Here is a 72,089-nt window from a genome sequence, read left to right as displayed (position 1 = left end):
TAGTGTATCTGAATCTATTACCGATCTCCCAGGAAACGCTCAAAGCAAACCACAAACAATGAGATGATTTACTCTTCTTGTACTTAAGTCGGTATTCTGCCTTTTGTATTAAATACTGACGCAATCTCTCTGTTTCATCGTCAATGTGAAGGCCCAAGGGATAGAGTAAAGCTGCAGTAGTGCATCGCAATCTATTACTGAATTCCCAGGAAACGCTCGAAGCAAACCACAAACAATGAGAAGATTTACCATTCTTGTACTTAAGTCGGCATTGTGCCTTTTGTATTAATTCACGATGCAATTTCTGTGTTTCATCGTCAATGTGAAAGTCCAAGGGATAAGGTAAAGCTGGAGTAGTGCATCGTAATCAATTACTGATCTCCCAGGAGTCGCTCAAAGCAAACCAAACACAATGAGAAGATTGACTCCTCTTGTACTTAAGTCGGCATTGTGCTTTTTGTATTAAATACAGACGCAATTTCTGTGTTTCATCGTCAATTTGAATGTCCAACGTATAGAGTAAAGCTGCAGTAGTGCATCGGAATCTAATACTCATCTCCCAGGAAACGCTCAAAGCAAACCAGAAACAATGAGAAGATTTACTCTTCTTGTACTTAAGTCGGCATTGTGCCATTTGTATTAAATACCGACGCCATTTCTGTTATTCATCGTCAATGTGAAGGTCCAAGGGATAAAGTAAAGCTGCAGTAGTGCATCGGAATCTAATTCTGATCTCCCAGGAAAGGCTCGAAGCAAAACACAAACAATGAGAAGATTAACTCTTCTTGTACTTAAGTTGGCATTGTGCCTTTTGTAGTAAATCCCGACGCGATATCTGTGTTTCATCGTCAATGTGTAGATCCAAAGGACAGAGTAAAGCTGCTGTAGTGCATCGGAATCTATTACTGATTCCCAGGAAACACTCAAAGCAAACCACAAACAATGAGAAGAATCACTCTTCTAGTACTTAAGTCGACATTGTGAGTTTTGTATTAAATCCTGACGCAATTTCTGAGTTTCATCGTCAATGTGAAGGTCCAAGGGATAGTGTAAAGCTGCAGTAGTGCATCGGAATCTAATACTGATCTCCGAGGAAATGCTGAAAGCAAACCACAAACAATGAGAAGATTTTCTCCTCACGTACTTAAGTCGGCATTGTGCCTTTTGTATTAAATCCCAAGGCAATTTCTGTGTTTCATCGTCAATGTCAAGGTCCAAGGTTAGAGTAACGCTACAGTAGTGCACCTGATACTAATAGTGATCTCCCTGGAAACGCTCAAAGCAAACCACAAACAATGAGAAGATTTACTGTTCTTGTACTTAAGTCGGCATTGTGCCCTTTGAATTAAATCCCAACGCCATTTATTTGTTTCATCGTCAATGAGAATGTCCAACGGATAGAGTAAAGCTGCAGTAGTGCATCGAAATCTAATACTCATCTCCAAGGAAACGCTCAAAGCAAACCAGAAACATTGAGTAGACTTACTCTTCATGTACTTAAGTCGGCATAGTGCTTTCTGTATTATATCCCGACGCATTTTCTAAGTTTCATCGTCAATGTGAAGGTCCAGGGGATAGAGTAAAGCTGCAGTAGTGCATCGGAATCTAATACTGAACTCCCAGGAACGCTCAAAGCAAACCACAAACAATGAGTAGATCTACTCTTCTTGTACATAAGTCGGCATTGTGCCTTTTGTATTAAAGCCCGAGGCAATTTCTACGTTTCATCGTCAATGTGAAGGTCCAAGGGATAGAGTAGAGCTGCAGTAGTGCATCGGAATGTAATACTCATCTCCCAGGAAACGTTCAAATCTAACCAAAAACAATGAGAAGATTTATTCTTCCTTTACTTAAGTCGGCATTGTGCCTTTTGTATTAAATACCGACGCAATATATGTGTTTCATCGTCAATTTGACGGTCCAAGGGATAGAGTAAAGCTGCAGTAGTGTATCTGAATCTATTACCGATCTCCCAGGAAACGCTCATAGCAAACCTCAAACTATGAGAAGATTTACTCTTCTTGTACATAAGTCGGCATTGTGCCATTTGTAATAAATCCCGACGCTATTTCTGTGTTTCATCGGCAATGTGAAGGTCCAAGGGATAGATTAAAACTGAAGTGGTGCATCGGAATCTATTACTGATCTCCCAGAAAACGCTCAAAGTAAACCAGAAACAATGAGAAGATTTACTCTTCTTGTACTTAAGTCGGCAATGTGCCATTTGTATTAAATACCGACGCCATTTCTGTTTTTCATCGTCAATGTGAAGGTCCAAAGGATAAAGTAAAGCTGCAGTAGGTCATCGGAATCTAATTCTGTTCTCCCAGGAAAGGCTCAAAGCAAATCACAAACAATGAGATGATTTACTCTTCTTGTACTTAAGTCGTTATTGTGCCTTTTGTATTAAATACCGACGCAATCTCTCTGTTTCATCGTCAATGTGAAGGTCCAAGCGATAGAGTAAAGCTGCAGTAGTGCATCGGAATCTATTACTGATCTCCCAGGAGACGCTCAAAACAAACCAAACACAATGAGAAGATTGACTCTTGTTGAACTTAAGTCGGCATTGTGCTTTTTGTATTAAATACCGACGAATTTCTGTGTTTCATCGTCAATTTGAAAGTCCAAGGGATAGAGTAATGCTGCTGTAGTGCTTTGGAACAAATACTGATTTCCCAGGAAATGCTCAAAGCAAACAACGAACAATGAGAAGATTTAGTCTTCTTGTACATAAGTCGGCATTGTGCATTTTATATTAAATCCCGATGCTATTTCTTTGTTTCATCGTCAATTTGAAAGTCTAACGTATACAGTAAAGCTGCAGTAGTGCATCGGAATTCAATACTTATCTCCCAGGAAACGCTCAAAGCAAACCACAAACAATGAGTAGATTTACTCTTCTTGTACTTAAGTCGGCAATGTGCCTTTTGCATTAAAGCCCGAGGCAATTTCTATGTTTCATCGTCAATGTGAACGTCCAAGGGATAGAGTAAAGCTGCTGTAGTGCTTTGGAACAAATACTGATCTCCCAGGAAACGCTCAATCCAAACCACAAACAATGAGAAGATTTACTCTACTTGTACTTAAGTCGGCATTGTGCATTTTATATTAAATCCCGACGCAATATCTGAGTTTCAACGTCAAAGTGAAGGTCAAAGGGATAGAGTAAAGCTGCAGAAGTGCATCGGAATCTAAGACTGATCTCCCAGGAAACGCTCAAATCATACCATAAACAATGGGAAGATTTTCTCTTCTGGTACGTAAGTCGGCATTGTGCCTTTTGTATTAAATCCCGAGGCAATTTCTGTGTTTCAACGTCAAAGTGAAGGTCAAAGGGATAGAGTAAAACTGCAGAAGTGCATCGGAATCTAATACTGATCTCCCAGGAAACGCTCAATTCAAACCACAAACAATGAGAAGATTTACACATCCTGTACTGAAGTCGGCTTTGTGCCTTTTGTAATGAATCCCGACGCAATAACTTGGTTTCATCGTCAATGTGAAGGTCCAAGGGATACAGTAAAGCTGCAGTAGTGCATCGGAATCTGATACTGATCTCACAGGAAACGCTCAAAGCTAACCAAAAACAATATGAAGATTTACTCTTCTTGTACTTAAGCCGGTATTGTGCTTATTGTATTAAATACCGACTCTAATACTCTGTTTCATCGTCAATGTGAAGGCCGAAGGGATGGAGTAAAACTCCAGTAGTGCATCGGAATCTAATACTGATCTCCCAGGAACGCTCAAAGCAAACCACAAACAATGCCAATATTTACTTTTCTTGTATTTAAGTCGGCATTGTGCCTTTTGTATTAAACACCGACGCTATTTCTGTATTTCATCGTCAATGTGAAGGTCCGACGGATAAAGCTGCAGTAGTGCATTGGACTCTAATACTGATCCCCCAGGAAACGCTCAAAGCAAACCACAAACGATGAGAAGAATTACTCTTCTTGTACTTACGTCGGGATTGAGCCTTTAGTGTTAAACCCCGACGCAATTTCTGTGTTTCATCGTCAATGTGAAGGTCCAAGGGATAGAGTAAAGATGCAGTAGTGCATCGGAATCTAATAGTGATATCCCAGGAAACGCTCAAAGCAAACCACAAACAATGAGAAGATTTAATTTTCTTGAACTTAATTCGGCATTGTGCTTTTGAATTAAATCCCGACGCAAATTCTGCGTCTCATCGTCAATGTGAAGGTCCAAGTGATAGAGTAAAGCTGCAGTAGTGCATCGGAATCTAATACTGAACTCTCAGGAAACGCTCTAAGCAAACCACAAACAATGAGAAGAATTACTCTTCTTGTACTTAAGCCGGCATTGTGCCTTTTTTATTAAATCCCAACGCAATTTCGGTGTTTCATTGTCAATGTGAAGGACCAAGTGATAGAGTAAAGCTGCAGTTGTGCGTCGGAATCTAATACTGATCACCCAGTAAACGCTCAAAGCAAACCACAAACAATGAGAAGATTCACTCTTCCTGTACTTAAGTCGACATTGTGCCTTTTGTATTAAATCCCGACGCAATTTCTGTATTTCATCGTCAATGTGAAAGTCCAAGGCATAGACTAAAGCTGCAGTAATGCATCGGAATCTAATACTGATCCCCCAGGAAACGCTCAAAGCACACCACAATCAGTGAGAAGATTTACTCTTCTTGTACTTAAGTCGGAATTGCGCATTTGGTATTAAACCCCGACGCAATTTCTGTGTTTCATTGTCTATGTGAATGTCCAAGGGATAGAGGAAAGCTGCAGAGTGCATCGGAATCAAATACTGATCTCCCAGGAAACGCTCAATTCAAACCACAAACAATGAGAAGATTTACACATCCTGTACTGAAGTCGGCTTTGTGCCTTTTGTAATGAATCCCGACGCAATAACTTGGTTTCATCGTCAATGTGAAGGTCCAAGGGATACAGTAAAGCTGCAGTAGTGCATCGGAATCTGATACTGATCTCACAGGAAACGCTCAAAGCTAACCAAAAACAATATGAAGATTTACTCTTCTTGTGCTTAAGTCGACATTTTGCGTTATGTATTGCACCCCTACGCTACTTCTGTGTTTCATCGTCAATGTGAGGGTTCAAGGGATAGGGTAAAGCCGCAGTAGTGCATCGGAATCTAATACTGATCTCCCAGGAAACTCTCAAAGCAAACCACGGACAATGAGAAGATATTCTCTTCTTGTACTTACAACGGCATTGTGCATTTTGTAATAAATCCTGACGCAAATTCTGTGTTTCATTGTCAATGTGAATGTGCAAGAGATTGAGTAAAGCTGTAGAAGTGCATCGGAATCTAGTACTGATCTCCCAGAAAACTCTCAAAGCAAACCACAAACTATGAGAAGATTTTCTTTTCTTGTAACTATGCCCACATTTTGCCTTTTGTATTAAATCCCGACGCAATTTCTGTGTTTAATCGTCAATGTGAAGGTCCAAGGGATAGAGTAAAGCTGCAGTAGTGCATCGGAATCTAATACTGATCTCCCATGAAACGCTTAAAGCATACCACAAACAGTGAGAAGATTTATTCTTGTTGTACTTAAGCCGGCATTGTGCCTTTTGTATTAAATCCCGACGCAATTTCTGTCTTTCAACGTCAATGTGAGGGTCCAAGCGATAGAGTATAGCTGCAGTAGTGCATCAGAATCTAATACTGATCTCCCATGAAACGCTCATAGCAAACCACAAACATTGAGAAGATTTACTCTTCGTGTATTTAAGTCGGCATTGTGCCTTTTGTGTGAAATCCCGACGCAATTTCTGTTTTTCGTCGTCAATGTTAAGGTCCACAGGATAGAGTAAAGCTGCAGTAGTGGATCGGAATCAGATACTGAGCTCCCAGGAAACGCTCAAAGCAAACCACGAACAATGAGAAGATTTACTCTTCTTGTACTTAAGTCGGCACAGTGCATTGTGTACTACATCCCGAAGCAATTTCTGTGTTTCATCGTCAATGTGAAGGTCCAAGGGATAGAGTAAAGCTGTAGTAGTGCATCGGAATCTATTATTGATATCTCAAGAAACGCTCAAAGCAAACCAGAAACACTGAGAACATTTACTCTTCTTGTACTTAAGTCGGCATTGTGCCATTTGTATTAAATACCGACGCCATTTCTGTGTTTCAACGTCAATGTGAAGGTCCGAGGGATAGAGTAAAACTGCAGTAGTGCATCGAAATCTAATACTCATCTCCAAGGAAACGCTCAAAGCAAACCAGAAACATTGAGTAGACTTACTCTTCATGTACTTAAGTCGGCATAGTGCTTTCTGTATTATATCCCGACGCAGTTTCTACGTTTCATCGTCAACGTGAAGGTCCAGGGGATAGAGTAAAGCTGCAGTAGTGCATCGGAATCTAATACTGAACTCCCGGGAACGCTCAAAGCAAACCACAAACAATGAGTAGATCTACTCTTCTTGTACATAAGTCGGCATTGTGCCTTTTGTATTAAAGCCCGAGGCAATTTCTATGTTTCATCGTCAATGTGAAGGTCCAAGGGATAGAGTAGAGCTGCAGTAGTGCATCGGAATGTAATACTCATCTCCCAGGAAACGCTCATATCTAACCAAAAACAATGAGAAGATTTATTCTTCCTTTACTTAAGTCGGCATTGTGCCTTTTGTATTAAATACCGACGCAATATATGTGTTTCATCGTCAATTTGACGGTCCAAGGGATAGAGTAAAGCTGCAGTAGTGTATCTGAATCTATTACCGATCTCCCAGGAAACGCTCATAGCAAACCTCAAACTATGAGAAGATTTACTCTTCTTGTACATAAGTCGGCATTGAGCCATTTGTAATAAATCCCGACGCTATTTCTGTGTTTCATCGGCAATGTGAAGGTCCAAGGGATAGATTAAAACTGCAGTGGTGCATCGGAATCTATTACTGATCTCCCAGAAAACGCTCAAAGTAAACCAGAAACAATGAGAAGATTTACTCTTCTTGTACTTAAGTCGGCATTGTGCATTTTATATTAAATCCCGATGCTATTTCTTTGTTTCATCGTCAATTTGAATGTCTATCGTATACAGTAAAGCTGCAGTAGTGCATCGGAATTCAATACTTATGTCCAAGGAAACGCTCAAAGCAAACCACAAACAATGAGTAGATTTACTCTTCTTGTACTTAAGTCGGCAATGTGCCTTTTGCATTAAAGCCCGAGGCAATTTCTGTGTTTCATCGTCAATGTGAACGTCCAAGGGATAGAGTAAAGCTGCTGTAGTGCTTTGGAACAAATACTGATCTCCCAGGAAACGCTCAATCCAAACCACAAACAATGAGAAGATTTACTCTACTTGTACTTAAGTCGGCATTGTGCATTTTATATTAAATCCCGACGCAATATCTGAGTTTCAACGTCAAAGTGAAGGTCAAAGGGATAGAGTAAAGCTGCAGAAGTGCATCGGAATCTAAGACTGATCTCCCAGGAAACGCTCAAATCATACCATAAACAATGGGAAGATTTTCTCTTCTGGTACGTAAGTCGGCATTGTGCCTTTTGTATTAAATCCCGAGGCAATTTCTGTGTTTCAACGTCAAAGTGAAGGTCAAAGGGATAGAGTAAAACTGCAGAAGTGCATCGGAATCTAATACTGATCTCCGAGGAAACGCTCAATTCAAACCACAAACAATGAGAAGATTTACACATCCTGTACTGAAGTCGGCTTTGTGCCTTTTGTAATGAATCCCGACGCAATAACTTGGTTTCATCGTCAATGTGAAGGTCCAAGGGATACAGTAAAGCTGCAGTAGTGCATCGGAATCTGATACTGATCTCACAGGAAACGCTCAAAGCTAACCAAAAACAATATGAAGATTTACTCTTCTTGTACTTAAGCCGGTATTGTGCTTATTGTATTACATACCGACTCTAATACTCTGTTTCATCGTCAATGTGAAGGCCCAAGGGATGGAGTAAAATTCCAGTAGTGCATCGGAATCTAATACTGATCTCCCAGGAACGCTCAAAGCAAACCACAAACAATGCCAATATTTACTTTTCTTGTATTTAAGTCGGCATTGTGCCTTTTGTATTAAACACCGACGCAATTTCTGTATTTCATCGTCAATGTGAAGGTCCGACGGATGAAGCTGCAGTAGTGCATTGGAATCTAATACTGATCCCCCAGGAAACGCTCAAAGCAAACCACAAACGATGAGAAGAATTACTCTTCTTGTACTTACGTCGGGATTGAGCCTTTAGTGTTAAACCCCGACGCAATTTCTGTGTTTCATCGTCAATGTGAAGGTCCAAGGGATAGAGTAAAGTTGCAGTAGTGCATCGGAATCTAATAGTGATATCAGAGGAAACGCTCAAAGCAAACCACAAACAATGAGAAGATTTAATTTTCTTGAACTTAATTCGGCATTGTGCTTTTGAATTAAATCCCGACGCAAATTCTGCGTCTCATCGTCAATGTGAAGGTCCAAGTGATAGAGTAAAGCTGCAGTAGTGCATCGGAATCTAATACTGAACTCTCAGGAAACGCTCTAAGCAAACCACAAACAATGAGAAGAATTACTCTTCTTGAACTTAAGCCGGCATTGTGCCTTTTTTATTAAATCCCAACGCAATTTCGGTGTTTCATCGTCAATGTGAAGGACCAAGTGATAGAGTAAAGCTGCAGTTGTGCGTCGGAATCTAATACTGATCACCCAGTAAACGCTCAAAGCAAACCACAAACAATGAGAAGATTCACTCTTCCTGTACTTAAGTCGACATTGTGCCTTTTGTATTAAATCCCGACGCAATTTCTGTATTTCATCGTCAATGTGAAAGTCCAAGGCATAGACTAAAGCTGCAGTAATGCATCGGAATCTAATACTGATCCCCCAGGAAACGCTCAAAGCACACCACAATCAGTGAGAAGATTTACTCTTCTTGTACTTAAGTCGGAATTGCGCATTTGGTATTAAACCCCGACGCAATTTCTGTGTTTCATTGTCTATGTGAATGTCCAAGGGATAGAGGAAAGCTGCAGAGTGCATCGGAATCAAATACTGATCTCCCAGGAAACGCTCAATTCAAACCACAAACAATGAGAAGATTTACACATCCTGTACTGAAGTCGGCTTTGTGCCTTTTGTAATGTATCCCGACGCAATAACTTGGTTTCATCGTCAATGCGAAGGTCCAAGGGATACAGTAAAGCTGCAGTAGTGCATCGGAATCTAATACTGATCTCCCATGAAACGCTTAAAGCAAACCACAAACAATGAGAAGATTTATTCTTGTTGTACTTAAGCCGGCATTGTGCCTTTTGTATTAAATCCCGACGCAATTTCTGTCTTTCAACGTCAATGTGAGGGTCCAAGCGATAGAGTATAGCTGCAGTAGTGCATCAGAATCTAATACTGATCTCCCATGAAACGCTCATAGCAAACCACAAACATTGAGAAGATTTACTCTTCGTGTATTTAAGTCGGCATTGTGCCTTTTGTGTGAAATCCCGACGCAATTTCTGTTTTTCGTCGTCAATGTTAAGGTCCACGGGATAGAGTAAAGCTGCAGTAGTGGATCGGAATCAGATACTGAGCTCCCAGGAAACGCTCAAAGCAAACCACGAACAATGAGAAGATTTACCTTCTTGTACTTAAGTCGGCACAGTGCATTGTGTACTACATCCCGAAGCAATTTCTGTTTTTCATCGTCAATGTGAAGGTCCAAGGGATAGAGTAAAGCTGTAGTAGTGCATCGGAATCTATTATTGATATCTCAAGAAACGCTCAAAGCAAACCAGAAACACTGAGAACATTTACTCTTCTTGTACTTAAGTCGGCATTGTGCCATTTGTATTAAATACCGACGCCATTTCTGTGTTTCAACGTCAATGTGAAGGTCCGAGGGATAGAGTAAAACTGCAGTAGTGCATCGGAATCTAATACTGATGACCCAGAAAACGCTCAAAGCAAACCTCAAACAATGAGAAGATTTACTTTTCTTGTACTTAAGTCGGCATTGGGCCTTTTGTATTAAACCGCGACGCAATTTCTGTGTTTGATCGTCAATGTGAAGGTCCAAGGGATACAGTAAAGCTGCAGTAGTGCATCGGAATCTAATAGTTCTTTTCCAGTATACGCTCAAAGTAAACCACAAACAATGAAAAGATTTACTCTTCTTGTACTTAAGTCGGCTTTCTGCCTTTTGTATTATATCCCGACGCTATTTCTGTGTTTCATCAATGTGAAGGTCCAAGTAGTGCATCGGGATCTAATACTGAGCTCCCAGGAAACGCTCTAAGCAAGCCACATACAATGAGAAGATTAACTCTTCATGTACTAATGTCGGCATTGCGCATTTTGTGTTAAATCCCGACGCAATTTCTGTGTTTCATCGTCAATGTGAATTGCCAAGGGATAGGGTAAAGTTGCAGTAGTGCATCGGAATCTGATACTGATCTCCCAGAAAACGATCATAGCAAACTACAAAAAATAAGAAGATTTACTATTCTTGTACATAAGTCGGCATCGTGCCTTTTGTATTAAATCCCGACGCAATTTTTGTGTTTCACCGTCAATGTCAAGGTCCAAGAGATAGTGTAAAGCTGCAGTAGTGCACCGGAATCTACTACTGAACTCCCAGGAAACGCTCAAAGCAACCACGAACAATGAGAAGATTTACTTTTCTTGTACTTAAGTCGGCATTGTGCCTTTTGTATTAAATCCCGACGAAATTTCTGTGTTTCATCGTCTATGTGAAGGTCCAAGGGATAGAGTAAAGCTGCAGTAGTCCATCGGAATCTAATACTGATCACCCAGGTAACGCTCAAAGCAAACCACAAACGATGAGAAGATTTACTCTTCTTGTACTTAATTCGGCATTGTGCCTCTTGTGTTAAGTCCCGACGCAATTTATGTGTTTCATCGTTAATGTAAAGGTCTAAGGGATAGGGAAAGCTACAGTAGTGCATCGGAATCTAATACTGATCTCCCAGGAAACGCTCAAAGCAAACCACAAGCAATGAGAAGATTTTCTCTTCTTGTACTTAAATCGGCATTGTGCCTTTTGTATTAAATCCCTACGCAATTTCTGTGTTTAATCGTCAATGTGAAGGTCCAAGGGATAGAGTAAAGCTGCAGAAGTGCATCGGAAACTAATACTGATCTCCTAGGAAACGCTCAAAGCATACCACAAACAATCAGAAGATATACTCTTCTTGTACTTAAGTCAGCATTGTGTATTTTGTATTAAATCCCTAAGCAATTTCTGTGTTTGATAGTCAATGTGAATGTCCAAGGAATAGAGTAAAGCTGCAGTAGTGGATCAGAATCTAATACTCATCTCCCAGGAAACGCTCAAAGCAATCCACAAACAATGAGAAGATTCACTCTTCCTGTACTTAAGTCGGCATTGTGCCTTTGTATTAAATCCCGACGCAATATCTGTGTTTCATCATCAATGTGAAAGTCACAGGCATAGACTAAAGCTGCAGTAGAGCATCGGAATCTGATACTGATCCCACAGGAAATGCTCAAAGCAATCCACAAACAATGAGAAGATTTACTCTTCTTGTACTTAAGTCGGCATTGCGCCTTTTGTATTAAACCCCGACGCAATTTCTGTGTTTCATCGTCAATGTGAAGGTCCAAGGCATAGAGGAAAGCTGCAGAGTGCATCGGAATCGAATACTGATCTCCCAGGAAACGCTCAATTCAAACCACAAGCAATGAGAAGATTTACACATCCTGTACTGAATTCGGGTTTGTGCCTTTTGTATTAAATCCCAACGCAATTTCTGCGTTTCATCGTCAATGTGGTTTTTCCTAGGATAGAGTAAAGCTGAATTAGTGCATCAAAATCTAAGACTGATCTCCCATGAAACGCTGAAAGGAAACGACAAACAATGAGAAGAATTACTCTTCTTGTATCTATGTTGGCATAGTTCCTTTTGTATTAAATCCCAACGCAATTTCTGTGTTTCACCGTCAATGTGAAGAACCAAGCGATAGAGTTAGGTTGCAGTAGTGGATCTGTGGATCTGAATCTAATACTGATCTCCCATGAAAAGCTCTGAGGAAAACCACAAACAATAAGAAGATTTACTATTCTTGGACTTACGTCGGCATTGTGGTTTTGGTATTAAATCCCGACGCAATTTCTGTGCTTCATTGTCAATGTGATTTTTCCAAGGAATAGAGTAAAGCTGCAGTAGTGCATCAAAATCTGAGACTGATCTCCGATTAAACGCTCAAACAAACCACAAACACTGAGAAGATTTACTCTACTTGTACTTAAGTCGGCATTGTGCCTTTTGTAGTAAATCCCGACGCAATAACTGTGTTTCATCGTCAATGTGGAGGCACAAGGGATACAGTAAAGCTGCAGTAGTGCATCGGAATCTAATACTGATCTCACAGGAAACGCTCAAAGCTAACCAAAAACAATAAGAAGGTTTACTCTTCTTGTACTTATGTCGGCATTTTGCCTTATGTATTAAACCCCTACTCTATTTCTGTGTTTTATCGACAATGTAAGGGTCCTAGGGATAGGGTAAAGCTGCAGTAGTGCATCGGAATCTAATACTGATCTACCAAGAAACTCTCAAAGCAAACCACGGACAATGAGAAGATTTACCCTTCTTGTACTAAAAACGGCATTGTGCATTTTGCATTAAATCCCGACGCAATTTCTGTGTTTCATCGTCAATGTGAATGTGCAAGGGACTGAGTAAAGCTGCAGAAGTCCATCGGAATCTACTACAGATCTTCCAGAAAACTCTCAAAGCAAAATACAAACTATGAGAAGATTTTCTTTTCTTGTACCTATGCCGGCATTGAGCCTTTTGTATTAAATCCCGACGCAATTTCTGTGTTTCATCGTCAATTTGAAGGTCCAAGGGATAGAGTAAAACTGCGGTAGTGCATCGGAATCTAATACTGATCCCCCAGCAATCGCTCAAAGCAAACCGCAAACATTGAGGAGATTTACTCCTGTTGTAGTTAAGTCGGCATTGTGCATTGTGTATTAAATCCCGACGCAATTTCCGTGTGTCATTGTCAATGGGAAGGTCCAATGGATTCAGTAAAGCTGCAGTAGTGCATCTGAATCTAATACTTATCTCCCATGAAACGCTTAAAGCAAACCACATACAATGAGAAGATTTACTCTTGTTCTACTTAAGTCGGCATTGTGCCTTTTGTATTAAATCCCGACGCAATCTCTGTCTTTCATCGTCAATGTGAAGGTCCTAGGGATAGAGTAAAGCTGCAGTAGTGCATCAGAATCTACTACTGATCTCCCATGAAACGCTAAAAGAAAAGCGACAAACTATGAAAAGATTTACTCTTCTTGTACTTAAGTCGGCATTGTGCCTTTTGTGTTAAATCCCGACGCAAATTCTGTTTTTCGTCGTCAATGTGAAGATCCAAGGGATAGAGTAAAGCTGCAGTAGTGCATCGGAATCTGATACTGAGCTCCCAGGAAACGCTCAAAGCAAACCACGAACAATGAGAAGATTTACTCTTCTTGTACTTAAGTCGGCATTGTGTATTAAATCCCGAAGCAATTTCTGTGTTTCATCGTCAATGTGAAGGTCCGAGGGATAGAGTAAAACTGCAGTAGTGCATCGGAATCTAATACTTACGACCCAGAAATCGCTCAAACCAAACTACAAACAATGAGAAGATTTACTCCTCCTGTATTAAAGTCGGCATTGTGCCTTTTGTATCAAATCCCGAAGCAATTTCTATGTTTCATCGTCAATGTGAAGGTCCAACGGATAGAGAAAAGCTGCGGTAGTTCATCGGAATCAAATACTAATCCCCCACGAAACGCTCAAAGCAAACCTCAAACAATGAGAAGATTTACTTTTCTTGTACTTAAGGCGGCATTGGGCATTTTCTAATAAACCGCGACGCAATTTCTGTGTTTGGTCGTCAATCTGAAAGTCCAAGTGATACAGTAAAGCTGCAGTAGTGCATCGGAATTTAATAGTTCAATTCCAGTATACGCTCAAAGAAAACCACAAACAATGAGAAGATTTATTCTTCTTGTACTTATGTCGGCTTTCTGCCTTTAGTATTATATCCCAACGCTATTTCTGTGTTTCATCGTCAATGTGAAGGTCCAAGGGATAGAGTAAAGCAGCAGTAGTGCATCGGAATCTAATACTGATCACCGAGGTAACGCTCAAAGCAAACCACAAACAATGAGAACATTTACTCTTCTTGTACTTAAGTCATCATTGTTCCTTTTGAATTTAATCCCGTCGCAATTTCTGTGTTTCATCGTCAATGTGAAGGTCCAAGGGATAGAGTAAAGCTGCAGTAATGGATCGGAATCTAATACCAATGTTACAGGAAACGCTCAAAGCAAACCAAAAACAAAAGGAAGATTTACTCTTCTTGTACCTAAGTCGGCATTGTGCCTTTTGTAGTAAATCCCGACGCAATATCTGTGTCTCATCGTCAATGTGGAGGTCCAAGGAATAGAGTAAAGCTGCAGTAGTGCTTCGGAATCTAATACAGATCACCCAAGAATCGCACAAAGATGACCAAAAACAATGCGAAGATTTACTCTTCTTGTACATAAGTCGGCATTGTGCCATTTGTATTAAACACCGACGCAATTTTTGTGTTTCATCGTCAATGTGAAGGTCCAATTGATAGAGCAATGCTGCAGAGGAGCGTCGGAATCTAATACTGATCTCCCGGGAAACGCTCAAAGCAAACCACAAACAATGAGAAGATTTACTCTTCGAGCACTGACGTCGGCATAGTGCCTTTTGTATTAAATCCCGACGCAATTTCTGTGTTTCATCGACAAATTGAAAGTCCAAGAGATAGTGTGATGCTGCAGTAGTGCATCAGAATGTAATACTGATTCCCCAGGAAACGCTCAAAGCATACCACAAACAGTGAGGAGATTATCTCTTCTTGTACTTAGGTCGGCATTGTGCCTTTTGTATTAAATACCGACGCAATTTTTGTGTTTCATCGTTAATGTGAAGGTCCAACGGATAGAGTAATGCTGCAGATGTGCGTCGGAATCCGATCTCCCAGGAAAGGCTCAAAGCAAACCACAAACAATGGGAAGATTTATTCTTCTTGTACATATGTCGGCATTTTGCCTTTTGTCTTAAGCTCCTACGCAATCTCTGTTTTTCATCGTCAATGTGAAGGTCCAAGGGATGGAGTAAAGCTGCAGTAGTGCATTGGAATCTATTACAGATCTCCAAGGAAACGCTCAAAGCAAACAACAAACAATGAGAAGATTTACTGTTCTTGTACTTAAGTCGGCATTGTGCGTTTTGTATTAAATCCCGACGCCATTTCAGTGTTTCATCGACAATGTGAAGGTCCAAGGGTGGCAGTAAAGCTGCAGTAGTGAATCGGAATCTAATACCGATGTCACAGGAAACGCTCAAAGCAAACCAAAACAATAAGAAGATTTTCTCTTCTTGTACTAAAATCGGCATTTTGTCTTTTGTATTAAATCCCGACGCTATATCTGTGTTTCATCGTCAATGTGAAGGTCCAAGAGATAGAGTAAAGCTGCAGTTGAGCATCGGAATCTAATACTGAACTCCCAGGAAACGCTCAAGGCAACCACGGACTATGAGAAGATTTACTCTTCTTGTACTTAAGTCGGCATTTTGCTTTTGTATTAAATCCCGACGTCATATCTGTGTTTGATCGTCAATGTGAAGGTCCTAGGAATAGAGTAAAGCTGCAGTAATGCATCGGAATGTAATACTGATCTCTCAGGAAACGCTCAAAGCAAACCACAAACAATGAGAAGATTTACTCTTCTTGTACTTAAGTCGGCATTGTGCCTTTTGTAGTAAATCCCGACGCAATATCTGTGTTTCATCGTCAATGTGGAGGTCCAAGGAATAGAGTAAAGCTGAAGTAGTGCTTGGGAATCTAATACTGATCACACAGGAATCGCTCAAAGATGACCAAAAACAATGCGAAGATTTACTCTTCTTGTACATAAGTCGGCATTGTGCCTTTTGTATTAAATCCCGACGCAATTTCTGTGTTTCATAGTCAATGTGAAGAACCAAGGGATAGAGTTAGGTTGCAGTAGTGGATCTGTGGATCTGAAACTAATAGTGATCTCCCATGAAAAGCTCTGAGGGAAACCACAACCAATAAGAAGATTTACTATTCTTGGACTTACGTCGGCATTGTGGTTTTGGTATTAAATCCCGACGCAATTTCTGTGCTTCATCGTCAATGTGATTTTTCCAAGGGATAGAGTAAAGCTGCAGTAGTGCATCAAAATCTGAGACTGAGCTCCGATTAAACGCTCAAACAAACCACAAACAATGAGAAGATTTACTCTACTTGTACTCAAGTCGGCATTGTGCCTTTTGTAGTAAATCCCGACGCAATAACTGTGTTTCATCGTCAATGTGGAGCCCAAGGGATACAGTAAAGCTGCAGTAGTGCATCGGAATCTAATACTGATCTCACAGGAAACGCTCAAAGCTAACCAAAAACAATAAGAAGATTTACTCTTCTTGTACTTATGTCGGCATTTTGCCTTATGTATTAAACCCCTACTCTATTTCTGTGTTTCATCAACAATGTGAGGGTCCTAGGGATAGGGTAAAGCTGCAGTAGTGCATCGGAATCTAATACTGATCTCCCAGGAGACTCTCAAAGCAAACCACGGACAATGAGAAGATTTACCCTTCTTGTACTAAAAACGGCATTGTGCAATTTGTATTAAATCCCGACGCAAGTTCTGTGTTTCACCGTCAATGTGAATGTGCAAGGGACTGAGTAAAGCTGCAGAAGTCAATCGGAATCTACTACAGATCTTCCAGAAAACTCTCAAAGCAAACCACAAACTATGAGAAGATTTTCTTTTCTTGTACCTATGCCGGCATTGAGCATTTTGTATTAAATCCCGACGCAATTTCTGTGTTTCATCGTCAATGTGAAGGTCCAAATGATAGAGTAAAACTGCGGTAGTGCATCGGAATCTAATACTGATCCCCCAGCAATCGCTCAAAGCAAACCGCAAACAATGAGGAGATTTACTCCTGTTGTAGTTAAGTCGGCATTGTGCATTGTGTATTAAATCCCGACGCAATTTCCGTGTGCCATCGTCAATGTGAAGGTCCAATGGATTCAGTAAAGCTGCAGTAGTGCATCTGAATCTAATACTTATCTCCCATGAAACGCTTAAAGCAAACCACATACAATGAGAAGATTTACTCTTGTTCTACTTAAGTCGGCATTGTGCCTTTTGTATTAAATCCCGACGCAATTTCTGTCTTTCATCGTCAATGTGAAGGTCCTAGGGATAGAGTAAAGCTGCAGTAGTGCATCAGAATCTAATACTGATCTCCCATGAAACGCTAAAAGAAAAGCGTCAAACTATGAAAAGATTTACTCTTCTTGTACTTAAGTCGGCATTGTGCCTTTTGTATTAAATCCCGACGCAAATTCTATTTTTCGTCGTCAATGTGAAGGTCCGAGGGATAGAGTAAAACTGCAGTAGTGCATCGGAATCTAATACTTATGACCCAGAAATCGCTCAAAGCAAACTACAAACAATGAGAAGATTTACTCCTCCTGTATTAAAGTCGGCATTGTGCCTTTTGTATCAAATCCCGAAACAATTTCTGTGTTTCATCGTCAATGTGAAAGTCCAACGAATAGAGAAAAGCTGCGGTAGTTCATCGGAATGAAATACTAATCCCCCAGGAAACGCTCAAAGCAAACCTCAAACAATGAGAAGATTTACTTTTCTTGTACTTAAGGCGGCATTGGGCCTTTTCTATTAAACCGCGACGCAATTTCTGTGTTTGGTCATCAATCGGAAAGTCCAAGTGATACAGTAAAGCTGCAGTAGTGCATCGGAATTTAATAGTTCAATTCCAGTATACGCTCAAAGAAAACCACAAACAATGAGAAGATTTACTCTTCTTGTACTTAAGTCGGCTTTCTGACTTTAGTATTATATCCCAACGCTATTTCTGTGTTTCATCGTCAATGTGAAGGTCCAAGGGATAGAGTAAAGCTGCAGTAGTGCATCGGAATCTAATACTGATCTCCCAGGAAACGCTCAAAGCAAACCAGAAACAATGAGAAGATTTACTCTTCTTGTACTGAAGACGGAATTGTGAGTTTTGTATTAAACCGGGACGCAATTTCTGTGTTTGATCGTCAATGTGAAGGTCCAAGTGATACAGTAAAGCTGCAGTAGTGCATGGGAATTTAATAGTTCAATTCCAGTATACGCTCAAAGAAAACCACAAACAATAAGTTTTACTCTTCTTGTACATAAGTCGGCATTGTGCCTTTTGTATTAAATCCCGACGAAATTTCTGTGTTTCATCGTCAATGTGAAGGTCCAAGGGATAGAGTAAAGCAGCAGTAGTGCATCGGAATTTCATACTGATCACTGAGGTAACGCTCAAAGCAAACCACAAACAATGAGAACATTTACTCTTCTTGTACTTAAGTCATCATTGTTCCTTTTGAATTTAATCCCGTCGCAATTTCTGTGTTTCATCGTCAATGGGAAGGTCCAAGGGATAGAGTAAAGCTGCAGTAATGAATCGGAATCTAATACCAATGTTACAGGAAACGCTCAAAGCAAACCAAAAACAAAAGGAGATTTACTCTTCTTGTACTTAAGTCGGCATTGTGCCTTTTGTAGTAAATCCCGACGCAATATCTGTGTCTCATCGTCAATGTGGAGGTCCAAGGAATAGAGTAAAGCTGCAGTAGTGCTTCGGAATCTAATACTGATCACCCAAGAATCGCACAAAGATGACCAAAAACAATGCGAAGATTTACTCTTCTTGTACATAAGTCGGCATTGTGCCATTTGTATTAAACACCGACGCAATTTTTGTGTTTCATCGTCAATGTGAAGGTCCAATTGATAGAGCAATGCTGCAGACGAGCGTCGGAATCTAATACTGATCTCCCGGGAAACGCTCAAAGCAAACCACAAACAATGAGAAGATTTACTCTTCCAGCACTGACGTCGGCATAGTGCCTTTTGTATTAAATCCCGACGCAATTTCTGTGTTTCATCGACAAATTGAAAGTCCAAGAGATAGTGTGATGCTGCAGTAGTGCATCAGAATGTAATACTGATTTCCCAGGAAACGCTCAAAGCATAACACAAACAGTGAGAAGATTATCTCTTCTTGTACATAGGTCGGCATTGTGCCTTTTGTATTAAATACCGACGCAATTTTTGTGTTTCATCGTTAATGTGAAGGTCCAACGGATAGAGTAATGCTGCAGATGTGCGTCGGAATCTGATCTCCCAGGAAAGGCTCAAGGCAAACCACAAATAATGGGAAGATTTATTCTTCTTGTACATATGTCGGCATTTTGCCTTTTGTCTTAAGCTCCTACGCAATCTCTGTTTTTCATCGTCAATGTGAAGGTCCAAGGGATGGAGTAAAGCTGCAGTAGTGCATTGGAATCTAATACAGATCTCCAAGGAAACGCTCAAAGCAAACAACAAACAATGAGAAGATTTACTGCTCTTGTAGTTAAGTCGGCATTGTGCGTTTTGTATTAATTCTCGACGCCGTTTCAGTGTTTCATCGACAATGTGAAGGTCAAAGTGATAGCGTAAAGCTGCAATAGTGCATCGGAATCTAATACTGATCACCCAGAAAACGCTCAAAGCAAAACACAAACGATGAGAAGTTTTACTCTTCTTGTACATAACGCGGCATTGTGCCATTTCTATTAAATCCCGACGCAATTTCTGTGTTTCATCGTCAATGTGAAGGTCCAAGGGATAGAGTAAAGCTGCAGTAGTGCATCGGAATCTAATACTGATCTCCCAGGAAACGCTCAAAGCAAATCACAAACAATGAGATGAAATGCTCTTCTTGTACTTAAGTTATCATTGTACAATTTGTATTAAATTCCGACGTAATTTCTGTGTTTCAATGTCAATGTGAAAGTCCAAGGAATAGAGAAAAGCTGCAATAGTGCATCGGAATCTAATACCGATCTCCCATGAAACGCTCAAAGCAAAACACTGACATTGGGCAGATTTACTCTTCTTTAACTTAAATCATCATTCAGCCTTTTGTATTTAATCCCGACGCAATTTCTGTGTTTCATCGTCAATGCGAAGATCCAAGGGATAGAGTAAAGCTGCAGTAGCGAATCGGAATCTAATACCGATGTCACAGGAAACGCTCAGAGCAAACCACAAACAATGGGAAGATTTACTCTACTTGTACTTAAGTAGCCATTGTGCATTTTGTGTTAAATCCCGACGCCATTTCTGTGTTTCATCGACAATGTGAAGGTCCAAGGGTGGCAGTAAAGCTGCAGTAGTGAATCGGAATCTAATACCGATGTCACAGGAAACGCTCAAAGCAAACCAAAACAATAAGAAGATTTTCTCTTCTTGTACTTAAATCGGCATTTTGCCTTTTGTATTAAATCCCGACGCTATATCTGTGTTTCATCGTCAATGTGAAGGTCCAAGAGATAGAGTAAAGCTGCAGTTGAGCATCGGAATCTAATACTGAACTCCCAGGAAACGCTCTAGGCAACCACGGACTATGGAAGATTTACTCTTCTTGTACTTAAGTCGGCATTTTGCTTTTGTATTAAATCCCGACGTCATATCTGTGTTTGATCGTCAATGTGAAGGTCCTAGGAATAGAGTAAAGCTGCAGTAATGCATCGGAATGTAATACTGATCTCTCAGGAAACGCTCAAAGCAAACCACAAACAATGAGAAGATTTACTCTTCTTGTACTTAAGTCGGCATTGTGCCTTTTGTAGTAAATCCCGACGCAATATCTGTGTTTCATCGTCAATGTGGAGGTCCAAGGAATAGAGTAAAGCTGAAGTAGTGCTTGGGAATCTAATACTGATCACACAGGAATCGCTCAAAGATGACCAAAAACAATGCGAAGATTTACTCTTCTTGTACATAAGTCGGCATTGTGCCTTTTGTATTAAATCCCGACGCAATTTCTGTGTTTCATAGTCAATGTGAAGAACCAAGGGATAGAGTTAGGTTGCAGTAGTGGATCTGTGGATCTGAAACTAATAGTGATCTCCCATGAAAAGCTCTGAGGGAAACCACAAACAATAAGAAGATTTACTATTCTTGGACTTACGTCGGCATTGTGGTTTTGGTATTAAATCCCGACGCAATTTCTGTGCTTCATCGTCAATGTGATTTTTCCAAGGGATAGAGTAAAGCTGCAGTAGTGCATCAAAATCTGAGACTGAGCTCCGATTAAACGCTCAAACAAACCACAAACAATGAGAAGATTTACTCTACTTGTACTCAAGTCGGCATTGTGCCTTTTGTAGTAAATCCCGACGCAATAACTGTGTTTCATCGTCAATGTGGAGGCCCAAGGGATACAGTAAAGCTGCAGTAGTGCATCGGAATCTAATACTGATCTCACAGGAAACGCTCAAAGCTAAACAAAAACAATAAGAAGGTTTACTCTTCTTGTACTTATGTCGGCATTTTGCCTTATGTATTAAACCCCTACTCTATTTCTGTGTTTCATCAACAATGTGAGGGTCCTAGGGATAGGGTAAAGCTGCAGTAGTGCATCGGAATCTAATACTGATCTCCCAGGAGACTCTCAAAGCAAACCACAGACAATGAGAAGATTTACCCTTCTTGTACTAAAAACGGCATTGTGCAATTTGTATTAAATCCCGACGCAAGTTCTGTGTTTCATCGTCAATGTGAATGTGCAAGGGACTGAGTAAAGCTGCAGAAGTCAATCGGAATCTACTACAGATCTTCCAGAAAACTCTCAAAGCAAACCACAAACTATGAGAAGATTTTCTTTTCTTGTACCTATGCCGGCATTGAGCATTTTGTATTAAATCCCGACGCAATTTCTGTGTTTCATCGTCAATGTGAAGGTCCAAATGATAGAGTAAAACTGCGGTAGTGCATCGGAATCTAATACTGATCCCCCAGCAATCGCTCAAAGCAAACCGCAAACAATGAGGAGATTTACTCCTGTTGTAGTTAAGTCGGCATTGTGCATTGTGTATTAAATCCCGACGCAATTTCCGTGTGCCATCGTCAATGTGAAGGTCCAATGGATTCAGTAAAGCTGCAGTAGTGCATCTGAATCTAATACTTATCTCCCATGAAACGCTTAAAGCAAACCACATACAATGAGAAGATTTACTCTTGTTCTACTTAAGTCGGCATTGTGCCTTTTGTATTAAATCCCGACGCAATTTCTGTCTTTCATCGTCAATGTGAAGGTCCTAGGGATAGAGTAAAGCTGCAGTAGTGCATCAGAATCTAATACTGATCTCCCATGAAACGCTAAAAGAAAAGCGTCAAACTATGAAAAGATTTACTCTTCTTGTACTTAAGTCGGCATTGTGCCTTTTGTATTAAATCCCGACGCAAATTCTATTTTTCGTCGTCAATGTGAAGGTCCGAGGGATAGAGTAAAACTGCAGTAGTGCATCGGAATCTAATACTTATGACCCAGAAATCGCTCAAAGCAAACTACAAACAATGAGAAGATTTACTCCTCCTGTATTAAAGTCGGCATTGTGCCTTTTGTATCAAATCCCGAAACAATTTCTGTGTTTCATCGTCAATGTGAAAGTCCAACGAATAGAGAAAAGCTGCGGTAGTTCATCGGAATGAAATACTAATCCCCCAGGAAACGCTCAAAGCAAACCTCAAACAATGAGAAGATTTACTTTTCTTGTACTTAAGGCGGCATTGGGCCTTTTCTATTAAACCGCGACGCAATTTCTGTGTTTGGTCATCAATCGGAAAGTCCAAGTGATACAGTAAAGCTGCAGTAGTGCATCGGAATTTAATAGTTCAATTCCAGTATACGCTCAAAGAAAACCACAAACAATGAGAAGATTTACTCTTCTTGTACTTAAGTCGGCTTTCTGACTTTAGTATTATATCCCAACGCTATTTCTGTGTTTCATCGTCAATGTGAAGGTCCAAGGGATAGAGTAAAGCTGCAGTAGTGCATCGGAATCTAATACTGATCTCCCAGGAAACGCTCAAAGCAAACCAGAAACAATGAGAAGATTTACTCTTCTTGTACTGAAGACGGAATTGTGAGTTTTGTATTAAACCGGGACGCAATTTCTGTGTTTGATCGTCAATGTGAAGGTCCAAGTGATACAGTAAAGCTGCAGTAGTGCATGGGAATTTAATAGTTCAATTCCAGTATACGCTCAAAGAAAACCACAAACAATAAGTTTTACTCTTCTTGTACATAAGTCGGCATTGTGCCTTTTGTATTAAATCCCGACGAAATTTCTGTGTTTCATCGTCAATGTGAAGGTCCAAGGGATAGAGTAAAGCAGCAGTAGTGCATCGGAATCTCATACTGATCACTGAGGTAACGCTCAAAGCAAACCACAAACAATGAGAACATTTACTCTTCTTGTACTTAAGTCATCATTGTTCCTTTTGAATTTAATCCCGTCGCAATTTCTGTGTTTCATCGTCAATGGGAAGGTCCAAGGGATAGAGTAAAGCTGCAGTAATGAATCGGAATCTAATACCAATGTTACAGGAAACGCTCAAAGCAAACCAAAAACAAAAGGAGATTTACTCTTCTTGTACTTAAGTCGGCATTGTGCCTTTTGTAGTAAATCCCGACGCAATATCTGTGTCTCATCGTCAATGTGGAGGTCCAAGGAATAGAGTAAAGCTGCAGTAGTGCTTCGGAATCTAATACTGATCACCCAAGAATCGCACAAAGATGACCAAAAACAATGCGAAGATTTACTCTTCTTGTACATAAGTCGGCATTGTGCCATTTGTATTAAACACCGACGCAATTTTTGTGTTTCATCGTCAATGTGAAGGTCCAATTGATAGAGCAATGCTGCAGACGAGCGTCGGAATCTAATACTGATCTCCCGGGAAACGCTCAAAGCAAACCACAAACAATGAGAAGATTTACTCTTCCAGCACTGACGTCGGCATAGTGCCTTTTGTATTAAATCCCGACGCAATTTCTGTGTTTCATCGACAAATTGAAAGTCCAAGAGATAGTGTGATGCTGCAGTAGTGCATCAGAATGTAATACTGATTTCCCAGGAAACGCTCAAAGCATAACACAAACAGTGAGAAGATTATCTCTTCTTGTACATAGGTCGGCATTGTGCCTTTTGTATTAAATACCGACGCAATTTTTGTGTTTCATCGTTAATGTGAAGGTCCAACGGATAGAGTAATGCTGCAGATGTGCGTCGGAATCTGATCTCCCAGGAAAGGCTCAAGGCAAACCACAAATAATGGGAAGATTTATTCTTCTTGTACATATGTCGGCATTTTGCCTTTTGTCTTAAGCTCCTACGCAATCTCTGTTTTTCATCGTCAATGTGAAGGTCCAAGGGATGGAGTAAAGCTGCAGTAGTGCATTGGAATCTAATACAGATCTCCAAGGAAACGCTCAAAGCAAACAACAAACAATGAGAAGATTTACTGCTCTTGTAGTTAAGTCGGCATTGTGCGTTTTGTATTAATTCTCGACGCCGTTTCAGTGTTTCATCGACAATGTGAAGGTCAAAGTGATAGCGTAAAGCTGCAATAGTGCATCGGAATCTAATACTGATCACCCAGAAAACGCTCAAAGCAAAACACAAACGATGAGAAGTTTTACTCTTCTTGTACATAACGCGGCATTGTGCCATTTCTATTAAATCCCGACGCAATTTCTGTGTTTCATCGTCAATGTGAAGGTCCAAGGGATAGAGTAAAGCTGCAGTAGTGCATCGGAATCTAATACTGATCTCCCAGGAAACGCTCAAAGCAAATCACAAACAATGAGATGAAATGCTCTTCTTGTACTTAAGTTATCATTGTACAATTTGTATTAAATTCCGACGTAATTTCTGTGTTTCAATGTCAATGTGAAAGTCCAAGGAATAGAGAAAAGCTGCAATAGTGCATCGGAATCTAATACCGATCTCCCATGAAACGCTCAAAGCAAAACACTGACATTGGGCAGATTTACTCTTCTTTAACTTAAATCATCATTCAGCCTTTTGTATTTAATCCCGACGCAATTTCTGTGTTTCATCGTCAATGCGAAGATCCAAGGGATAGAGTAAAGCTGCAGTAGCGAATCGGAATCTAATACCGATGTCACAGGAAACGCTCAGAGCAAACCACAAACAATGGGAAGATTTACTCTACTTGTACTTAAGTAGCCATTGTGCATTTTGTGTTAAATCCCGACGCCATTTCTGTGTTTCATCGACAATGTGAAGGTCCAAGGGTGGCAGTAAAGCTGCAGTAGTGAATCGGAATCTAATACCGATGTCACAGGAAACGCTCAAAGCAAACCAAAACAATAAGAAGATTTTCTCTTCTTGTACTTAAATCGGCATTTTGCCTTTTGTATTAAATCCCAACGCTATATCTGTGTTTCATCGTCAATGTGAAGGTCCAAGAGATAGAGTAAAGCTGCAGTTGAGCATCGGAATCTAATACTGAACTCCCAGGAAACGCTCTAGGCAACCACGGACTATGGAAGATTTACTCTTCTTGTACTTAAGTCGGCATTTTGCTTTTGTATTAAATCCCGACGTCATATCTGTGTTTGATCGTCAATGTGAAGGTCCTAGGAATAGAGTAAAGCTGCAGTAATGCATCGGAATGTAATACTGATCTCTCAGGAAACGCTCAAAGCAAACCACAAACAATGAGAAGATTTACTCTTCTTGTACTTAAGTCGGCATTGTGCCTTTTGTAGTAAATCCCGACGCAATATCTGTGTTTCATCGTCAATGTGGAGGTCCAAGGAATAGAGTAAAGCTGAAGTAGTGCTTGGGAATGTAATACTGATCACACAGGAATCGCTCAAAAATGACCAAAAACAATGCGAAGATTTACTCTTCTTGTACATAAGTCGGCATTGTGCCTTTTGTATTAAATCCCGACGCAATTTCTGTGTTTCATAGTCAATGTGAAGAACCAAGGGATAGAGTTAGGTTGCAGTAGTGGATCTGTGGATCTGAAACTAATAGTGATCTCCCATGAAAAGCTCTGAGGGAAACCACAAACAATAAGAAGATTTACTATTCTTGGACTTACGTCGGCATTGTGGTTTTGGTATTAAATCCCGACGCAATTTCTGTGCTTCATCGTCAATGTGATTTTTCCAAGGGATAGAGTAAAGCTGCAGTAGTGCATCAAAATCTGAGACTGAGCTCCGATTAAACGCTCAAACAAACCACAAACAATGAGAAGATTTACTCTACTTGTACTCAAGTCGGCATTGTGCCTTTTGTAGTAAATCCCGACGCAATAACTGTGTTTCATCGTCAATGTGGAGGCCCAAGGGATACAGTAAAGCTGCAGTAGTGCATCGGAATCTAATACTGATCTCACAGGAAACGCTCAAAGCTAACCAAAAACAATAAGAAGGTTTACTCTTCTTGTACTTATGTCGGCATTTTGCCTTATGTATTAAACCCCTACTCTATTTCTGTGTTTCATCAACAATGTGAGGGTCCTAGGGATAGGGTAAAGCTGCAGTAGTGCATCGGAATCTAATACTGATCTCCCAGGAGACTCTCAAAGCAAACCACGGACAATGAGAAGATTTACCCTTCTTGTACTAAAAACGGCATTGTGCAATTTGTATTAAATCCCGACGCAAGTTCTGTGTTTCATCGTCAATGTGAATGTGCAAGGGACTGAGTAAAGCTGCAGAAGTCAATCGGAATCTACTACAGATCTTCCAGAAAACTCTCAAAGCAAACCACAAACTATGAGAAGATTTTCTTTTCTTGTACCTATGCCGGCATTGAGCATTTTGTATTAAATCCCGACGCAATTTCTGTGTTTCATCGTCAATGTGAAGGTCCAAATGATAGAGTAAAACTGCGGTAGTGCATCGGAATCTAATACTGATCCCCCAGCAATCGCTCAAAGCAAACCGCAAACAATGAGGAGATTTACTCCTGTTGTAGTTAAGTCGGCATTGTGCATTGTGTATTAAATCCCGACGCAATTTCCGTGTGCCATCGTCAATGTGAAGGTCCAATGGATTCAGTAAAGCTGCAGTAGTGCATCTGAATCTAATACTTATCTCCCATGAAACGCTTAAAGCAAACCACATACAATGAGAAGATTTACTCTTGTTCTACTTAAGTCGGCATTGTGCCTTTTGTATTAAATCCCGACGCAATTTCTGTCTTTCATCGTCAATGTGAAGGTCCTAGGGATAGAGTAAAGCTGCAGTAGTGCATCAGAATCTAATACTGATCTCCCATGAAACGCTAAAAGAAAAGCGTCAAACTATGAAAAGATTTACTCTTCTTGTACTTAAGTCGGCATTGTGCCTTTTGTATTAAATCCCGACGCAAATTCTATTTTTCGTCGTCAATGTGAAGGTCCGAGGGATAGAGTAAAACTGCAGTAGTGCATCGGAATCTAATACTTATGACCCAGAAATCGCTCAAAGCAAACTACAAACAATGAGAAGATTTACTCCTCCTGTATTAAAGTCGGCATTGTGCCTTTTGTATCAAATCCCGAAACAATTTCTGTGTTTCATCGTCAATGTGAAAGTCCAACGAATAGAGAAAAGCTGCGGTAGTTCATCGGAATGAAATACTAATCCCCCAGGAAACGCTCAAAGCAAACCTCAAACAATGAGAAGATTTACTTTTCTTGTACTTAAGGCGGCATTGGGCCTTTTCTATTAAACCGCGACGCAATTTCTGTGTTTGGTCATCGATCGGAAAGTCCAAGTGATACAGTAAAGCTGCAGTAGTGCATCGGAATTTAATAGTTCAATTCCAGTATACGCTCAAAGAAAACCACAAACAATGAGAAGATTTACTCTTCTTGTACTTAAGTCGGCTTTCTGCCTTTAGTATTATATCCCAACGCTATTTCTGTGTTTCGTCGTCAATGTGAAGGTCCAAGGGATAGAGTAAAGCTGCAGTAGTGCATCGGAATGTAATACTGATCTCTCAGGAAACGCTCAAAGCAAACCACAAACAATGAGAAGATTTACTCTTCTTGTACTTAAGTCGGCATTGTGCCTTCTGTAGTAAATCCCGACGCAATATCTGTGTTTCATCGTCAATGTGGAGGTCCAAGGAATAGAGTAAAGCTGAAGTAGTGCTTGGGAATCTAATACTGATCACACAGGAATCGCTCAAAGATGACCAAAAACAATGCGAAGATTTACTCTTCTTGTACATAAGTCGGCATTGTGCCTTTTGTATAAAATCCCGACGCAATTTCTGTGTTTCATAGTCAATGTGAAGAACCAAGGGATAGAGTTAGGTTGCAGTAGTGGATCTGTGGATCTGAAACTAATAGTGATCTCCCATGAAAAGCTCTGAGGGAAACCACAAACAATAAGAAGATTTACTATTCTTGGACTTACGTCGGCATTGTGGTTTTGGTATTAAATCCCGACGCAATTTCTGTGCTTCATCGTCAATGTGATTTTTCCAAGGGATAGAGTAAAGCTGCAGTAGTGCATCAAAATCTGAGACTGAGCTCCGATTAAACGCTCAAACAAACCACAAACAATGAGAAGATTTACTCTACTTGTACTCAAGTCGGCATTGTGCCTTTTGTAGTAAATCCTGACGCAATAACTGTGTTTCATCGTCAATGTGGAGGCCCAAGGGATACAGTAAAGCTGCAGTAGTGCATCGGAATCTAATACTGATCTCACAGGAAACGCTCAAAGCTAACCAAAAACAATAAGAAGGTTTACTCTTCTTGTACTTATGTCGGCATTTTGCCTTATGTATTAAACCCCTACTCTATTTCTGTGTTTCATCAACAATGTGAGGGTCCTAGGGATAGGGTAAAGCTGCAGTAGTGCATCGGAATCTAATACTGATCTCCCAGGAGACTCTCAAAGCAAACCACGGACAATGAGAAGATTTACCCTTCTTGTACTAAAAACGGCATTGTGCAATTTGTATTAAATCCCGACGCAAGTTCTGTGTTTCATCGTCAATGTGAATGTGCAAGGGACTGAGTAAAGCTGCAGAAGTCAATCGGAATCTACTACAGATCTTCCAGAAAACTCTCAAAGCAAACCACAAACTATGAGAAGATTTTCTTTTCTTGTACCTATGCCGGCATTGAGCATTTTGTATTAAATCCCGACGCAATTTCTGTGTTTCATCGTCAATGTGAAGGTCCAAATGATAGAGTAAAACTGCGGTAGTGCATCGGAATCTAATACTGATCCCCCAGCAATCGCTCAAAGCAAACCGCAAACAATGAGGAGATTTACTCCTGTTGTAGTTAAGTCGGCATTGTGCATTGTGTATTAAATCCCGACGCAATTTCCGTGTGCCATCGTCAATGTGAAGGTCCAATGGATTCAGTAAAGCTGCAGTAGTGCATCTGAATCTAATACTTATCTCCCATGAAACGCTTAAAGCAAACCACATACAATGAGAAGATTTACTCTTGTTCTACTTAAGTCGGCATTGTGCCTTTTGTATTAAATCCCGACGCAATTTCTGTCTTTCATCGTCAATGTGAAGGTCCTAGGGATAGAGTAAAGCTGCAGTAGTGCATCAGAATCTAATACTGATCTCCCATGAAACGCTAAAAGAAAAGCGTCAAACTATGAAAAGATTTACTCTTCTTGTACTTAAGTCGGCATTGTGCCTTTTGTATTAAATCCCGACGCAAATTCTATTTTTCGTAGTCAATGTGAAGGTCCGAGGGATAGAGTAAAACTGCAGTAGTGCATCGGAATCTAATACTTATGACCCAGAAATCGCTCAAAGCAAACTACAAACAATGAGAAGATTTACTCCTCCTGTATTAAAGTCGGCATTGTGCCTTTTGTATCAAATCCCGAAACAATTTCTGTGTTTCATCGTCAATGTGAAAGTCCAACGAATAGAGAAAAGCTGCGGTAGTTCATCGGAATGAAATACTAATCCCCCAGGAAACGCTCAAAGCAAACCTCAAACAATGAGAAGATTTAATTTTCTTGTACTTAAGGCGGCATTGGGCCTTTTCTATTAAACCGCGACGCAATTTCTGTGTTTGGTCATCAATCGGAAAGTCCAAGTGATACAGTAAAGCTGCAGTAGTGCATCGGAATTTAATAGTTCAATTCCAGTATACGCTCAAAGAAAACCACAAACAATGAGAAGATTTACTCTTCTTGTACTTAAGTCGGCTTTCTGCCTTTAGTATTATATCCCAACGCTATTTCTGTGTTTCGTCGTCAATGTGAAGGTCCAAGGGATAGAGTAAAGCTGCAGTAGTGCATCGGAATGTAATACTGATCTCTCAGGAAACGCTCAAAGCAAACCACAAACAATGAGAAGATTTACTCTTCTTGTACTTAAGTCGGCATTGTGCCTTCTGTAGTAAATCCCGACGCAATATCTGTGTTTCATCGTCAATGTGGAGGTCCAAGGAATAGAGTAAAGCTGAAGTAGTGCTTGGGAATCTAATACTGATCACACAGGAATCGCTCAAAGATGACCAAAAACAATGCGAAGATTTACTCTTCTTGTACATAAGTCGGCATTGTGCCTTTTGTATTAAATCCCGACGCAATTTCTGTGTTTCATAGTCAATGTGAAGAACCAAGGGATAGAGTTAGGTTGCAGTAGTGGATCTGTGGATCTGAAACTAATAGTGATCTCCCATGAAAAGCTCTGAGGGAAACCACAAACAATAAGAAGATTTACTATTCTTGGACTTACGTCGGCATTGTGGTTTTGGTATTAAATCCCGACGCAATTTCTGTGCTTCATCGTCAATGTGATTTTTCCAAGGGATAGAGTAAAGCTGCAGTAGTGCATCAAAATCTGAGACTGAGCTCCGATTAAACGCTCAAACAAACCACAAACAATGAGAAGATTTACTCTACTTGTACTCAAGTCGGCATTGTGCCTTTTGTAGTAAATCCCGACGCAATAACTGTGTTTCATCGTCAATGTGGAAACCCAAGGGATACAGTAAAGCTGCAGTAGTGCATCGGAATCTAATACTGATCTCACAGGAAACGCTCAAAGCTAACCAAAAACAATAAGAAGGTTTACTCTTCTTGTACTTATGTCGGCATTTTGCCTTATGTATTAAACCCCTACTCTATTTCTGTGTTTCATCAACAATGTGAGGGTCCTAGGGATAGGGTAAAGCTGCAGTAGTGCATCGGAATCTAATACTGATCTCCCAGGAGACTCTCAAAGCAAACCACGGACAATGAGAAGATTTACCCTTCTTGTACTAAAAACGGCATTGTGCAATTTGTATTAAATCCCGACGCAAGTTCTGTGTTTCATCGTCAATGTGAATGTGCAAGGGACTGAGTAAAGCTGCAGAAGTCAATCGGAATCTACTACAGATCTTCCAGAAAACTCTCAAAGCAAACCACAAACTATGAGAAGATTTTCTTTTCTTGTACCTATGCCGGCATTGAGCATTTTGTATTAAATCCCGACGCAATTTCTGTGTTTCATCGTCAATGTGAAGGTCCAAATAATAGAGTAAAACTGCGGTAGTGCATCGGAATCTAATACTGATCCCCCAGCAATCGCTCAAAGCAAACCGCAAACAATGAGGAGATTTACTCCTGTTGTAGTTAAGTCGGCATTGTGCATTGTGTATTAAATCCCGACGCAATTTCCGTGTGCCATCGTCAATGTGAAGGTCCAATGGATTCAGTAAAGCTGCAGTAGTGCATCTGAATCTAATACTTATCTCCCATGAAACGCTTAAAGCAAACCACATACAATGAGAAGATTTACTCTTGTTCTACTTAAGTCGGCATTGTGCCTTTTGTATTAAATCCCGACGCAATTTCTGTCTTTCATCGTCAATGTGAAGGTCCTAGGGATAGAGTAAAGCTGCAGTAGTGCATCAGAATCTAATACTGATCTCCCATGAAACGCTAAAAGAAAAGCGTCAAACTATGAAAAGATTTACTCTTCTTGTACTTAAGTCGGCATTGTGCCTTTTGTATTAAATCCCGACGCAAATTCTATTTTTCGTAGTCAATGTAAAGGTCCGAGGGATAGAGTAAAACTGCAGTAGTGCATCGGAATCTAATACTTATGACCCAGAAATCGCTCAAAGCAAACTACAAACAATGAGAAGATTTACTCCTCCTGTATTAAAGTCGGCATTGTGCCTTTTGTATCAAATCCCGAAACAATTTCTGTGTTTCATCGTCAATGTGAAAGTCCAACGAATAGAGAAAAGCTGCGGTAGTTCATCGGAATGAAATACTAATCCCCCAGGAAACGCTCAAAGCAAACCTCAAACAATGAGAAGATTTACTTTTCTTGTACTTAAGGCGGCATTGGGCCTTTTCTATTAAACCGCGACGCAATTTCTGTGTTTGGTCATCAATCGGAAAGTCCAAGTGATACAGTAAAGCCGCAGTAGTGCATCGGAATTTAATAGTTCAATTCCAGTATACGCTCAAAGAAAACCACAAACAATGAGAAGATTTACTCTTCTTGTACTTAAGTCGGCTTTCTGCCTTTAGTATTATATCCCAACGCTATTTCTGTGTTTCATCGTCAATGTGAAGGTCCAAGGGATAGAGTAAAGCTGCAGTAGTGCATCGGAATCTAATACTGATCTCCCAGGAAACGCTCAAAGCAAACCAGAAACAATGAGAAGATTTACTCTTCTTGTACTGAAGACGGAATTGTGAGTTTTGTATTAAACCGGGACGCAATTTCTGTGTTTGATCGTCAATGTGAAGGTCCAAGTGATACAGTAAAGCTGCAGTAGTGCATGGGAATTTAATAGTTCAATTCCAGTATACGCTCAAAGAAAACCACAAACAATAAGTTTTACTCTTCTTGTACATAAGTCGGCATTGTGCCTTTTGTATTAAATCCCGACGAAATTTCTGTGTTTCATCGTCAATGTGAAGGTCCAAGGGATAGAGTAAAGCAGCAGTAGTGCATCGGAATCTCATACTGATCACTGAGGTAACGCTCAAAGCAAACCACAAACAATGAGAACATTTACTCTTCTTGTAATTAAGTCATCATTGTTCCTTTTGAATTTAATCCCGTCGCAATTTCTGTTTTTCATCGTCAATGGGAAGGTCCAAAGGATAGAGTAAAGCTGCAGTAATGAATCGGAATCTAATACCAATGTTACAGGAAACGCTCAAAGCAAACCAAAAACAAAAGGAGATTTACTCTTCTTGTACTTAAGTCGGCATTGTGCCTTTTGTAGTAAATCCCGACGCAATATCTGTGTCTCATCGTCAATGTGGAGGTCCAAGGAATAGAGTAAAGCTGCAGTAGTGCTTCGGAATCTAATACTGATCACCCAAGAATCGCACAAAGATGACCAAAAACAATGCGAAGATTTACTCTTCTTGTACATAAGTCGGCATTGTGCCATTTGTATTAAACACCGACGCAATTTTTGTGTTTCATCGTCAATGTGAAGGTCCAATTGATAGAGCAATGCTGCAGAGGAGCGTCGGAATCTAATACTGATCTCCCGGGAAACGCTCAAAGCAAACCACAAACAATGAGAAGATTTACTCTTCCAGCACTGACGTCGGCATAGTGCCTTTTGTATTAAATCCCGACGCAATTTCTGTGTTTCATCGACAAATTGAAAGTCCAAGAGATAGTGTGATGCTGCAGTAGTGCATCAGAATGTAATACTGATTTCCCAGGAAACGCTCAAAGCATAACACAAACAGTGAGAAGATTATCTCTTCTTGTACATAGGTCGGCATTGTGCCTTTTGTATTAAATACCGACGCAATTTTTGTGTTTCATCGTTAATGTGAAGGTCCAACGGATAGAGTAATGCTGCAGATGTGCGTCGGAATCTGATCTCCCAGGAAAGGCTAAAAGCAAACCACAAATAATGGGAAGATTTATTCTTCTTGTACATATGTCGGCATTTTGCCTTTTGTCTTAAGCTCCTACACAATCTCTGTTTTTCATCGTCAATGTGAAGGTCCAAGGGATGGAGTAAAGCTGCAGTACTGCATTGGAATCTAATACAGATCTCCAAGGAAACGCTCAAAGCAAACAACAAACAATGAGAAGATTTACTGCTCTTGTAGTTAAGTCGGCATTGTGCGTTTTGTATTAATTCTCGACGCCGTTTCAGTGTTTCATCGACAATGTGAAGGTCAAAGTGATAGCGTAAAGCTGCAATAGTGCATCGGAATCTAATACTGATCACCCAGAAAACGCTCAAAGCAAAACACAAACGATGAGAAGTTTTACTCTTCTTGTACATAACGTGGCATTGTGCCATTTCTATTAAATCCCGACGCAATTTCTGTGTTTCATCGTCAATGTGAAGGTCCAAGGGATAGAGTAAAGCTGCAGTAGTGCATCGGAATCTAATACTGATCTCCCAGGAAACGCTCAAAGCAAATCACAAACAATGAGATGAAATGCTCTTCTTGTACTTAAGTTATCATTGTACAATTTGTATTAAATTCCGACGTAATTTCTGTGTTTCAATGTCAATGTGAAAGTCCAAGGAATAGAGAAAAGCTGCAATAGTGCATCGGAATCTAATACTGATCTCCCATGAAACGCTCAAAGCAAACCACTGACATTGGGCAGATTTACTCTTCTTTAACTTAAATCATCATTCAACCTTTTGTATTTAATCCCGACGCAATTTCTGTGTTTCATCGTCAATGCGAAGATCCAAGGGATAGAGTAAAGCTGCAGTAGCGAATCGGAATCTAATACCGATGTCACAGGAAACGCTCAGAGCAAACCACAAACAATGGGAAGATTTACTCTACTTGTACTTAAGTAGCCATTGTGCATTTTGTGTTAAATCCCGACGCCATTTCTGTGTTTCATCGACAATGTGAAGGTCCAAGGGTGGCAGTAAAGCTGCAGTAGTGAATCGGAATCTAATACCGATGTCACAGGAAACGCTCAAAGCAAACAAAAACAATAAGAAGATTTTCTCTTCTTGTACTTAAATCGGCATTTTGCCTTTTGTATTAAATCCCGACGCTATATCTGTGTTTCATCGTCAATGTGAAGGTCCAAGAGATAGAGTAAAGCTGCAGTTGAGCATCGGAATCTAATACTGAACTCCCAGGAAACGCTCTAGGCAACCACGGACTATGAGAAGATTTACTCCTCTTGTACTTAAGTCGGCATTTTGCTTTTGTATTAAATCCCGACGTCATATCTGTGTTTGATCGTCAATGTGAAGGTCCTAGGAATAGAGTAAAGCTGCAGGAATGCATCGGAATGTAATACTGATCTCTCAGGAAACGCTCAAAGCAAACCACAAACAATGAGAAGATTTACTCTTCTTGTACTTAAGTCGGCATTGTGCCTTTTGTAGTAAATCCCGACGCAATATCTGTGTTTCATCGTCAATGTGGAGGTCCAAGGAATAGAGTAAAGCTGAAGTAGTGCTTGGGAATCTAATACTGATCACACGGGAATTGCTCAAAGATGACCAAAAACAATGCGAAGATTTACTCTTCTTGTACATAAGTCGGCATTGTGCATTTTGTATTAAATCCCGCCGCAATTTCTGTGTTTCATCGTCAAAGTGAAGGTCCAAGGGATAGAGTAAAGCTGCAGATGTGCGTTGGTATCTGATCTCACAGGAAACGCTCAAAGCAAACCACACACAATGCGAAGAATTACTCTTCGTGTACTGAAGTCAGCATTGTGCTTTTAGTATTAAATCCCGACGCAAATTCTGTGTTTCATCGTCAATGTGAAGGTGCAAGGGATAGAGTAAAGCTACTGTAGTGAATCGGAATCTAATACTGATCCCCCAGGAAACGCTCAAAGCAAACGACAATCAATGAGAAGATTTACCCTTCTTGTACTTAAGTCGGCATTCTGTCTTTTGTATTACACTCCGACGCAATTTCTTTGTTTCATCGCGAATGTGAAGGTCCATGGGATAGAGTAAAGCTGCAGTAATCCATCGGAAACTAATACTGATCTCCCAGGAAACGCTCATTTCAGACCACAAACAATGAGAAGATTTACACTTCCTGTACTGAAGTCGGCATTGTGCATTTCGTATTAAATCCCGACGTAATTTCTGTTTTTCATCCTCAATGTGAAGGACCAAGGGATGGAGTAAAGCTGCAGTAGTGCATCGGGATCTAATACTGATCTCGCAGGAAACGCTCAAAGCAAACCACAAACAATGAGAAAATTTACTCTTCTTGTACTTAAGTCGGCATTATGCATTTTGTATTAAATCCCAACGCAAAATCTGTGTTTCACCGTCAATGTGAAGGTGCAAGGGATAGAGTAAAGCTGCAGTAGTGCATCAGAATGTAATACTGATCTCCCAGGAAACGCTCAAAGCAAACCACAAACAATGAGATGATATGCTCTTCTTGTACTTAAGAAGGCATTGTACAATTTGTATTAAATCCCGGCGCAATTTCTGTGTTTCATCGTCAATGTGAAGGTCCAAGGAATAGAGTAAATCTACAGTAGTGCATCGGAATCTAATACTGATCTCCCATGAAACGCTAAAAGAAAAACGACAAACTATGAAAAGATTTACTCTTCTTGTACCTAAGTCGGCATTGTGCCTTTTGTGTTAAATCCCGACGCAAATTCTGTTTTTCGTCGTCAATGTGAAGGTCCAAGGGATAGAGTAAGGCTGCAGTAGTGCATCGGATTCTAATACTGATCTCCCAGGAAACGCTCAAAGCAAACCACTGACATTGGGCAGATTTACTCTTCTTTAACTTAAATCATCATTCAGCCTTTTGTATTTAATCCCGACGCAATTTCTGTGTTTCATCGTCAATGCGAAGATCCAAGGGATAGAGTAAAGCTGCAGTAGCGAATCGGAATCTAATACCGATGTCACAGGAAACGCTCAGAGCAAACCACAAACAATGGGAAGATTTACTCTACTTGTACTTAAGTAGCCATTGTGCATTTTGTGTTAAATCCCGACGCCATTTCTGTGTTTCATCGACAATGTGAAGGTCGAAGGGTGGCAGTAAAGCTGCAGTAGTGAATCGGAATCTAATACCGATGTCACAGGAAACGCTCAAAGCAAACCAAAACAATAAGAAGATTTTCTCCTCTTGTACTTAAATCGGCATTTTGCCTTTTGTATTAAATCCCGACGCTATATCTGTGTTTCATCGTCAATGTGAAGGTCCAAGAGATAGAGTAAAGCTGCAGTTGTGCATCGGAATCTAATACTAAACTCCCAGGAAACGCTCAAGGCAACCACGGACTATGAGAAGATTTACTCTTCTTCTACTTAAGTCGGCATTTTGCTTTTGTATTAAATCCCGACGTCATATCTGTGTTTGATCGTCAATACGAAGGTCCTAGGAATAGAGTAAAGCTGCGGTAATGCATCGGAATGTAATACTGATCTCTCAGGAAACGCTCAAAGCAAACCACAAACAATGAGAAGATTTACTCATCTTGTACTTAAGTCGGCATTGTGCCTTTTGTAGTAAATCCCGACGCAATATCTGTGTTTCATCGTCAATGTGGAGGTCCAAGGAATAGATGGTTCAAAATGGCTCTGAGCACTATGGGACTCAACTGCTGAGGTCATTAGTCCCCTAGAACTTAGAACTAGTTAAACCTAACTAACCTAAGGACATCACAAACATCCATGCCCGAGGCAGGATTCGAACCTGCGACTGTAGTGGTCTTGCGGTTCCAGACTGCAGCACCTTTAACCGCACGGCCACTTCGGCCGGCGCTCCAAGGAATAGAGTAAAGCTGAAGTAGTGCTTGGGAATCTAATACTGATCACACAGGAATCGCTCAAAGATGACCAAAAACAATGCGAAGATTTACTCTTCTTGTACATAAGTCGGCATTGTGCATTTTGTATTAAATCCCGCCGCAATTTCAGTGTTTCATCGTCAAAGTGAAGGTCCAAGGGATAGAGTAAAGCTGCAGATGTGCGTCGGTATCTGATCTCACAGGAAACGCTCAAACCAAACCACAAACAATGGGAAGAATTATTCTTCATGTACTGAAGTCAGCATTGTGCTATTAGTATTAAATCCCGACGCAATTTCTGTGTTTCACCGTCAATGTGAAGGTGCAAGGGATAGAGTAAAGCTGCAGTAGTGCATCGGAATGTAATCCTGATCTCCCAGGAAACGCTCAAAGCAAACCACAAACAATGAGATGATATGCTCTTCTTGTACTTAAGAAGGCATTGTACACTTTGTATTAAATCCCGACGCAATTTCTGTGTTTCATCGTCAATGTGAAGGTCCAAGGAATAGAGTAAATCTACAGTAGTGCATCGGAATCGAATACTGATCTACCTTGAAACGCTAAAAGAAAAGCGACAAATAATGAAAAGATTTACTCTTTTTGTACTTAAGTCGGCATTGTGCCTTTTGTATTAAATCACGACGCCAATTCTGTTTTTCGTCGTCAATGTGAAGCTCCAAGGGATAGAGTAAGGTTGCAGTAGTGCATCGGAATTTAATACTGATCTTGCAGGAAACGCTCAAAGCAAACCACTGACAATGGGCAGATTTACTCATCTTGTACTTAAATCATCATTGTGCCTTTTGTATTTAAACCCGACGCAATTTCTGTGTATCATCGTAAATGCGAAGTTCCAAGGGATAGAGTAAAGCTGCAGTAGTGAATCGGAATCTAATACCGATGTCACAGGAAACGCTCAATGCTAACCACAAACAATGGGAAGATTTTCTCTTCTTGTACTTAAGTCGGCATTTTGCCTTTTGTAGTAAATCCCGACGCAATAATTATGTTTCATCGTCAGTGGGAAGAACCAAGGGATACAGTTAAGCTGCAGTAGTGCATCGGACTCTAATACAGAGTTCCGAGGAAACGTAAAATCAAACCACAAACAACGAGAAGATTTACTCTTCTTGTACTTCAGTTGGCATTGTGCATTTCGTGATAAATCCCGACGCAATTTTTGTGTTTCACCGTTAATGTGATGGTCCAAGGGATAGAGTAAAGCAGCAGTAGTGCATCGGAATCGAATACTGATCTCCAATCAATCGCTCAAAGCAAACCAGAAACAATGAGAAGATTTACTCTTCTTGTACTTAAGTCGGCATTGTGCGTTTAGTATAAAAAATCCCGACGCCATTTCTGTGTTTCATCGACAATGTGAAGGTCGGAGTGATAGAGTAAAGCTGCAATAGTGCATCAGAATCTAATACTGATCTCCGAGAAGACGCTCAAAGCAAACCACAAACAATGAGAAGTTTTACTCTTCTTGTACATAAGTCGGCATTGTGCCTTTTGTATTAAACCCCGACGCTATAATTGTGTTTCAATGTCAATGTGAAGGTCCGGGGTATTGAGTAAAGCTACAGTTGTGCATCGGAAACTAGTACTGAACTCCCAGGAAACCCTCAAGGCAACCACAGACAATGAGAAGATTTACTCTTCTTGTACTTAAGTCGGCATTGGGCTTTTGTATTAAATCCCGAAGCCGTTTCTGTGTTTCATCGTCAATGTGAAGGTCCTAGGGATAGAGTAATGCTGCAGCAAAGCATCCGAATCTAATACTGATCTCCCAGGAAACGCTCAAAACAAACCACAAACAATGAGAAGATTTACTCATCTTGTACTTAAGTCGGCATCGTGTCTTTTGTATTAAATCCGGACGCAATTTCTGTGTTGCATCGACAAATTGAGAGTCAAAGAGATATTGTAAAGCTGCAGTAGTGCATCAGAATGTAATGCTGATCTCCTAGGAATCGCTCAAAACAAACCATAAACAATGAGAACATCTACTCTTCTTGTACTTAACTTGGCATTGTGCCTTTTGTATTAAATCCCGACGCAATTTCTGTGTTTCATCATCAATATGAATCTCCAAGGGGTAGACTATAGCTGCAGTAGTGCATCGGAATGTAATACTGATCATCCAAGAATCGCTCAAAGATGACCAAAAACAATGCGAAGATTTACTCTTCTTGTACATAAGTCGGCATTGTGCATTTTGTATTACATCCCGCCGATATTTCTGTGTTTCATTGTCTAAGTAAAGGTCCAAGGGAAAGAGTAAAGCTGCAGAAGTGCATCGGAATCTAATACTGATCTCACTGGAAACGCTCAAATCATACCAAAAACAATGAGAAGATTTTCTTTTCTTGTACTTAAGTCGGCATTGTGCCTTTTGTATTAAATACCGACGCAAATTCTATGTTTCATTGTCAATGTGAAGCTCGAAGGAATAGAGTGTAGCTGCAGTAGTGCATCGGAATCTAATACTGATCTCCCAGGAAACGCTGTAAGAAAAGCCACTAAAAATGTGAAGATTTACTCTTCTTGCACTTAAGTCGGCATTTTGCCTTTTGTAGTAATTCCCGACGCAATATCTGTGTTTCATCGACAATGTGAAGGTGCTGGGAATAGAGTAAAGCTGCAGTAGTGCATCGGAATCTAATACTAATCACTCAGGAAACGCTCAAAAATGACCAGAAACAATGCGAAGATATACTCCTCTTGTACTTATGTCGGCATTGTGCCTTTTGTATTAAATCCCGCCGCAATTTCTTTGTTTCGACGTCAATGTGAAGGTCCAAGGGATAGAGTATAGCTGCAGAAGTGCATCGGAATCTAATACTGATCTCCAGGGAAACGCTCAAATCAAACCACAAATAGTGAGAAGAATTACTCTTCATGTACTTAAGTTGGCATTGTACATTTTGTATTAAATCCCGACGCAATTTCTGTGTTTCATCGTCAATGTCAAGGTCCAAGGGATAGAGTAAAGCAGCAGTAGTGCATCGGAATGTAATACCGAATTCCCAGGAAACGCTCAAAGCAACCACAAACAATGAGAAGATTTACTTTTCTTGTACTTAAGTCGGCATTGTGCCTTTTGTATTAAATCCCGACGGAATTTCTGTGTTTCATCGTCAATGTGAAGGTCCAAGGGATAGGTTAAAGCTGCAGTAGTGCATCGGAATCTAATCCTGATCTCCCAGGAAACGCTCAAAGCAAACCACAATCAATGAGAAGATTTTCTCTTCTTGTACATAAGCCGGCATTGTGCCTATTGTAGTGTATCCCGACGCAATATCTGGGTTTCATCGTCAATGTGAAGGTCCAAGGGATAGAGTAAAGCTCCAGTAGTGCATCAGAATCTAATAGTGATCACTGAGGAAACGCTCAAAAATGACCAGAAACAATGCGAAGATTTACTCCTCTTGTACTTAAGTCGGCATTGTGCCTTTTGTATTAAATCCCGCCGCAATTTCTTTGTTTCGACGTCAATGTGAAGGTACAAGGGATAGAGTAAAGCTGCAGAAGTGCATCGGAATCTAATAATGATCTCCAGGGAAACGCTCAAAGCATACCACTAACAGTGAGAAGATTTTCTCTTCTTGTACTTAAGTCGGTATTGTGCCTTTTGTATTAAATACCGAAGCAATTTTTGTGTTTCATCGTCAATGTGAAGGTCCAAGGGATAGAGTAATGCTGCTGATGTGCGTCGGAATCTGATCTCCTAGGAAACGCTTAAAGCAAACCACAAACAATAGGAAGATTTACTCATCCTGTACTGAGGTCAGCATTAGATCTCGACGCAGTTTCTGTGATATCGTCTCTGTGAAGGTCCAAGGGATAGAGTAAAGCTGCAGTAGTGCATCGGAATCTAATACTGATCACCCAGGTAACGCTCAAAGCAAACCACAAGCAATGAGAAGATTTTCTCTTCTTGTACTTAAGTATGCATTGTGCCTTTTGCATTAAATCCCTACGCAATTTCTGTGTTTCATCGTCAATGTGAAGGTCCAAGGGATAGAGTAAAGTTGCAGAAGTGCATCGGAATCTAATATTGATCTCCTAGGAAACGCTCAAAGCATACCACAAACAATGAGAAGATTTACTCTTCTTGTACGTAAGTCAGTATTGTGTATTTTGTATTAAATCCCGACGCAATTTCTGTGTTTGATAGTCAATGAAAATGTCCAAGGGATAGAGTAAAGTTAAAGTAGTGGATCGGAATCTAATACTCATATCCCAGGAAACGCTCAAATCAAACTGCAAATAATGAGAAGATTTACTCTTCCTGTACTGAAGTCGGCATTGTGCCTTTTGTATTAAATACCGACGCAATTTCTGGGTTTCATCGTCAATGTGAAGGTCCAAGGGATAGAATGAAGCTGCTGTAGTGCATCGGAATCTAATGCTGATCCCCCAGGAAACGCTCAAACAAACCACAAACAATGAGAAGAATTACTCTTCTTGTACTTAAGTCGGCATTGTGTCTTTTGTATTACACCCCGACGCAATTTCTGAGTTTCATCTTCAATGTGAATGTCCAAGGGAATTAGTAAAGCTGCAGTAGTGCATTGGAATCTAGTACTGATCCCCCAGGAAACGCTCATTACAAACCACAAACAATGAGAAGATTAACTCTTCTTGTACATAAGTCGGCATTGAGCCTTTTATATTAGACCACGACACAATATCTGTGTTTCATCGTCAATGTGAACTTCCATGGGATAGAGTAAAGCTGCAGTAGTGCATCGGAATCTAATAGGGATATCCCAGGAAACGCTCAAAGCAACCACAAACAATGAGAAGATTTACTCTTCTTGCACTTAAGTCGGCATTGTGTTCTTTGTATTAAATCCCGACGCAGTTTCCGTGTTTCATCGTCAATGTGAAGGTCCATGAAATATAGTAAAGATGCAGTAGTGCCTCGGAATCCAATACTGATCTCACAGGAAACGCTCAAATCAAACCACAAACAGTGAGAAGAATTACTCTTCATGTACTTAAGTTGGCATTGTACATTTTGTATTAAATCCCGACGCAATTTCTGTGTTTCATCGTCAATGTGAACGGCCACGGAAAAAAGTAAAGCTGCAGTAGTGCATCGGAATCTAATCCTGATCACCCATGAAACGCTCACAGAAAAACGACAAACAATGAAAAGATTTACTCTTCTTGTACTTAAGGCGGCTTGGTGACTTTTGTATTAAATCCCGACGCGATATCTGTGTTTCATCGGCAATGTGAAGGTCCAAGGGATACAGTAAAGCTGCAGTAGTTCATCGGAATCTAATACTGAGCTCCCAGGAAACGCTCAAAGCAAACCACACACAATGAGAACATTTACTCTTCTTGTACTTAAGACGGCATTGTGATTTTTGTATTAAATCCCGACACCATTTATGTGTTTCATCGTCAATGTGAAGGTCCGAGAGATAGAGTAGAGCTGCAATAGTGCATCGGAATCTAATACTGATCTCCCAGAAAACGCTCATAGATACCACAAACAATGAGAAGTTTTACTCTTCTTGTACATAAGTTGGCATTGTGCCTTTTGTATTAAATCCCGTCGGAATTTCTGTGTTTCATCGTCAATGTGAAGGTCCAAGGGATAGAGTAAAGCTGCAGTAGTAAATCGGAATCTAATACCGATGACACAGGAAACGCTCAAAGCAAACAACAAACAATGAGAAGATTTACTTTACTTGTACTTCAGTAGGCATTGTGCATTTTGTGTTAAATCCAGACGCCATTTCTGTGTTTCATCGACAATGTGAAGGTCCAAGGGATGCAGTAAAGCTGCAGTAGTGCATCGGAATCTAATACTGATCTCCCAGGAAACGCTCAAAGCAAACCACAAACAATGAGATGATATGCTCTTCTTGTACTTAAGTTGGCATTGTACAGTTTGTATTAAATTCCGACGCAATTTCTGTGTTTCATCGTCAATGTGAAGGTCCAAGGAATAAAGTAAAGCTGCAGTAGTGCATCGGAATCTAATACTGATCTCCCATGAAACGCTAAAAGAAGAACGACAAACAATGAAAACATTTACTCTACTTGTACTTAAGCCGGCATTGTGCCTTTTGAATTAAATCCCGACGCAAATTCTGTTTTCCGTCGTCAATATGAAGGTCCAAGGGATAGAGTAAGGCTGCAGTAGTGCATCGGAATCTAATACTGATCTCCCAGGAAACGCTCAAAGCAAACCACTTACAATGGGCAGATTTACTCTTCTTTTACTTAAATCAGCATTCTGCCTTTTGTATTTAATCCCGACGCAATTTCTGTGTTCCATCGTCAATGCGAAGTTCCAAGGGATAGAGTAAAGCTGCAGTAGTGAATCGGAATCTAATACCGATGTCACAGGAAACGGTCAAAGCAAACCACAAACAATGAGAAGATTTACTTTAGTTGTACTTAAGTAGGCATTGTGCATTTTGTGTTAAATCCAGACGCCATATCTGTGTTTCATCGACAATGTGAAGGTCCAAGGGATGCAGTACAGCTGCAGTAGTGAATCGGAATCTAATACCGATGCCACAGGAAACGCTCAAAGCAAACCAAAAACAATAAGAAAATTTTCTCTTCTTGAACTTAAGTCGGCATTTTGCCTTTTGTAGTAAATCCCGACGCAATAATTGGGTTTCATCGTCAGTGTGAAGATCCAAGGGATACTGTAAAGCTGCAGTAGTGCATCGGAATCTAATACAGAGCTCCCAGGAAACGCTCAAAGCAAACCACAAACAACGAGAAGATTTACTCTTCTTGTACTTCAGTAGGAATTGTGCATTTTGTGTTGAATCCCGACGCAATTTCTGTGTTTCACCGCCAATGTGAAGGTCCAAGGGATAGAGTAAAGCAGCAGTACAGCATCGCAATCGAATACTGATCTCCCATCAAACGCTCAAAGCAAACCAGAAACAATGAGAAGATTTACTGTTCTTGTACTTAAGTCGGCATTGTGCGTTTTGTATTAAATCCCGACGAGATTTCTGTGTTTCGTCGACAATGTGAAGGTCCGAGTGATAGAGTAAAGCTGCAATAGTGCATCGGAATCTAATACTGATCTCCCAGAAGACGCTCAAAGCAAACCACAAACAATGAAAAGTTTTACTCTTCTTGTACATAAGTCGGCATTGTGCCCTTTGTATTAAATCCCGACGCTGTACATGTGTTTCATCGTCAATGTGAAGGTCCAAGGGATAGAGTAAAGCTGCAGTTGTGCATCGGAATCTAATACTGAACTCCCAGGAAACGTTCAAGGCAACCACAGACAATGAGAAGATTTACTCTTCTTGTACTTAAGTCGGCATTGTGCATTTGTATTAAATCCCGACGCCATTTCTGTGTTTCATCGTCAATGTGAAAGTCCTAGGGATAGAGTAAAGCTGCAGTAGTGCATCAGAATATAATACTGATCTCCTAGGAAACGCTCAAAGCAAACCACAAACAATGAGAAGATCTACTCTTCTTGTACTTTACTCGGCATTGTGCCCTTTGTATTAAATCCCGATGCAATTTCTGTGTTTCATCGTCAATATGAAGCTCCAAGGGATAGACTATTGCTGCAGTAGTGCATCGGAATCTAATACTGATCTCCCAGGAAAAGCTCACAGCAAACCACAAACAATGAGAAGATTTACTCTTCTTGTACTTAAGTCAGCATTGTGGCTTTTGTAGTAAATCCCGACGCAGTATCTGTGTTTCATCGTCAATATGAAGGTCCAAGGGATAGAGTAAGGCTGCAATACTGCAACGGAATCTAATACTGATCCTATAGGAAATGCTCAATGCAAACGACAAAGAATGTGAAGATATACTCCTCTTGTACTTATATCGGCATTCTGCCTTTTGATTTAAATCCCGCCGCAGTTTCTGTTTTTCATCATCAATGTTAAGGTCCAAGGGATGGAGTAAGGCTGCAGTAGTGCAACGAAACCTAATACTGATCTCCCAGGAAACGCTCAAAGCAATCCACAAACAATGGGATGATATGCTCTTCTTGTACTTAAGTTGGCATTCTACATTTTGTATTAAATCCCGACGCAATGTGTGTGTTTCATCGTCAATGTGAAGGTCCAAGAAATAGAGTGAAGCTGCAGTAATGCTTCGGAACGTAATACTGATCTCCCATGAAACGCTCACAGAAAAACGACAAACAATGAAAAGATTTACTCCTCTTACTTAAGTCGGCATTGTGCCTTTTGTATTAAATCCCGACGCAATTTCGGTTTTTCGTCGTCTATGTGAAGGTCCAAGGGATAGAGTAAAGCTGCAGTAGTGCATCTGAATCTAATACTGATCTCCCAGGAAACGCTCAAAGCAAATCACTGACAATGAGCAGATTTACTCTTCCTGTACTTAAGTCATCATTGTGCCTTTTGAATTTAATCCCGTCGCAATTTCTGTGTTTCATCGTCAATGTGAAGGTCCAAGGGATAGAGTAAAGCTGCAGTAATGAATCGGAATCTAATACCAATGTTACAGGAAACGCTCAAAGCAAACCAAAAACAATAGGAAGATTTACTCTTCTTGTACTTAAGTCGGCATTGTGCCTTTTGTAGTAAATCCTGACGCAATATCTGTCTTTCATCGTCAATGTGGAGGTCCAAGGAATAGAGTAAAGCTGCAGTAGTGCCTCGGAATCTAATACTGATCACCCAGGAAACGCTCAAAGATGACTAAAAACAATGCGAAGATTTACTCTTCTTGTACATAAGTCGGCATTGTGCATTTTGTGTTAAATCCCGCCGCAATTTCTGTGTTTCATCGTCAATGTGAATGTCCAAGGAATAGAGTAAAGCTGCAGTAGTGCGTCGGAATCTAATACTGATCACCCAGGAAACGCTCAAAGATGACTAAAAACAATGCGAAGATTAACTCCTCTTGTACTGAAGTTGGCATTGTGGCTTTTGTATTAAATCCCGCAGCAATTTCTTTTTGTCATCGTCAATGTGAAGGTCCAAGGATATAGTAAAGCCGCAGAAGTGCATCGGAAGCTAATACTGATTTCCCAGGAAACGCTCAAAGCATACCACAAACAGTGAGAAGATTTACTCTTCTTATACATATGTGAGCATTTTGCCTTTTGTCTTAACCTCCTACGCAATCTCTGTTTTTCATCGTCAATGTGAAGGTCCAAGGAATGGAGTAAAGCTGCAGTAGTGCATTGGAATCTAATACAGATCTCCAAGGAAACGCTCAAAGCAAACCACAAACAATGAGAAGATATGCTCTTCTTGTATTTAAGTTGGCATTGTACATTTTGTATTAAATCCCGACGCAATTTCTGTTTTTCATCGTCAATGTGAAGGTCCAAGGAACTTAATAAAGCTGCAGAAGTGCATCGGAATCTAATACTGATCTCCCATGAAACGCTCAAACAAAAACGACAAACAATGAAATGATTCACTCTGCCAGTACTTCAGTCGGCATTGTGCATTTTGTATTAAATCCCGACGCAATTTCTGTTTTTCGTCGTCAATGTGAAGGTCCAAGGGATAGCGTAAAGCTGCAGTAGTGCATCTTAATCTAATACTGAGCTCCCAGGAAACGCTCAAAGCAAACCACTGACAATGAGAAAATTTACTCTTCTTGTACGTAAGTCGGCATTGTGCATTTTGTATTAAATTCAGACGCAATTTCTGTGTGTCAACGTCAATGTGAAGGTCCAAGGAATAGAGAAAAGCTGCAGTAGTGCATCGGAATCTAATACTGATCTCCCATGAAACGCTAAAAAAAACGACAAACAATGAAAAGATTTACTCTTCTTGTACCTAAGTCAGCATTGTGCCTTTTGTGTTAAATCCCGACGCAAATTCTGTTTTTCGTCGTCAATGTGAAGGTCCAAGGGATATAGTAAGGCTGCAGTAGTGCATCGGAAACTAATACTGATCTCCCAGGAAACGCTCAAAGCAAACCACAAACAATGAGAAGATTTTCTCTTCTTGTACTTAAGTCGGCATTGTGCATTTTGTATTAAATACCGACGCAATGTTTGTGTTTCATCGTCAACGTGAAGGTCCAAGGGATAGAATAATGCTGCAGAGGTGCGTCGGAATCTAATACTGATCTCCCAGGAAGCGCTGAAAGCAAACCACAAACAATGAGAAGATTTACTCTTCCAGTACTGAAGTCGGCATAGTGTCTTTGGCATTTAATCCCAACGCAATTTCTGTGTTTCATAGACAAAGTTAGAGTCCAAGAGATAGAGTGAAGCTGCCTGCAGTAGTGCATCAGAATGTAATACTGATCTCCCAGGAAACGCTCAAAACAAACCACGAACAAAGAGAAGATTTACTCTTCTTGTACTTAAGTCGGCATTCTGTGCTTTGTATTACACTCCGACGCAATTTCTGTGTTTCATCGCAAATGTAAAGTTCCAAGGGATAGAGTAAAGCTGCAGTAATCCATCGGAAACTAATACTGATCTCCCAGGAAACGCTCATTTCAAACCACAAACAATGAGAAGATTTACACTTCCTGTACTGAAGTCGGCGTTGTGCATTTTGTATTTAATCCCGACGTAATTTCTGTTTTTCATCCTCAATGTGAAGGTCCAAGGGATGGAGTAAAGCTGCAGTAGTGCATCGGAATCTAATACTGATCTCGCAGGAAACGCTCAAAGCAAACCACAAACAATGAGAAAAATTACTCTTCTTGTATTTAAGTCGGCATTATGCAATTTGTATTAAATCCCGACGCAATTTCAGTGTTTCATCGTCAATGTGAAGGTCCAAGGAATAGAGTAAAGCTGCAGTAGTGCATCGGAATCTAATACCGATCTTCCATGAAACGCTCAAAGCTAACCACATACAATGAAAAGATTTACTCTACTTGTACTTAAGTAGGCATTGTGCATTTTGTGTTAAATCACGACGCCAATTCTGTTTTTCGTCGTCAATGTGAAGCTCCAAGGGATAGGGTAAGGCTGCAGTAGTGCATCGGAATCTAATACTGATCTCCCAGGAAACGCTTAAAGCAAACCACTGACAATGGGCAGATTTACTCATCTTGTACTTAAATCATCATTGTGCATTTTGTATTTAATCCCGACGCAATCTCTGTGTTTCATCGTCAATGCGAAGTTCCAAGGTATAGAGTAAAGCTGCAGTAGTGAATCGGAATCTAATACTGATCTCCCAGGAAACACTCAAAACATACCAGAAACAATGAGAAGAATTACTTTTCTTGTACTTAAGTCGGCATTGTTTCTTTTGTACTATATCCCGTCACAATATCTGTGATTCATCGACAAAGTGAATGTCCAAGAGATAGTGTAAAGCTGCAGTAGTGCATCAAAAAGTAATACTGAACTCCCAGGAAACGCTCAAAACAAACCGCAAACAATGAGAAGATTTACTCTTCCTGTACTTAAGTCGGCATTGTGCCTTTTGTATTAAATCCCGACGCAATTTCTGAGTTACATCGTCAATGTGAAGCTCCAAGGGATAGAGTATAGCAACAGTAGTGCATCGGAAGCTAGTACTGATCTCCTACGAAACGCTCTAACCAAACCACAAACAATGAGAAGATTTGCTCTTCTTGTGCTTAAGTCGGCATTGTGCCTTTTGTAGTAAATGCCGACGCAATATTTGTGTTACATCGTCAATGTGAAGGTACTAGGTATAGAGTATAGCTGCAGTAGTGCATCGGAATCGAAAACTGATCCCACAAGAAACATTCAAAGCAAACCAGAAACAATAAGAAGATTTACATTTCTTGTACTTATGTCGGCATTTTGACTTTTGTATTAAACCCCTAAGCCATTTCTGTGTTTCATCGTCAATGTGAAGGTCCAAGGAATAGAGTAAAGCTGCAGTAGTACATCGGAATCTAATACTCATCACCCAGGAAACGCTCAAAGATGACCAAAACAATGCGAAGATTTATTCTTCTTGTACGTAAGTTTGCATTGTGCCTTTTGTATTAAATCCCGACACATTTTCTGTGTTTCATCTTCAATGTGAAGGTCCAAGGGATAGAGTAAAGCTGCAGTAGTGCATCGGAATCTAATACTTATCTCCAATGAAACGCTAAAGGAAAACCACAAACAATGTAAAGATTTACTCTTCTTGTACTGAAGTCGGCATTGTGCCTTTTGTATTAAATCTCGACGCAATTTCTGTGTTTCATTGTGAATGTGAAAGCCCAAGCGATAGAGTAAAGCTGCAGTTGTGAATCGGAATCTAATACTGAACTCCAGCAAACGCTCAAAGCAAACCACAAACAATGAAAAGACTTACTGTTCTTGTACTTAAGTCATCATTGTGCCTTTTGTATTGAATCACTACGTAATTTTTGTATTTCATCGTCAATGTGAAGGTCCAAGGGATAGAGTAAAGCTGCAGTAGTGATTGGAATCTAATACTGATCTCACAGGAAACGCTCAAAACAAACCAAATACAATAAGAAAATTTACTCTTCTTGTGCTTATGTCGGCATTTTGCCTTTTGTTTTAAACCCCTACGCAATATCTGTGTTTCATCATCAATGTGAAGGTCCAAGAAATGGAGTAAAGCTTCAGTAGTGCATCGGAATCTAATACTGTTCACCCGGGAAACGCTCAAAGCTGACCAAAAACAATGTGAAGATTTCCTCTTCTTGCACTTAAGTCGGCATTGTGCCTTTAGTATTAAATCTCGCCGCAATTTCTTTGCTTCACCGTCAGTGTGAAGGTCCAAGGGATAGAGTAAAGCTGCAGTAGTGCTTCGGAATCTAATAGTATGTTTCCCAGGAATCGCACAAAGCAAACCACAACAATGAGAATATTTACCCTTCTTGTACTTAAGTCGGCATTGTGCCTTTTGCATTAAATCCCGACGCAATTTCTCTCTTTCATCGTCAATGTGAAGATTCCAGGGGTGAGAGTAAAGCTGCAGTAGTGCATCGGAATCTAATACTGATCCCACAGGAAACGCTCAAAGCAAACCACAAACAATGTGAAGATTTGCTCTTCTTGTACTTAAGTTGGCATTGTACATTTTGCATTAAATCCCGACACATTTTCTGTGTTTCATCGTCAATGTGAAGGTCCAAAGGATAGAGTAAAGCAGCAGAAGTGCATCGGAATCTAATACTTATCTCCCATGAAACGCACAAAGAAAAACCACAAACAATGAAAAATTTACTCTTCTTGTACCTAAGCCGGCATTGTGCCTTTTGTATTAAATCCCGACGCAATTTCTGTGGTTCATCGTAATGTGAAGCTCCAAGGGATAGTGTATAGCTGCAGTAGTGCATCGAAATCTAGTACTGATCTCCTATGAAACGCTCTAAGCAAACCACAAACAATGAGAAGATTTTCTCTTCTTGTACTTAAGTCGGAATTGTGACTTTTGTACTAAATCCCGACGCAATTTCTGTGTTTCATCGTCAATGTGAGGATCCAAGGGATAGAGCAAACCTGCAGTAGTGGATCGAAATCTAATACCCATCTCCCAGGAAACACTTAAAGTAAAACCGCAAACAATGTGAAGATTTACTCTTAATGTACTGAAGTGGGCATTGTGCCTTTTGTGTTAAATACCGATGCAATTTCAGTGTTTCATCGTCAATGTGAAGGTCCAAGGAATAGAATAAAGCTGCTGTAGTGCATCGGAATCTAATACTGATCTCCCAGGAAACGCTTAATTCAAAACACAAACAATTAGAAGATCTACACTTCCTGCACTGAAGTCAGCATTGTGTCATTTGTATCAAAACCCGACGAAATTTCTCTGTTTCATCGTCAATGTGAAGGTCCAAGGGATAGAGTAAAGCTGCAGTTGTGCATCGGAATCTAATACTGATCTCCCAGGAAACGCTGAATTACAACCACAAACAAATAGAAGATTTACACTTCCTGCACTGATATTGGCATTGTGCCATTTGTACCAAATCCCGACGCAATTTCTGTGTTTCATCGTCAATGTGAAGGTCCAAGGGATAGAGTAAAGCTGCAGTAGTGCATCGGAATCTAATACTGATCTCCGAAGAAACGCTTAATTCAAACAACAAACAATTAGAAGATTTACTCCTCTTGTACTTATGTCGGCATTGTGCATTTTGTATTAAATCCCGACGCAATTTCTGTGTTACATCCTCAATGTGAAGGTCCAAGCGATAGAGTAAAGCTGCAGTAGTGCATCGGAATCTAATACTGAACTCCCAGCAAACGTTCAAAGCAAACCAGAAACAATGAGAAGATTTACTCTTCTTGTGCTTAAAGCGGCATTGTGACATTAGTATTAAATCCCGATGCAATTTCTGTGTCATCGTCAATGTGAAGGTGCAAGGGATAGAGTACAGCTGCAGAAGTGCATCGGAATCTAATAGTGATCTATCAGCAACGCTCAAAGCAAACCACGAACAACGAGAGAATTTACTCTTCTTGTACTTCAGTCGGCATTGTGCTTTTGTATTAAATCCCGTAGCAATTTCGGTGTATCAATGTCAATGTGAAGTTCCAAGGGAAGGAGTATAGCTGCAGTAGTGCATCGGAATCTAATACTGATGTCCCAGCAAACGCTCAAAGCAAACCACAAACAATGAGAGGATTTACTCTTCTTGTACTTAAGTCGGAATTGTGCTTTGTATTAAATCCCCAAGCAATTTCGGTGTATCAATGTCAATGTGAAGCCCCAAGGGAAGGAGTATAGCTGCAGTAGTGCATCGGAATCTAATACTGATCTCCCAGGAAGCGCTCAAAGCAAACTACTGACAATAAAAAGATTTACTCTTCTTGTACTTAAGTCATCATTGTGCCTTTTGTATTAAATCCCGACGCGATTTCTGTGTTTCATCGTTAGTGTGAAGGTCCAAGGGATAGAGTAAAGCTGCAGTAGTGAATCGGAATTCAATACCGATGTCACAGGAAACGCTCAATGCTAACCAAAAACAATAAGAAGATTAACTCTTCTTGTACTTAAGTCGGCATCGTGCCTTCTGATTTAAATTCCGACACAATTTCTGTTTTTCGTCGTCAATGTGAAGGTCCAAGGGATAGAGTAAAGCTGCAGTAGTGAATCGGAATCCAATACCGATGTCACAGGAATCGCTCAAAGCAAACCAAAAACAATGAGAAGATTTACTCATCTTGTACTTAAGTCGGCATTGTGCCTTTTGTAGCAAATCCCGCCGCACTATCTGTGTTTCATCGTCAATGTGAAGGTGCAAGGGATACAAAAAAGCTGCAGTAGTGCATCGGAATCTAATACTGATCTCACAGGAAACGTTCAAAGCAAACCAAAAACAATAAGAAGATTTACTCTTCCTGTACTTCAATCGGCATTTTGCATTTTGTATTAATTCACGACGCAATTTCTGTGTTTCATCGTCAATGTGAAGGTCCATGGGATAGACTAAAGCTGCAGTAGTGCATCGGAATCTAATACTGATCTCCCAGGAAACGCTCAAGTCAAACAAGATACAATGAGAAGATTTACTCTTCATTTACTTAAGTCGGCATTGTGCCTTTTGTATTAAATCCCGAAGCAATTTCTGTGTTTCATCGTCATTGTGAAGGTCCATGGGATAGAGTAAGGCTGCAGTAGTGCATCGGAATCATATTCTGATCCCCAAGGAAACGCTCAAAGCAAACCACAAACAATGTGAAGATATACTCCTCTTGTACTGAAGTCGGCATTGTGTTTTTTGTATTAAATCCCGGCGCATTTTCTTTGTTTCATCGTCAGTGTGGAGGTCCAAGGGACAGAGTGAAGCTGCAGTAGTGCATCGGAATCTACTACTGAACTCCCAGGAATCGCTCAAAGCAAACCACAAACAATGAGAAGATTTGCTCTTCTTGTACTTAAGTCGGCATTGTGCCTTTTGTATTAAATCCCGACGCAATTTCTGTGTTTCATCGTCAATATGAAGCTCCAAGGGATAGACTATAGCTGCAGTAGTGCATAGGAATCTAATACTGATCTCCCAGGAAAAGCTCAAAGCAAACCACAAACAATGAGAAGATATACTCTTCTTGTACTTAAGTCGGCATTGTGCCTTTTGTAGTAAATCCCGACGCAATATCTGTGACTCATCGTCAATGTGGAGGTCCAAAGAATAGGGTAAAGCTGCAGTAGTGCTACGGAATCTAATACTGATCACCCAGGAATCACTCAATGATGACCAATAACAATGCGAAGATTTCCTCTTCTTGTACATAAGTCGGCATTGTGCATTTTGTGTTAAATCCCGCCACAATTTCTGTGTTTCATCGTCAAAGTGAAGGTCCAAGGGATAGAGTAAAGCTACAGAAGTGCATCGGAATCTAATACTGTTCTCCCAGGAAACGCTCAAATCATACCACAAACAGTTAGAAGATTTCTCTTCTTGTACTTAAGTCGACATTGTGCCCTTTGTATTAAATCCCCACGCAATTTTTGTGTTTCATCGTCAATGTGATGGTCCAATTGATAGAGTAATGCTGCAGTAGTGCAACGGAATCTAATACTGATCTCACAGGAAACGTTCAAAGCAAACCAAAAACAATAAGAAGATTTACACTTCTTGCACTTATGTCGGCATTTTGCCTTTTGTCTTAAGCCCCAACGCAATTTCGGTGTTTCATCGTCTATGTGAAGATCCAAGGAATAGAGTAAAGCTGCAGTAGTGCATCGGAATCTAAAACTGATCACCCAGGAAACGCTCAAAGCAAACCTCAAACAATGAGAAGATATGCTCTTATTTTACTTAAGATGGCACTGTACATTTTGTATTAAATCCCGAAGCAATATCTGTGTTTCATCGTCAGTGTGAAGGTCCAAGGGATAAAGTAATGCTGCAGATGTGCATCGGTATCTGATCTCTCAGGAAACGCTCAAAGCAAACCACAAACAATGGGAAGAATTACGCTTCATGTACTGAAGTCAGCATTGTGCCTTTTGTATTAAATCCCGACGCAATATCTGTGTTTCATCGTCAATGTGAAGGTCCAAGGGATAGAGTAATGCTGCAGATGTTCATCGGTATCTGATCTCTCAGGAATTGCTCAAAGCAAACCACAAACAATGAGAAGATTCACTCTTCTTGTACTTCAGTCGGCATTGTGCCTTTTGTATTATATCCCGACAACATTTCAGTGATTCATAGACAATGTGAAGGTCCGAGTGATAGCGTAAAGCTGCAATAGTGCATCGGAATCTAATACTGATCTCCCAGAAAACGCTCAAAGTAAACCACAAACGATGAGAAGTTTCACTCTTCTTGTACATAACGCGGCATTGTGCCTTTTGTATTAAATCCCGACGCAATTTCTGTGTTTCATCGTCAATGTGAAGGTCCAAGGGATAGAGTAAAGCTGCAGTAGTGCATCGGAATGTAATACTGATCTCCCATTAAACGATCAAAGCAAACCACAAACAATGAGATGATATGCTCTTCTTGTACTTAAGTTGGCATTGTACAATTTGTATTAAATCCCGACGCAATTTCAGTGTTTCATCGTCAATGTGAAGGTCCAAGGAATAGAGTAAAGCAGCAGTAGTGCATCGGAAACTATTACTGATCTCCCATGAAACGCAAAAAAAAAAACGACAAACAATGAAAAGATTTACTCTTCTTGTACTTAAGTCGGCATTGTGCAATTTGTATTAAATCCCGACGCAAATTCTGTTTTTCGTCGTCAATGTGAAGGTCCAAGGGATAGAGTAAGGCTGCAGTAGTGCATCGGAATCTAATACTGATCTCCCAGGAAACACTCAAAGCAAACCACTAACAATGGGCAGATTTACTCTTCTTGTACTTAAATCATCATTGTGCCTTTTGTATTTAATCCCGACGCAATTTCTGTGTTTCATCGTCAATGCGAAGTTCCAAGGGATAGAGTAAAGCTGCAGTAGTGAATCGGAATCTAATACCGATGTCACAGGAAACGCTCAAAACTAACCACAAACAATGAGAAGATTTACTCTACTTGTACTTAAGTAGGCATTGTGCATTTTGTGTTAAATCCCGACGCCATTTCTGTGTTTCATCGACAATGTGAAGGTCAAAGGGATGCAGTAAAGCTGCAGTAGTGAATCGGAATCTAATACTGATCTCCCAGGAAACACCCAAAACATACCAGAAACAATGAGAAGAATTACTCTTCTTGTACTTAAGTCGGCATTGTTTCTTTTGTACTATATCCCGTCACAATATCTGTGATTCATCGACAAGGTGAATGTCCAAGAGATAGTGTAAAGCTGCAGTAGTGCATCAAAAAGTAATACTGAACTCCCAGGAAACGCTCAAAACAAACCGCAAACAATGAGAAGATTTACTCTTCCTGTACTTAACTCGGCATTGTGCCTTTTGTAGTAAATGCCGACGCAATATTTGTGTTACATCGTCAATGTGAAGGTACTAGGTATAGAGTATAGCTGCAGTAGTGCATCGGAATCGAATACTGATCCCACAAGAAACGTTCAAAGCAAACCAGAAACAATAAGAAGATTTACATTTCTTGTACTTATGTCGGCATTTTGACTTTTGTATTAAACCCCTAAGCCATTTCTGTGTTTCATCGTCAATGTGAAGGTCCAAGGAATAGAGTAAAGCTGCAGTAGTACATCGGAATCTAATACTCATCACCCAGGAAACGCTCAAAGATGACCAAAACAATGCGAAGATTTATTCTTCTTGTACGTAAGTTTGCATTGTGCCTTTTGTATTAAATCCCGACACATTTTCTGTGTTTCATCTTCAATGTGAAGGTCCAAGGGATAGAGTAAAGCTGCAGTAGTGCATCGGAATCTAATACTTATCTCCAATGAATCGCTAAAGGAAAACCACAAACAATGTAAAGATTTACTCTTCTTGTACTGAAGTCGGCTTTGTGCCTTTTGTATTAAATCCCGACGCAATTTCTGTGTTTCATTGTGAATGTGAAAGCCCAAGCGATAGAGTAAAGCTGCATTTGTGAATCGGAATCTAATACTGAACTCCAGCAAACGCTCAAAGCAAACCACAAACAATGAAAAGACTTACTGTTCTTGTACTTAAGTCATCATTGTGCCTTTTGTATTGAATCACTGCGTAATTTCTGTATTTCATCGTCAATGTGAAGGTCCAAGGGATAGAGTAAGGCTGCAGTAGTGATTGGAATCTAATACTGATCTCACAGGAAACGCTCAAAACAAACCAAATACAATAAGAAAATTTACTCTTCTTGTGCTTATGTCGGCATTTTGCCTTTTGTTTTAAACCCCTACGCAATATCTGTGTTTCATCATCAATGTGAAGGTCCAAGAAATAGAGTAAAGCTTCAGTAGTGCATCGGAATCTAATACTGTTCACCCGGGAAACGCTCAAAGCTGACCAAAAACAATGTGAAGATTTCCTCTTCTTGCACTTAAGTCGGCATTGTGCCTTTAGTATTAAATCTCGCCGCAATTTCTTTGCTTCACCGTCAGTGTGAAGGTCCAAGGGATAGAGTAAAGCTGCAGTAGTGCTTCGGAATCTAATAGTATGTTTCCCAGGAATCGCACAAAGCAAACCACAACAATGAGAATATTTACCCTTCTTGTACTTAAGTCGGCATTGTGCCTTTTGCATTAAATCCCGACGCAATTTCTCTCTTTCATCGTCAATGTGAAGATTCCAGGGGTGAGAGTAAAGCTGCAGTAGTGCATCGGAATCTAATACTGATCCCACAGGAAACGCTCAAAGCAAACCACAAACAATGTGAAGATTTGCTCTTCTTGTACTTAAGTTGGCATTGTACATTTTGCATTAAATCCCGACACATTTTCTGTGTTTCATCGTCAATGTGAAGGTCCAAAGGATAGAGTAAAGCAGCAGAAGTGCATCGGAATCTAATACTTATCTCCCATGAAACGCACAAAGAAAAACCACAAACAATGAAAAATTTACTCTTCTTGTACCTAAGCCGGCATTGTGCCTTTTGTATTAAATCCCGACGCAATTTCTGTGGTTCATCGTAATGTGAAGCTCCAAGGGATAGAGTATAGCTGCAGTAGTGCATCGAAATCTAGTACTGATCTCCTATGAAACGCTCTAAGCAAACCACAAACAATGAGAAGATTTTCTCTTCTTGTACTTAAGTCGGAATTGTGACTTTTGTACTAAATCCCGACGCAATTTCTGTGATTCATCGTCAATGTGAAGATCCAAGGGATAGAGCAAACCTGCAGTAGTGGATCGAAATCTAATACCCATCTCCCAGGAAACACTTAAAGTAAAACCGCAAACAATGTGAAGATTTACTCTTAATGTACTGAAGTGGGCATTGTGCCTTTTGTGTTAAATACCGATGCAATTTCAGTGTTTCATCGTCAATGTGAAGGTCCAAGGAATAGAATAAAGCTGCTGTAGTGCATCGGAATCTAATACTGATCTCCCAGGAAACGCTTAATTCAAAACACAAACAATTAGAAGATCTACACTTCCTGCACTGAAGTCAGCATTGTGCCATTTGTATCAAAACCCGACGAAATTTCTGTGTTTCATCGTCAATGTGAAGGTCCAAGGGATAGAGTAAAGCTGCAGTTGTGCATCGGAATCTAATACTGATCTCCCAGGAAACGCTGAATTACAACCACAAACAAATAGAAGATTTACACTTCCTGCACTGAAATTGGCATTGTGCCATTTGTACCAAATCCCGACGCAATTTCTGTGTTTCATCGTCAATGTGAAGGTCCAAGGGATAGAGTAAAGCTGCAGTAGTGCATCGGAATCTAATACTGATCTCCGAAGAAACGCTTAATTCAAACAACAAACAATTAGAAGATTTACTCCTCTTGTACTTATGTCGGCATTGTGCATTTTGTATTAAATCCCGACGTAATTTCTGTGTTACATCCTCAATGTGAAGGTCCAAGGGATAGAGTAAAGCTGCAGTAGTGCATCGGAATCTAATACTGAACTCCCAGCAAACGTTCAAAGCAAACCGGAAACAATGAGAAGATTTACTCTTCTTGTGCTTAAAACGGCATTGTGACATTTGTATTAAATCCCAATGCAATTTCTGTGTCATCGTCAATGTGAAGGTGCAAGGGATAGAGTACAGCTGCAGAAGTGCATCGGAATCTAATACTGATCTATCAGCAACGCTCAAAGCAAACCACGAACAACGAGAGAATTTACTCTTCTTGTACTTCAGTCGGCATTGTGCTTTTGTATTAAATCCCGTAGCAATTTCGGTGTATCAATGTCAATGTGAAGCTCCAAGGGAAGGAATATAGCTGCAGTAGTGCATCGGAATCTAATATTGATCTTCCAGGAAGCGCTCAAAGCAAACTACTGACAATAAGAAGATTTACTCTTCTTGTACTTAAGTCATCATTGTGCCTTTTGTATTAAATCCCGACGCGATTTCTGTGTTTCATCGTTAGTGTGAAGGTCCAAGGGATAGAGTAAAGCTGCAGTAGTGAATCGGAATTCAATACCGATGTCACAGGAAACGCTCAAAGCAAACCAAAAACAATATGAAGATTAACTCTTCTTGTACTTAAGTCGGCATCGTGCCTTTTGATTTTAATTCCGACACAATTTCTGTTTTTCGTCGTCAATGTGAAGGTCCAAGCGACAGAATAAAGCTGCAGTGGTGCATCGAAATCTAATGCTGATCTCCCAGGAAACGCTCAAACCAAACCAGAAACAATGAGAAGATTTACTCTTCTTGTACTTATGTCGGCATTTTGCCTTTTGTATTAAATCCCAACGCAATTTCTGTGTTTCATCGTCAGTGTGAAGGTCCAAGGGATGGAGTAAAACTGCGGTAGTGCATCGGAATCTAATACTGATGTCCCAGCAAACGCTCAAAGCAAACCACAAACAATGAGAGGATTTACTCTTCTTGTACTTAAGTCGGAATTGTGCTTTGTATTAAATCCTCAAGCAATTTCGGTGTATCAATGTCAAAGCGAAGCCCCAAGGGAAGGAGTATAGCTGCAGTTGTGCATCGGAATCTAATACTGATCTCCCAGGAAGCGCTCAAAGCAAACTACTGACAATAAAAAGATTTACTCTTCTTGTACTTAAGTCATCATTGTGCCTTTTGTATTAAATCCCGACGCGATTTCTGTGTTTCATCGTTAGTGTGAAGGTCCAAGGGATAGAGTAAAGCTGCAGTAGTGAATCGGAATTCAATACCGATGTCACAGGAAACGCTCAATGCAAACCAAAAACAATAAGAAGATTAACTCTTCTTGTACTTAAGTCGGCATCGTGCCTTTTGATTTAAATTCCGACACAATTTCTGTTTTTCGTCGTCAATGTGAAGGTCCAAGGGATAGAGTAAAGCTGCAGTAGTGAATCGGAATCCAATACCGATGTCACAGGAATCGCTCAAAGCAAACCAAAAACAATGAGAAGATTTACTCATCTTGTACTTAAGTCGGCATTGTGCCTTTTGTAGCAAATCCCGCCGCACTATCTGTGTTTCATCGTCAATGTGAAGGTGCAAGGGATACAAAGAAGCTGCAGTAGTGCATCGGAATCTAAAACTGATCTCACAGGAAACGTTCAAAGCAAACCAAAAACAATAAGAAGATTTACTCTTCCTGTACTTCAATCGGCATTTTGCATTATGTATTAATTCACGACGCAATTTCTGTGTTTCATCGTCAATGTGAAGGTCCAAGGGATAGACTAAAGCTGCAGTAGTGCATCGGAATCTAATACTGATCTCCCAGGAAACGCTCAAGTCAAACAAGATACAATGAGAAGATTTACTCTTCATTTACTTAAGTCGGCATTGTGCCTTTTGTATTAAATCCCGAAGCAATTTCTGGGTTTCATCGTCATTGTGAAGGTCCATGGGATAGAGTAAGGCTGCAGTAGTGCATCGGAATCATATTCTGATCCCCAAGGAAACGCTCAAAGCAAACCACAAACAATGTGAAGATATACTCCTCTTGTACTGAAGTCGGCATTGTGTTTTTTGTATTAAATCCCGGCGCATTTTCTTTGTTTCATCGTCAGTGTGAAGGTCCAAGGGACAGAGTGAAGCTGCAGTAGTGCATCGGAATCTACTACTGAACTCCCAGGAATCGCTCAAAGCAAACCACAAACAATGAGAAGATTTGCTCTTGTTGTACTTAAGACGGCATTGGGCATTTTGTATTAAATCCCGAGCAATTTCTGTGTTTCATCGTCAATGTGAAGGTCCTAGGGATAGAGTATAGCTGCAGTAGTGCATCGGTGTCTAATACTGATCTCCCAGGTAACGCTCAAAGCAAACCATATTCAATGAGAAGATTTACTCTTCTTGTACTTAAGGCGGCATTGCGCCATTCGTATTAAGTCCCGACGCAATTTCTCTGTTTCATCGTCAATGTGGAGGTCCAAGGATAGAGTAAAGCTTCAGTAGTGCATCGGAATCTAATACTGATCACCCAGGATACGCTCAAAGCTGACCAGAAACAATGTGAGGATTTACTCTTCTTGTACTTAAGTCGGCACTGTGCCTTTTGTATTAAATCCCGACGCAATTTCTGTATTTCATCGTCAATGTGAAGGTCCAAGGGATAGAGTAAGGCTGCAGTAGTGCAACGGAATCTAATACTGGTCCCCCAGAAGAAGCTCAAAACACACCACAAACATTTAGAAGATTTACTCTTCTTGTACCTAAGACGGCATTGTGCCTTTTGTATTAAACCCCGACGCAATTTCTGTGTTTCATCCTCAATGTGAAGGTCCAGGGGATAGAGCAAAAGCTGCAGTTGTGCATCGGAATCTAATACTGAACTAACAGGAAACGCTTAATTCAAACCACAAACAATTAGAAGATTTTCACTTCTTGTACTGAGGTCGGCATTGTGCCATTTGTATTAACACCCGACGCAATTGCTGTGTTTCATCGTCAATGTGAAGGTCCAAGGAATAGAGTAAAGCTGCAGTAGTACATCGGAATCTAATACTCATCACCCAGGAAACGCTCAAAGATGACCAAAACAATGCGAACATTTATTCTTCTTGTACGTAAGTTTGCATTGTGCCTTTTGTATTAAATCCCGACACATTTTCTGTGTTTCATCTTCAATGTGAAGGTCCAAGGGATAGAGTAAAGCTGCAGTAGTGCATCGGAATCTAATACTTATCTCGAATGAAACGCTAAAGGAAAACCACAAACAATGTAAAGATTTACTCTTCTTGTACTGAAGTCGGCATTGTGCCTTTTGTATTAAATCCCGACGCAATTTCTGTGTTTCATTGTGAATGTGAAAGCCCAAGCGATAGAGTAAAGCTGCAGTTGTGAATCCGAATCTAATACTGAACTCCAGCAAACGCTCAAAGCAAACCACAAACAATGAAAAGACTTACTGTTCTTGTACTTAAGTCATCATTGTGCCTTTTGTATTGAATCACTACGTAATTTCTGTATTTCATCGTCAATGTGAAGGTCCCAGTGATAGAGTAAGGCTGCAGTAGTGATTGGAATCTAATACTGATCTCACAGGAAACGCTCAAAACAAACCAAATACAATAAGAAAATTTACTCTTCTTGTGCTTATGTCGGCATTTTGCCTTTTGTTTTAAACCCCTACGCAATATCTGTGTTTCATCATCAATGTGAAGGTCCACGAAATAGAGTAAAGCTTCAGTAGTGCATCGGAATCTAATACTGTTCACCCGGGAAACGCTCAAAGCTGACCAAAAACAATGTGAAGATTTCCTCTTCTTGCACTTAAGTCGGCATTGTGCCTTTAGTATTAAATCTCGCCGCAATTTCTTTGCTTCACCGTCAGTGTGAAGGTCCAAGGGATAGAGTATAGCTGCAGTAGTGCTTCGGAATCTAATAGTATGTTTCCCAGGAATCGCACAAAGCAAACCACAACAATGAGAATATTTACCCATCTTGTACTTAAGTCGGCATTGTGCCTTTTGCATTAAATCCCGACGCAATTTCTCTCTTTCATCGTCAATGTGAAGATTCCAGGGGTGAGAGTAAAGCTGCAGTAGTGCATCGGAATCTAATACTGATCCCACAGGAAACGCTCAAAGCAAACCACAAACAATGTGAAGATTTGCTCTTCTTGTACTTAAGTTGGCATTGTACATTTTGCATTACATCCCGACACATTTTCTGTGTTTCATCGTCAATGTGAAGGTCCTAAGGATAGAGTAAAGCAGCAGAAGTGCATCGGAATCTAATACTTATCTCCCATGAAACGCACAAAGAAAAACCACAAACAATGAAAAATTTACTCTTCTTGTACCAAAGCCGGCATTGTGCCTTTTGTATTAAATCCCGACGCAATTTCTGTGGTTCATCGTAATGTGAAGCTCCAAGGGATAGAGTATAGCTGCAGTAGTGCATCGAAATCTAGTACTGATCTCCTATGAAACGCTCTAAGCAAACCACAAACAATGAGAAGATTTTCTCTTCTTGTACTTAAGTCGGAATTGTGACTTTTGTACTAAATCCCGACGCAATTTCTGTGTTTCATCGTCAATGTGAAGATCCAAGGGATAGAGCAAACCTGCAGTAGTGGATCGAAATCTAATACCCATCTCCCAGGAAACACTTAAAGTAAAACCGCAAACAATGTGAAGATTTACTCTTAATGTACTGAAGTGGGCATTGTGCCTTTTGTGTTAAATACCGATGCAATTTCAGTGTTTCATCGTCAATGTGAAGGTCCAAGGAATAGAATAAAGCTGCTGTAGTGCATCGGAATCTAATACTGATCTCCCAGGAAACGCTTAAATCAAAACACAAACAATTAGAAGATCTACACTTCCTGCACTGAAGTCAGCATTGTGCCATTTGTATCAAAACCCGACGACATTTCTGTGTTTCATCGTCAATGTGAAGGTCCAAGGGATAGAGTAAAGCTGCAGTTGTGCATCGGAATCTAATACTGATCTCCCAGGAAACGCTGAATTACAACCACAAACAAATAGAAGATTTACACTTCCTGCACTGAAGTTGGCATTGTGCCATTTGTACCAAATCCCGACGCAATTTCTGTGTTTCATCGTCAATGTGAAGGTCCAAGGGATAGAGTAAAGCTGCAGTAGTGCATCGGAATCTAATACTGATCTCCGAAGAAACGCTTAATTCAAACAACAAACAATTAGAAGATTTACTCCTCTTGTACTTATGTCGGCATTGTGCATTTTGTATTAAATCCCGACGCAATTTCTGTGTTACATCCTCAATGTGAAGGTCCAAGGGATAGAGTAAAGCTGCAGTAGTGCATCGGAATCTAATACTGAACTCCCAGCAAACGTTCAAAGCAAACCAGAAACAATGAGAAGATTTACTCTTCTTGTGCTTAAAACGGCATTGTGACATTTGTATTAAATCCCGATGCAATTTCTGTGTCATCGTCAATGTGAAGGTGCAAGGGATAGAGTAAAGCTGCAGTAGTGAATCGGAATTCAATACCGATGTCACAGGAAACGCTCAAAGCAAACCAAAAACAATATGAAGATTAACTCTTCTTGTACTTAAGTCGGCATCGTGCCTTTTGATTTTAATTCCGACACAATTTCGGTTTTTCGTCGTCAATGTGAAGGTCCAAGCGACAGAATAAAGCTGCAGTGGTGCATCGAAATCTAATGCTGATCTCCCAGGAAACGCTCAAACCAAACCAGAAACAATGAGAAGATTTACTCTTCTTGTACTTATGTCGGCATTTTGCCTTTTGTATTAAATCCCAACGCAATTTCTGTGTTTCATCGTCAGTGTGAAGGTCCAAGGGATGGAGTAAAACTGCGGTAGTGCATCGGAATCTAATACTGATGTCCCAGCAAACGCTCAAAGCAAACCACAAACAATGAGAGGATTTACTCTTCTTGTACTTAAGTCGGAATTGTGCTTTGTATTAAATCCTCAAGCAATTTCGGTGTATCAATGTCAATGTGAAGCCCCAAGGGAAGGAGTATAGCTGCAGTTGTGCATCGGAATCTAATACTGATCTCCCAGGAAGCGCTCAAAGCAAACTACTGACAATAAAAAGATTTACTCTTCTTGTACTTAAGTCATCATTGTGCCTTTTGTATTAAATCCCGACGCGATTTCTGTGTTTCATCGTTAGTGTGAAGGTCCAAGGGATAGAGTAAAGCTGCAGTAGTGAATCGGAATTCAATACCGATGTCACAGGAAACGCTCAATGCAAACCAAAAACAATAAGAAGATTAACTCTTCTTGTACTTAAGTCGGCATCGTGCCTTTTGATTTAAATTCCGACACAATTTCTGTTTTTCGTCGTCAATGTGAAGGTCCAAGGGATAGAGTAAAGCTGCAGTAGTGAATCGGAATCCAATACCGATGTCACAGGAATCGCTCAAAGCAAACCAAAAACAATGAGAAGATTTACTCATCTTGTACTTAAGTCGGCATTGTGCCTTTTGTAGCAAATCCCGCCGCACTATCTGTGTTTCATCGTCAATGTGAAGGTGCAAGGGATACAAAGAAGCTGCAGTAGTGCATCGGAATCTAAAACTGATCTCACAGGAAACGTTCAAAGCAAACCAAAAACAATAAGAAGATTTACTGTTCCTGTACTTCAATCGGCATTTTGCATTTTGTATTAATTCACGACGCAATTTCTGTGTTTCATCGTCAATGTGAAGGTCCAAGGGATAGACTAAAGCTGCAGTAGTGCATCGGAATCTAATACTGATCTCCCAGGAAACGCTCAAGTCAAACAAGATACAATGAGAAGATTTACTCTTCATTTACTTAAGTCGGCATTGTGCCTTTTGTATTAAATCCCGAGCAATTTCTGTGTTTCATCGTCAATGTGAAGGTCCTAGGGATAGAGTATAGCTGCAGTAGTGCATCGGTGTCTAATACTGATCTCCCAGGTAACGCTCAAAGCAAACCATATTCAATGAGAAGATTTACTCTTCTTGTACATAAGGCGGCATTGCGCCATTCGTATTAAATCCCGACGCAATTTCTCTGTTTCATCGTCAATGTGGAGGTCCAAGGATAGAGTAAAGCTTCAGTAGTGCATCGGAATCTAATACTGATCACCCAGGAAACGCTCAAAGCTGACCAGAAACAATGTGAGGATTTACTCTTCTTGTACTTAAGTCGGCACTGTGCCTTTTGTATTAAATCCCGACGCAATTTCTGTATTTCATCGTCAATGTGAAGGTCCAAGGGATAGAGTAAGGCTGCAGTAGTGCAACGGAATCTAATACTGGTCCCCCAGAAAAAGCTCAAAGCACACCACAAACATTTAGAAGATTTACTCTTCTTGTACCTAAGACGGCATTGTGCCTTTTGTATTAAACCCCGACGCAATTTCTGTGTTTCATCCTCAATGTGAAGGTCCAGGGGATAGAGCAAAAGCTGCAGTTGTGCATCGGAATCTAATACTGAACTAACATGAAACGCTTAATTCAAACCACAAACAATTAGAAGATTTACACTTCTTGTACTGAGGTCGGCATTGTGCCATTTGTATTAACACCCGACGCAATTGCTGTGTTTCATCGTCAATGTGAAGGTCCAAGGAATAGAGTAAAGCTGCAGTAGTACATCGGAATCTAATACTCATCACCCAGGAAACGCTCAAAGATGACCAAAACAATGCGAAGATTTATTCTTCTTGTACGTAAGTTTGCATTGTGCCTTTTGTATTAAATCCCGACACATTTTCTGTGTTTCATCTTCAATGCGAAGGTCCAAGGGATAGAGTAAAGCTGCAGTAGTGCATCGGAATCTAATACTTATCTCGAATGAAACGCTAAAGGAAAACCACAAACAATGTAAAGATTTACTCTTCTTGTACTGAAGTCGGCATTGTGCCTTTTGTATTAAATCCCGACGCAATTTCTGTGTTTCATTGTGAATGTGAAAGCCCAAGCGATAGAGTAAAGCTGCAGTTGTGAATCGGAATCTAATACTGAACTCCAGCAAACGCTCAAAGCAAACCACAAACAATGAAAAGACTTACTGTTCTTGTACTTAAGTCATCATTGTGCCTTTTGTATTGAATCACTACGTAATTTCTGTATTTCATCGTCAATTTGAAGGTCCCAGTGATAGAGTAAGGCTGCAGTAGTGATTGGAATCTAATACTGATCTCACAGGAAACGCTCAAAACAAACCAAATACAATAAGAAAATTTACTCTTCTTGTGCTTATGTCGGCATTTTGCCTTTTGTTTTAAACCCCTACGCAATATCTGTGTTTCATCATCAATGTGAAGGTCCACGAAATAGAGTAAAGCGTCAGTAGTGCATCGGAATCTAATACTGTTCACCCGGGAAACGCTCAAAGCTGACCAAAAACAATGTGAAGATTTCCTCTTCTTGCACTTAAGTCGGCATTGTGCCTTTAGTATTAAATCTCGCCGCAATTTCTTTGCTTCACCGTCAGTGTGAAGGTCCAAGGGATAGAGTATAGCTGCAGTAGTGCTTCGGAATCTAATAGTATGTTTCCCAGGAATCGCACAAAGCAAACCACAACAATGAGAATATTTACCCATCTTGTACTTAAGTCGGCATTGTGCCTTTTGCATTAAATCCCGACGCAATTTCTCTCTTTCATCGTCAATGTGAAGATTCCAGGGGTGAGAGTAAAGCTGCAGTAGTGCATCGGAATCTAATACTGATCCCACAGGAAACGCTCAAAGCAAACCACAAACAATGTGAAGATTTGCTCTTCTTGTACTTAAGTTGGCATTGTACATTTTGCATTAAATCCCGACACATTTTCTGTGTTTCATCGTCAATGTGAAGGTCCAAAGGATAGAGTAAAGCAGCAGAAGTGCATCGGAATCTAATACTTATCTCCCATGAAACGCACAAAGAAAAACCACAAACAATGAAAAATTTACTCTTCTTGTACCTAAGCCGGCATTGTGCCTTTTGTATTAAATCCCGACGCAATTTCTGTGGTTCATCGTAATGTGAAGCTCCAAGGGATAGAGTATAGCTGCAGTAGTGCATCGAAATCTAGTACTGATCTCCTATGAAACGCTCTAAGCAAACCACAAACAATGAGAAGATTTTCTCTTCTTGTACTTAAGTCGGAATTGTGACTTTTGTACTAAATCCCGACGCAATTTCTGTGTTTCATCGTCAATGTGAAGATCCAAGGGATAGAGCAAACCTGCAGTAGTGGATCGAAATCTAATACCCATCTCCCAGGAAACACTTAAAGTAAAACCGCAAACAATGTGAAGATTTACTCTTAATGTACTGAAGTGGGCATTGTGCCTTTTGTGTTAAATACCGATGCAATTTCAGTGTTTCATCGTCAATGTGAAGGTCCAAGGAATAGAATAAAGCTGCTGTAGTGCATCGGAATCTAATACTGATCTCCCAGGAAACGCTTAATTCAAAACACAAACAATTAGAAGATCTACACTTCCTGCACTGAAGTCAGCATTGTGCCATTTGTATCAAAACCCGACGACATTTCTGTGTTTCATCGTCAATGTGAAGGTCCAAGGGATAGAGTAAAGCTGCAGTAGTGCATCGGAATCTAATACTGATCTCCCAGGAAACGCTGAATTACAACCACAAACAAATAGAAGATTTACACTTCCTGCACTGAAGTTGGCATTGTGCCATTTGTACCAAATCCCGACGCAATATCTGTGTTTCATCGTCAATGTGAAGGTCCAAGGGATAGAGTAAAGCTGCAGTAGTGCATCGGAATCTAATACTGATCTCCGAAGAAACGCTTAATTCAAACAACAAACAATTAGAAGATTTACTCCTCTTGTACTTATGTCGGCATTGTGCATTTTGTATTAAATCCCGACGCAATTTCTGTGTTACATCCTCAATGTGAAGGTCCAAGGGATAGAGTAAAGCTGCAGTAGTGCATCGGAATCTAATACTGAACTCCCAGCAAACGTTCAAAGCAAACCAGAAACAATGAGAAGATTTACTCTTCTTGTGCTTAAAACGGCATTGTGACATTTGTATTAAATCCCGATGCAATTTCTGTGTCATCGTCAATGTGAAGGTGCAAGGGATAGAGTACAGCTGCAGAAGTGCATCGGAATCTAATACTGATCTATCAGCAACGCTCAAAGCAAACCACGAACAACGAGAGAATTTACTCTTCTTGTACTTCAGTCGGCATTGTGCTTTTGTATTAAATCCCGTAGCAATTTCGGTGTATCAATGTCAATGTGAAGCTCCAAGGGAAGGCATATAGCTGCAGTAGTGCATCGGAATCTAATATTGATCTTCCAGGAAGCGCTCAAAGCAAACTACTGACAATAAGAAGATTTACTCTTCTTGTACTTAAGTCATCATTGTGCCTTTTGTATTAAATCCCGACGCGATTTCTGTGTTTCATCGTTAGTGTGAAGGTCCAAGGGATAGAGTAAAGCTACAGTAGTGAATCGGAATTCAATACCGATGTCACAAGAAACGCTCAAAGCAAACCAAAAACAATATGAAGATTAACTCTTCTTGTACTTAAGTCGGCATCGTGCCTTTTGATTTTAATTCCGACACAATTTCTGTTTTTCGTCGTCAATGTGAAGGTCCAAGGGATGGAGTAAAACTGCGGTAGTGCATCGGAATCTAATACTGATGTCCCAGCAAACGCTCAAAGCAAACCACAAACAATGAGAGGATTTACTCTTCTTGTACTTAAGTCGGAATTGTGCTTTGTATTAAATCCCCAAGCAATTTCGGTGTATCAATGTCAATGTGAAGCCCCAAGGGAAGGAGTATAGCTGCAGTAGTGCATCGGAATCTAATACTGATCTCCCAGGAAGCGCTCAAAGCTAACTACTGACAATAAAAAGATTTACTCTTCTTGTACTTAAGTCATCATTGTGCCTTTTGTATTAAATCCCGACGCGATTTCTGTGTTTCATCGTTAGTGTGAAGGTCCAAGGGATAGAGTAAAGCTGCAGTAGTGAATCGGAATTCAATACCGATGTCACAGGAAACGCTCAATGCAAACCAAAAACAATAAGAAGATTAACTCTTCTTGTACTTAAGTCGGCATCGTGCCTTTTGATTTAAATTCCGACACCATTTCTGTTTTTCGTCGTCAATGTGAAGGTCCTAGGGATAGAGTAAAGCTGCAGTAGTGAATCGGAATCCAATACCGATGTCACAGGAATCGCTCAAAGCAAACCAAAGACAATGAGAAGATTTACTCATCTTGTACTTAAGTCGGCATTGTGCCTTTTGTATTAAATGCCGAAGCAATTTCTGTGTTTCATCGTCATTGTGAAGGTCCATGGGATAGAGTAAGGCTGCAGTAGTGCATCGGAATCATATTCTGATCCCCAAGGAAACGCTCAAAGCAAACCACAAACAATGTGAAGATATAATCCTCTTGTACTGAAGTCGGCATTGTGTTTTTTGTATTAAATCCCGGCGCATTTTCTTTGTTTCATCGTCAGTGTGAAGGTCCAAGAGACAGAGTGAAGCTGCAGTAGTGCATCGGAATCTACTACTGAACTCCCAGGAATCGCTCAAAGCAAACCACAAACAATGAGAAGATTTGCTCTTCTTGTACTTAAGTCGGCATTGGGCATTTTGTATTAAATCCCGAGCAATTTCTGTGTTTCATCGTCAATGTGAAGGTCCTAGGGATAGAGTATAGCTGCAGTAGTGCATCGGTGTCTAATACTGATCTCCCAGGTAACGCTCAAAGCAAACCATATTCAATGAGAAGATTTACTCTTCTTGTACTTAAGGCGGCATTGCGCCATTCGTATTAAATCCCGACGCAATTTCTCTGTTTCATCGTCAATGTGGAGGTCCAAGGATAGAGTAAAGCTTCAGTAGTGCATCGGAATCTAATACTGATCACCCAGGAAACGCTCAAAGCTGACCAGAAACAATGTGAGGATTTACTCTTCTTGTACTTAAGTCGGCACTGTGCCTTTTGTATTAAATCCCGACGCAATTTCTGTATTTCATCGTCAATGTGAAGGTCCAAGGGATAGAGTAAGGCTGCAATAGTGCAACGGAATCTAATACTGGTCCCCCAGAAAAAGCTGAAAGCACACCACAAACATTTAGAAGATTTACTCTTCTTGTACCTAAGACGGCATTGTGCCTTTTGTATTAAACCCCGACGCAATTTCTGTGTTTCATCCTCAATGTGAAGGTCCAGGAGATAGAGCAAAAGCTGCAGTTGTGCATCGGAATCTAATACTGAACTAACAGGAAACGCTTAATTCAAACAACAAACAATTAGAAGATTTACACTTCCTGTACTGAGGTCGGCATTGTGCCATTTGTATTAACTCCCGACGCAATTGCTGTGTTTCATCGTCAATGTTAAGGTCCAAGGAATAGAGTAAAGCTGCAGTAGTGCATCGGAATCTAATACTGATCTCCCAGGAGACGCTCAAATCAAAACACGAGCAGCGAGAAGTATTACTCTTCTTGTATTTAAGTTGGCATTTTGAATTTTGTATTATATCCCAACGCAATTTCTGTGTTTCATCGTCAATGTGAAGGTCCAAGGGATGGATTAAAGCTGCAGTAGTGCATCGGAATCAAATACTGATCTCCCAGCAAACGCTCAAAGCAAACCACAAACAATGTGAAGATTTGCTCTTCTTGTACTTAAATTGGCATTGTGCCTTTTGTATTAAATCCCGACGCAATTTCTGTGTTTCATCGTCAATGTGAAGGTCCAAAGGATAGAGTAAAGCAGCAGAAGTGCATCGGAATCTAATACTTATCTCCCATGAAACGCACAAAGAAAAACCACAAACAATGAAAAATTTACTCTTCTTGTACCTAAGCCGGCATTGTGCCTTTTGTATTAAATCCCGACGCAATTTCTGTGGTTCATCGTAATGTGAAGCTCCAAGGGATAGAGTATAGCTGCAGTAGTGCATCGAAATCTAGTACTGATCTCCTATGAAACGCTCTAAGCAAACCACAAACAATGAGAAGATTTTCTCTTCTTGTACTTAAGTCGGAATTGTGACTTTTGTACTAAATCCCGACGCAATTTCTGTGTTTCATCGTCAATGTGAAGATTCAAGGGATAGAGCAAACCTGCAGTAGTGGATCGAAATCTAATACCCATCTCCCAGGAAACACTTAAAGTAAAACCGCAAACAATGTGAAGATTTACTCTTAATGTACTGAAGTGGGCATTGTGCCTTTTGTGTTAAATACCGATGCAATTTCAGTGTTTCATCGTCAATGTGAAGGTCCAAGGAATAGAATAAAGCTGCTGTAGTGCATCGGAATCTAATACTGATCTCCCAGGAAACGCTTAATTCAAAACACAAACAATTAGAAGATCTACACTTCCTGCACTGAAGTCAGCATTGTGCCATTTGTATCAAAACCCGACGACATTTCTGTGTTTCATCGTCAATGTGAAGGTCCAAGGGATAGAGTAAAGCTGCAGTAGTGCATCGGAATCTAATACTGATCTCCCAGGAAACGCTGAATTACAACCACAAACAAATAGAAGATTTACACTTCCTGCACTGAAGTTGGCATTGTGCCATTTGTACCAAATCCCGACGCAATATCTGTGTTTCATCGTCAATG

The sequence above is a fragment of the Schistocerca piceifrons genome, chromosome X (genome assembly GCF_021461385.2).
Source record: "Schistocerca piceifrons isolate TAMUIC-IGC-003096 chromosome X, iqSchPice1.1, whole genome shotgun sequence".
In the NCBI taxonomy this organism is placed as follows: Eukaryota; Metazoa; Arthropoda; class Insecta; order Orthoptera; family Acrididae; genus Schistocerca; species Schistocerca piceifrons.
This window is presented reverse-complemented; position numbering follows the sequence as displayed.